General features: G+C 40.5%; 1 protein-coding gene across 1 annotated transcript; it reads left to right on the forward strand.

Annotated features, from left to right (window-relative positions):
• Positions 1-9,268: 9,268 nt before the first annotated feature.
• On the forward strand, positions 9,269-45,239 carry LOC136874473 (protein D3-like). The gene is made up of 5 exons (XM_067148103.2): positions 9,269-9,499; positions 12,052-12,144; positions 20,922-20,970; positions 34,857-35,065; positions 45,137-45,239. The coding sequence occupies exons 1-4, from the start codon at positions 9,269-9,271 to the stop codon at positions 35,057-35,059; spliced, it is 576 nt and encodes a 191-aa protein (XP_067004204.1). The 3' UTR covers positions 35,060-35,065; positions 45,137-45,239.
• The last annotated feature ends 26,850 nt before the right edge of the window (positions 45,240-72,089 follow it).

Genomic DNA, 72,089 nt, shown 5'->3' on the forward strand with positions numbered 1-72,089 from the left:
TGAATAAGATATCCTGAGTCCACCCAGCTTTCGCTCCCATAAAGCAAAGTTGGTCTGAAAACAGACCGATGTAAACATAGTTTCGTCTGGGAGCTGACTTCCTTCTTACAGAATACTGCTGATCGCAACTGCGAGCTCACTGCATTAGCTTTACTACACCTTGATTCAATCTCACTTACTATATTACCATCCTGGGAAAACACACAACCTAAATACTTGAAATTATCGACCTGTTCTAGCTTTGTATCACCAATCTGACATTCAATTCTGTTGGATTTCTTACCTACTGACATCAATTTAGTCTTCGAGAGGCTAATTTTCATACCATACTCATTGCACCTATTTTCAAGTTCCAAGATGTTAGACTGCAGGCTTTCGGCACAGTCTGCCATTAAGACCAAGTCGTCAGCATAGGCCAGGCTGCTTACTACATTTCCACCTAACTGAATCCCTCCCTGGCATTTTATACCTTTCAGGATATGATCCATGTAAACTACAAACAGCAAAGGTGAAAGATTACAGCCTTGTCTAACTCCTGTAAGTACCCTGAACCAAGAACTCATTCTACCATCAATTCTCACTGAAGCCCAATTGTCAACATAAATGCCTTTGATTGATTTTAATAATCTACCTTTAATTCCATAGTCCCCCAGTATAGCGAACATCTTTTCCCTCGGTACCCTGTCATATGCTTTCTCTAGATCTACGAAACATAAACACAACTGCCTATTCCTCTCGTAGCATTTTTCAATTACCTGGCGCATACTGAAAATCTGATCCTGACAGCCTCTCTGTGGTCTGAAACCACACTGGTTTTCATCCAACTTCCTCTCAACGACTGATCGCACCCTCCCTTCCAAGATGCCTGTGAATACTTTGCCTGGTATACTAATCAATGAGATACCTCGATAGTTGTTGCAATCCTTCCTGTTCCCTTGCTTATAGATAGGTGCAATTACTGCTTAAAGCAGGCAAGATAAAATGAACCCGGTCTAGAAAGCCAAGAATAACGGCCGAGAGGATTCGTCGTGCTGACCACACGACACCTCGTAATTTGCAGGCCTTCGGGCTGAGCAGCGGTCGCTTGGTAGGCCAAGGCCCTTCAAGGGCTGTAGTGCCTTGGGGTTTGGTTTGGTTTTAAGATAAAATTAAGATAAAATTGGAATTTAGGAGGACATATTGGGGCAAATACTCGTTTAGAGGAAGAGGAATTAGGGACTGGAATAACTTTTCACAAGAGATGTTTGATAAATTTCCAACTACTTTGAAATCATTTTTTAAAAACCTAACTTAATTGGCATTTACGTCCCACCAACTACCTTGACGGTTTTCGGCGACGCAGAGGTTTCTAAATGTAGGAGTTCTTCTACGTGCCTGTAAAAATACTAACACGAGGGTGGCGTATTTGTGCACCTTCAAATACCACCGGATTGAGCCAGGATTGGACCTGCCAAGTTGGGATCAGAAGGCCAGCGCCTCAACTGTCTGAGTTATTCAGCCCATTTAACAAGAGACTAGGTAAACAACTGATAGGGAATCTCCCACAGATCAGTGATGATTGGTATACATTATTACTGTATTATTATTATTATTATTATTATTATTATTATTATTATTATTATTATTATTATTATTATTATTATTATTATTATTATTATTATTATTATTATACTCCTGCAAATTCGATCATAAATGACGAAGATCAGTTTCTTAGTGTAATGTCGAAAGTAGAACAGAGAGACACGATGGAAATAGTGAATCGTTGGCAGTGGAGCGTCGCGGTGTTGAGCGCACAGGTGGTCCGGAGACAACTGCACAAACAGGCCGAGAATAGCTCGCGCACCTGCACTTCGCGACAGCACATCACCTCACATAACGACCAGATTTGTGGCTTAATGAAACCGAAATTAGTACACGGAGAGATGACTTATGTTCCAGAACGAAGTATGATGGGGTCTGAAATGTTTTAATTGGAAGCCATGTTCGCTGTGCGCCCTTCGAATATCGGGCTAAAGGGCATCTGGGCGTGAAACCTGTATGCTTAATGTCCCATTTTGTAAGGTCATGTTTAGGGAACTATTTGTTCCAACATGAACAAACCTTACTCACATCTTAACATCAACTAGAAAAAATACATGCATAGCATCGACTATCTACCTTCGTTCATCAACAGGGATACAAATAGTAGCCAATCACATTTAGAAACTGGAGTCTCTGCCACAACTTTAGGTGCAATTTTCTCAGAAGACATTCTTTCTTTCTTTCTTTCTTTCTTTCTTTCTTTCTTTCTTTCTTTCTTTCTTTCTTACTTACTTAATCCGTTTACCATCAAGGGTTGGTTTTCCCTCGGACTCAGAGAGGGATCCCACCTCTACCGCCCCAAGGGCAGTGTCCTGGAGCGTGAGACTTTTGGTTCGAGAGGTATACAACAAGGGAGGAGGACCAGTACCCCGCCAAGGCGGCCTCACCTGCTATACCGTACAGGGGCCTTGTGGGGCGGGGGAATATTGGAAGGGATAGACAAGGAAGAGGGAAGGAAGCGCCCCTAGCCTTAAGGTAGGTGCCATCTCAGCATTTTCCTGGAGGAGAAGTGGGAAATCACGGAAAACCACTTCGAGGATGGCTGAGGAGGGAATTGGAACACTCTCTACTCAGGTGACCTCCCGAGGCTGAGTGGACCCCCTTTCAGCCCTCTTACCACTCTTCAAATTTCGTGGCAGAGCCGGGAATCGAACCCAGGCCTCCGCGGGTGGCAGTTAATCACTCTAACCACTACACCACAGAGGCGCACTAAGGCATACTTCATGATCATAATTCTTTTTGTGCAAGCTAATACCACTAGTGTCTACAATAAAAACTCGTATAGAAGAAAAAGTATTTTACCTTATTAAAATGGACTCTCAAATGAATATATCTCCCCCCCCCCACCCACCCACATCTCGTTTTATATTTTAGTGCCATATTAATATTTTCCAAGACCTCCTTGTTGCTGTCAGAATGAAAGAATAGTCAGGTTTATTTATCTGGCTCTTATGGTCCTTGAGAAAAGGTTACCGAAATACTTTTTAAGTGGCTTTTCGCGGGTAATTTTAACTGACAACTGAGGGGGAGTGGCAGTAGTATCACCACATTGTAATAGCCATTTAAAATACACTTTTGTTCCAGAAACGTAACACGTATTATAATATCTTATTAGAATCAGGAAACTTAAGCTTACTCTCTTCGAAGAAGAACTGTTGATGATTTCTCACTTCCAGGTGCTCTAAAAAGAGGAAGAATACTGTCTTGGAGAGGATATGTGTAATGTAGGACAGTACTAAACTTTCTAACCAGAAATAGCGCAAAAACCGCAAATGGAATTTTGGTGCTTGTAGAACTCGGGATACAGTGTGATATTATTTTTCTTCTTGAGCGACCATTTTAAACGGTCCAGTCGAGACGTTTGTACCGACCCTGTCATGCAAGGGTCATGAGTCTACCTCGATTTCCGTCCACCTCAGGATTTTCTACCTGGATCTGAGGGATGGTTCGAGGTCCACTCAACCCATGTGAACCGGGCGAGTTGGCCGTGCGCGTAGAGGCGCGCGACTGTGAGCTTGCATCCGGGAGATAGTAGGTTCGAGTCCCACTATCGGCAGCCCTGAAGATGGTTTTCCGTGGTTTCCCATCTTCACACCAGGCAAATGCTGGGGCTGTACCTTAATGAAGGCCACGGCCGCTTCCTTCCAACTCCTAGGCCTTTCCTATCCCATCGTCGCCATAAGACCTATCTGTGTCGGTGCGACGTAAAGCCCCTAGCTAAAAAAAAAATCAACCCATGTGAGAGCAATTGAGGAGATATCTGACGGTAAGATAGAGGCCCCGGACTAGACAGCCAAGAAATTTGGCGTGCTGACCACATGTCACTTCATAAACTGCAGGTCTTCAAGACGAAAAGGGGTCCTTGGCAGACCAAAGGCCGTCAGACCTTTGGCGCCATGAGATTTGGTTTGGTTTACCAGAAAATCTCCCTGTGCACAGTGGGATCCGTGTGCGCCAAGTCCTTGCACCAGCGCGGTATGCCTGTTCTTGAACAGCCACCGTACTTTCCTGATCTGCTTCCTGCGGACTTCTTCCCATCTCCTCATCTGAAGAGGGTCATGAAAGTCACCATGCAAGACCGTGTGACAGCCGTTCTTTGATCTACACAGGGGCCTTCGCTGACAATTTCCAGAAGATATATGAACGTTGCCAAACGTATGTTGTAGCGGATGACGATTTTGGACGGGCAATAAGAAAACTTCTTTTTATCTTCTGTTTTGTTTGTTTTTTGATAGCATTCACCGAAATTTTAGGCATACCACATATAAATTACGCATGTCAATTATTAGGCCTATAATGAAATAATACAGTCCTAGACATTATATACATATGGCACATGTTAATGACTAATTTGACACTACATTTTCACTGAATACATTCGACATTCGATCATCACACAAGAAGCAACAGCAAATGTCTTGTACAAATTTATCTCATGCTAATGACTACCAGTGCCCAGTACTCAGGACAGGAGGCTCTTGCTGGTCTGCGGTCGAGGATGCTCTAGGATGACACACTCCCAATACAAGAGGATGTGTAGTCAGCTAACGTTAGGAAGAACCCAACCATGCTGTCGTCGAGCAGTGGTATACTTTAATCCTTACCGCCGCAGCGGACACAAGAATTCGTCGAATGCTTGAAACGTTTGTCTTTTCCCTTTAAGAACAGCGACAGCCTGCTACTAGAAACACCATATCGTCCCTGTTCTTCCAAAACGGCGAATGTTACAATGCTCTTCCTATCCATTATTTCCCTTAAGACTGGTCACGCCTTCCCGCCATATATTGATATGCGGTCCATCAGAACAATATTCGTTGAGTTCATTTTCCTATGCGCGTGTGTAAAGGAAAATGAACCTTAAATACATCACACTCTAGGAGTGGGTAAATGTCATGCAAACATACATTCCTTCAGTATGGTACAGTAAGGTTCATTTTCCTTTACACACGCACATAGGAAAATGAACTCAACGGAAATTGTTCTGATGGACCCAATATCAATATGTGGCTGGAAGGCGTGACCGGTCTTAAGGGAAACAATGGATAGGAAGAGCATTGTAACATTCGCCGTTTTGGCAGCACAGGGACGATATTCTTTCGGACTTGTCCCTTCCATTTAATTCCCCTTTCCACTGCGATCGTCCAAAACACAAAATAACGGTGTTGACTTCAGAAATAAAATTAAATAAGAACAATTGAAGTTAGTAGATCTCAAGTAGAGTCCGATCATATAGGAATCCAGCTCCTATTGCAGGCCTTATCTTACCCAGAACTGAAAATATTATTTTGGGGATAGGTAAAATGTTAACTGAACAGATGACAACAAAACATCATACCATTAAATAAATTAACTAATACGCCAGTATAGTAACTTATGGCTCAATAATATCACTTCAAAATATTTACAGTCAATAAATTGATCCTAGTGATTATTTAATAACTCACCCATAGGAAGTTGGTTTTGAATTATGTTAATAAAAGCGTTCTTATGACAACTCTTTATAAAGTATTCACGCAAGCCACCCCTTCGTGCATATTTTCCGAACTGACTACTATCTTTTTATTATTTGTTTATTTCTTTTTTGTTTTTGAAAGGGACGCCTTACAGTACCGTGAAATTCTGAGATATCCCATTTCCTCAAAAGATGAGTTGTTTTCAGATTCCAACCACTTTTCACTCGAGGCTTCCAAAGTTACCAGGCTATTAACAACATTTCTTGTCTTGTCCGTCGCAACTTACCAGTTCTCGCATATAATTACCTTATAATTTACAAGATTACAATATAAATGCTACCTATAACTATGGATATTATTACTATGAATTAATTAGATTTTATATCCATATGATACAAGTTATTGGCAGATATTGAAAATCATGGCATTAAACTACTTCAGAAGCAGTTTCTACTTTGCCTCTCAAGCTCAACCTGTTTAATTCTACATTTCGTCTCTTCATGTTACAGAGAACTGGCAGTGTAAGTACATATCAAACTGCCGACCAGTGTGATGGATAACAGTTGCGATGGAAAGAAATTGCCGCTCGGTTCCCGATCAGGCTAAGGATTTTGATTTTGAATTTAAATCAGGAACGAGGATCACTCAGCTTGTGAAAAAATCTAACTGAGGAGTTGGTTGAAATGAGAGGCAGCGGACCCGGTGCCCAAGCAACAGTGATGGCTGGCATTAGAGTTACGCCTCGATCTGCAAATAATACTTTATTCATTTCCACATTACACGCAATAAAAATAGATTCTAAAAAATTACTTTTAATGTACATTAGTTAATAGACTATCAGTAACACGAACCTACTACGCTGGCGTAGTAGGGGGAGAGGTGATACTCCGACATGGTGCGTCCCAGGTGGTGGATAGGGCGGTCCTAACCGGTTTGCCGGCGGACTTGAGTGAAATAAAATAACTCTCGCGGACCAAATACACAACCCCCTGTGGGTGTGGCACGCAGACGAAGAATAAACCCGTGGTATCCCCTGCCTGTTGTAAGAGGCGACTAAAAGGGGCGACCAAGCGGTGATTGAATTAGAACCATGAGACTACTTGTAATTAGTACCATCACGCGAGGAGCAGCGTGGGTCGTCTTTACTTGCGAGTAATACCACTATGTTAGGTACACAATAGGTTTGTGATTAGTAGTAGCAGAGGGTGAGAAACACCACGGGTCTGGATGCTGTCTGTGATTAGTACCCACTATGTGAGAAACACCACGGGATAATATGAGTCCCTGTGATTAATACACCTATATGAGGAACGCCATGTGTTTGCGATGACTATGAGTGGAAGCGTACTGTTAGAAACACCATAGGTCTGCGTTACCTGCGCGTATTACATTACCAGTGAGTAGTGCCACAATGTTTGGAACACCGTAAGTCTACGTTACTCATGATTACTACCGCTACATGAAAAATATCATGGTTCTTACTTTCCTAGCGATAAGTACCATTCTGAGGGGCCGTTGACGTGGATTTTGGACCCCTTTAGACAACAGGCATCATCGATTCAGGATTGTGCTTTGGAAGCAGCCCCTTGGTCAGTATACACTATTGTTCTAAGATAGTTTCTGGGAAGGTGGGCCATTGCGGGTCGAATCCACTGATTCTTTTAAGTTCATAATCATTGTTCATCGTCTTTTTTTTAAATTATAGTCAGTGGACTGAATTTGGATTTATTCTTAACTTTCGATATTGTGAGCTATCGCTAATTATTTTAAATTCATATTCATGCCTTCATTGTTCATCATCATCATCATCATCATCATCATCTGTTTACCCTCCAGGTTCGGTTTTTCCCTCGGACTCAGCTAGGGATACCACCTCTACCGCCTTAAGGGCAGTGTCCTGGAGCTTCAGACTCTTGGTCGGGGGATACAACTGGGGAGAATGACCAGTACCTCGCCCAGGCGGCCTCACCTGCTATGCTGAACAGAGGCCTTGCGGGGGATGGGGAAGATTGGAAGGGATAGACAAGGAAGAGGGAAGGAAGCGGCCGTGGCCTTAAGTTAGGTACCATCCCGGCATTTGCCTGGAGGAGAAGTGGGAAACCACGGAAAACCACTTCCAGGGTGGCTAAGGTGGGAATCGAACCCACCTCTACTCAGTTGACCTCCCGAGGCTGAGTGGACCCCGTTCTAGCCCTCGTACCACTTTTCAAATTTTGTGGCAGAGCCGGGAATCGAACCCAGACCTCCGGGGTTGGCAGCTAATCACGCTAACCACTACACCACAGAGGCGGACTTTGGACTTATAATGAGTCATTATATTTCGTCTCACTTCGTACCATTAGGAGTCGATGACCTAGATGTTAGGCCCATTAAAACAACAAGCACCACCATCATCATCATCATCATCGTCATACTATCAGTAAATACGTCGAGTTTCAGTATTCTTTTGTCTGTTTCTATGAAACATGTGAAATTGTTTTTCAAAACATTTTTCTTACTTACTTACCCTAAGGAGGTGAATTAACTTACTTTCTGCCATCAAGAGCAACCAAAAATATGGTAATTCTGTAGATTCGCTTCCCTAAAATCCATGCAATAACAGTAAACTTGAAAAATTACCATTGCATTGTATATAATTAAATACTGAAATAAATGAATGAAACAATGTCTCGTTTTTTAGAAAATCAAGATTACTTCCCTCCAGAAAATAGCACATGATAAGCGAATATTGATTTTAAATTCTTACTTGGACGTAAGTAAGAGGAATACATTTGTACAGTTACGACACATCCAATAGCCTATCATATCTCCAGTCTGTTGCACGTATTTGAAGGAATGCGTCGATTGTCAGTATTTAAGTCACGCACGATAACTGCTACTTCTGTTCTACTGCAAGTGTTCTCACAAATATTACCAGCATTTTCTCATTATCGTGTCAAGCGATGATTGTCATTGCCCGGTTACTGAGATAGGTGTAAATAATTTATATGGTTTTCCGTGGTTTCCCATTTTCACACCAGGCAAATGCTGGAGCTGTACCTTAATTAAGGCCACGGCCGCTTCCTTCCAACTCCTAGGACTTTCCCATCCCATCGTCGCCATAAGACCTATCTGTGTCGGTGCGACGTAAATCCCCTAGCAAAAAAAAAAAAAAAATTTATATTGCACCTAATATAGAGAACATATTTCATGGACGGTGAATAATAATAATAATAATAATTCTAATAATAATAATAATAATAATAATAATAATAATAATAATAATAATAATAATAATAATAATAAGTCGCACGTTAACGTCATAAATACAATGTATAGATCACATACTTGTATTTATATGAAATGCCGCTTCCACTAAAAATGAGTAAGTTAGTTATTTTGTACAGTAGTGTGAATGTAAACTCCAACTGATGCTTCGAACGGATTTTAGGGATGGTAAAGGGTGTATTATTTCATATCATTCATTTAAATTAAGTAATTTTATTGCTTACAAGCAAGATCATCGTTATGCGCATATTTCCAGAGATAGAAGGTCATAAACTTTTTTGTACAATCGTATTTGTGCATAACGATGATCTTGCTTGGGTGAATCGTAATTGCACAGTCACATTTTTCCTGTGCTCGTGATGGAAAAAATTGGTCACCTAATTCGAATGTGATTATGTCCAAGGAAACAGGATGGGGCTGCTGTATAAAGTGCGGCCTGGCTGTATGTTCCGTTACCTGTCCACAGAATGGCATCCAGCCAGTTGATATCCTTGCTGCTCTTGATCGCCGGCACTGGGCTCTGCCATGCAGACTGTCAGCCAGCAAATCCTGAAGTGCGTTCTGCCTGCGACTATGCAGGTCTGGTCGTCATCAGCTGGTCCCAGGAGATCACTGTCAACTCCTCCAACTGCGACCTCATGACGGACAAGAACGAGTTCAGAGACCAGCCGGAAGTTCGCTTTCCAGGCGCTGACCCGGTAAGTCAAACCAAGGATTTGTACGAATTTTGAAAGGAAGGCAGGATGAAATTCAAAAATCTTTAAAGCTCCGACTCCGTCTTTACCAACATTTCAAATCATTCCTAAATATTGATCATTGTGTTCTATACCGCTTCCTAATCCTTTTAGTTCGGATATTATTGCATTCATCTCTATAGTACTGTAAAGTAAATATCATGCAGACCTACAGTTTTACGTGAATGTTGTTATTGTGATCATAACCACAGGAATTTCATTTCCACATGACAATAATTGATATCGTGACCATAGCCCCACAATAAAGTTTTACAAGACTGTTGCTGTCGTGACCGTTGTCACTGGACCTCTAGTTTTAGTGTCTGTTGATGTCATAATCATAGCCGCGGGGCCTACAGTTTTCGTGGAATTTGACTTCATGAAGGAATTTAGAATGTAGAGGGTTGAGGACTGCGGAATAATTAAGTTTGGATTGTACAGAAACTACTCTACCGTAGACAATTGCTGATTAATACAGTTACTTACTACTACTTGGTTAGCGTGATTAGCTGCCACCCCCGGAGGTCCGGGTTCGATTCCCGGCTCTGCCACGAAATTTGAAAAGTGGTACGAGGGCTGGAACGGGGTCCACTCAGCCTCGGGAGGTCAACTGAGTAGAGGTGGGTTCGATTCCCACCTCAGCCATCCTCGAAGTGGTTTTCCGTGGTTTCCCACTTCTCCTCCAGGCGAATGCCGGGATGGTACCTAACTTAAGGCCACGGCCGCTTCCTTCCCTCTTCCTTGCCTATCCCATCCGATCTTCCCATCCCTCCACAAGGCCCCTGTTCAGCATAGCAGGTGAGGCCGCCTGGGCGAGGTACTGGTCATTCTCCTCAGTTGTATCCCACGACCAAGAGTCTGAAGCTCCAGGACACTGCCCTTGAGGCGGTAGAGGTGGGATCCCTCGCTGAGTCCGAGCGAAAAACCGAACCTGGAGGGTAAACAGATGATGATGATGACTTACTACTACTATCAATAATAATAATAATAATAATAATAATAATAATAATAATAATAATAATAATAATAATAATAATAATAATATATTTTTTGTTGAATGTTATGCCTCTCAGCCTTCAGTCCATTGGAATACACAGGTGCAGTCTCCCCTTTTAGAACCCCTATGTGAATTTCAGTTCACCAAGAACAGCTATACCCTTGTGTGTTTGGGGCTGCCTATGTACAAACATGCTGCTGCCTAGGTCTTCTAGTCTTTGAGATAAATTTTTTGTGGACATACAGTTATGAAGTTGCCGTGTGTTATGCTACTATAATACAAGTGGGCCCGTGCTTCTCCGCAGTATTCATTATAAATAGGTCACATAATTCAAATTGATATATCTCTCATAGTCATAATGTTTTGCCAGCCTTTTAAATAGTTTTACGGACATTTAATACCGGTACATAGTCCGGCTCATGGCTAAATGGTTAGCGCGCTGGCCTTTTGTCACAGGGGTCCCGGGTTCGATTCCCGGCAGGGTCGAAAATTTTAACCATAATTGGTTAATTTTGCTGGCACGGCTGGGTCTTAATCATCATTTCATCCCCGTCACGACGCGCAGGTCGCCTACAGGCGTGAAATCAAAACACCTGCATCTGGTGAGCCGAACTTGTCCTCGGACACTCCCGTCACTAAAAGCCATACGCCATTTCATTTTGCCGGTACACAATAACTTATTCATTCGTAATGTACTTTATAATACTTCTTTCCATACAATATTCACTGTGCTTCGACCTTAGGGCGTTTCTGGAACTTAACTTTTTCAAACGCCTGCCCGAGATAGTGCAGCATACAACTGGCCGTGACTGAATGTTGGTTCGAGTAAGTAGACACTCACTTTTTCAAGAGTTTGTCCCTGCGCTTTACTAATGGCCATACAGAAGGCTAGTCGACTTGATATCTTCCCGTCTGTACGTACGTCGATGTTTTCTCTCGGCGGCATCTAAGTTATTAGGAACGTCCTGCCATCTGTTGAGTAATGTATTAAAGAACCAAAGGGTATCTATCATGGAATGGTATTCTTCCATGATCAGAGGAAGTGTATACTCTCTAGCTTGATAGAATGTAATCAAACATGGCTGCATGCAATCACGTTACTAAGGATGAAAATCCCATATATCAGAATTAATTAAAAATGTTATTCACTTAACAACCCGCTAAGTACAGAATGGATTGCGGGGTGGGATAAACCTTCGCCTGCGATTATTGAAGTGGTCATTTATTGATTTTATTGTATTTAATCATGAAAATAAATATATTTCAGTAGACTTTTCAAGAAATGAAAGATTTTTTCCTGTACTATTGAGAAGATTTGGAAGATTTTGGTGTCTACTTCATCTTTTAAGAGATTGAGTTTTGTGAAAAACACACGTTTGCGTTTTATATAGATAGATCAGTTAAAATTCATAACTAGCGACTTGAATCTGGGCGTCAGTAGTAGCAGTACCTCACAGTATCCTGCTCAGCGTCTCCCGGATATACTGTCCTATTAACCTATTTTCTGACCTCTCCACAGGACGCTTATTATACTCTGCTCATGATCGACCCCGATGTTCCGTTCTTCAAGGATGGGGAGTACTGGCTGCACTGGGTGGTGTCCAACATCCCGGTAAGTGGAACTGGACCTGCAAGATCTGTGTATTAAGTAATTTCAACATAAAGAATCCTATGCCCCCTCTAGCCTATCTTACAAAAATAATTAGAAATATTCATTCCCTCATCTCTCTCTCTCTCTCTCTCTCTCTCTCTCTCTCTCTATCTCTCTATCTCCCACTCTCTGGTGTGTGTGCATTCTACTTTGAGATTCTTCCAGTGCTTATCAAAATCACACATTACTCCCTTTCATTCAAAAGCGCGCGTATGAAAAGCGAAAAAATGTGAAATAAGCGCTTCTTTCAATATGCGAAGAATGCATACGAACTTAGGACAGACTATTGTTTCTTATGGAACGTCGTCGGCAACAGGTGTGGTTAAAATTTTGACTGCTCCTGAAGCTCTACTGTAACAGTTTTTGTACGAATTAATTAATATAACACAAAAATTCATAACTAGTGTCTTAAATCTGGGCGTCAGAGGTGAACTATCGTAAGTGATATTTCACTAAATTTAAAAGAGAGCAGAAAGAACCTACTGAACCTTGAATCAATAGTTCTGACCATAGTAAACTATCGCAAAAAGCAATACGATAAGCAGTGTGGCGGACGACATAAGTTTGACTGTTGTATGATCACTTACCATTGTTTATTGCTGGGTTCTCCTTGCACATACGATAATACCACATAGCTTATCTCCATTCCTTGCGAAACTTACACCAGTGCATTCATAAGAAAACACGGCGAAAACAAGTCACATAAGATAAAACCTCGGTTTTTTTTATTTACTTTACGTTGCATCGACATAGGGGCTAGGAGTGGGGAGGAAGCGGCCGTGGCCTTAATTAAGGTGCAGATCCAGCATTAAAAACCTCAACAGTCGTTTTTGCACTTACGATAGTTTACCACTGATGTCCAGAAATATGTTGCTAAGTTGAGCAAACCGATCTTCTTTCAAATTTGCAAACTGTTAACTTCGTCTTCGTTATACTCTTCCTGGTATTTTCTAATAGACTACATATATATCTCCTGCTTTCTTTTGCGTGGCTTATTGCTGGCACCTTGAATTTTCAAATGTATTTCCGTTTGAAAACCGAAGCACCTGATCAGCAGTTGTACTCTTCAAACACGGTGGCAATAAGAATGAATAACTCCATCTGAGACGTCTTCGCTATTGTTGCAGGAGTAAAAAAAAGGTTGCATTCTCCCCTCACCCTACTGCTTTATAAATATACAGTGAATATATCACGAAGAAATTTCTTCAAAACTGTAATGATGGCGTCACAATCGGCTGCAGGAGATCTCAGACACGTGGGTGGCATTCAGATAATTGTAACAGATGAACATATTCCAGAGACTAGACGTGTGGAAGAGAGTTAGTGGTCTTGAGATCAGCAATTCAAAGATTAAAAGTAAAGAACAAAATTGTAGACCACCTCAATAACAGCAGACTTGACACCACAACAAGTGTTGATTACGTGGTCATCACTCACTTCGAGTACCTGTAATATGTGGTTACTACTACAAGAGACTGTAAGCCAGAGACCCGTAGACGCATTGTCATGAAGAGAAATTCAACTGCAAAACGAGGTTCACTCGCATTTGGAAGGACACTTCTGTCACTACCAAAACGAAACTCATCTCTTCTTTTTTACTATAACCCACGCTCTCTCACAAATGCAAGCTGAAAGCTACGTGAACCAAACTTCGGAGCCACTTGCTCGTAGAAACTCGTCTTCCCTATTGCAACCTATACAGTTGAAAGTTGGACGACGAAGAAGGTCGATCCGGAGAATTAACGCTGAAGAGGTGCTATAGGAGATTCTCTTAATATCTTGTAGCGCACACCGAAGTGATGAATCAGTCCTGAAACAGCTAGGCATCAGATAAAGTTTGTCAACCCTACTCAGCCAGCAAATACTCAGGTGCTTTGCCAGGACACCCGAGGCAATGAAAAGACTCATCATAGATGGTAAAGGCCCAGAGGACGTGTACCATCGTGCTGGATGGACCACATCAAGAGAATGACCGAGATGAGATTACTGTAAACAAATCACCGAGCTCTACGCAGAAATTCTTGGAGGCAGGCCGTCAAAAGGATTACAGCATGTTGGTATGTAGTGTTTGACCGAGAGAGAGAGAATTACTTTTTGGAGAAGCCCAGGTACCAGAATTGTATCTCACAGGAGTTAGTTTAAGTACCGGAAACCTACCGGCACCATACGGGCGTAATTGAGCACCTTCAAATACCACGGGAGCCAAGGTCGAGTCAACTTACTTTAACGTCGAAGACCAAAGTTCCACCGTCTCCGTAAATCAGCCGACTCATTTATTACTATGTGAACATGTTTCGAATGTATAAAATTACTTCACGCAACTAGGATATACCAGTGCTAAGAACAGCTAACGTTTCTCAACAGAAATTATACAGCACAGTCGCTGGAAGACATCCTGAAAAAAGTGACATTCAAGAATGTAGCCACGTTATAAAAGATAGAGGCGTCCAATGGCTGCCTGGACGCCATCCTTATGGCATGGCATGTAGCGTTACATATTGAAAAGTAGTTTATTGATTTACCATGTCACGTCGGTACTATATATATCCATTTTCTTTTGACTCGAAATTTTCACCATTCTGGTTAATATTACTGATCATATGTTTCAATTTTCTATTCTGTGTTGTTCAAGATGTTGTGGATCCCAGTGGTCTAACCAACGCCATATCGCTTATAAGACTCTATCTCCTCCCAGTTGCCAATATTAATTTGTCACTTCTCCATATTAGGCTTTAGAACGTCCTTGTATCGCTTTTACTGACGTCGCTCGTGTACTTGCAATACAATTGATGCTAGCTAATCATTTGCCCCAATGCTCGTGGTAGTATTGACCTCCTCCAAAATACCGATCTTTGTTCGACAGTCCTACTATTTTACTTTAAGTTGACTTACATGCTGGACTTTGGTCCAAATGTCGTGGGTTCGATTTCCTGCCAGGTCAGGGATTTCAACCTCCTCTGGCTTGAGGACAGGGGGTGTGTGCCGTCTTCAACATTAGATATTATCCTAGGTAGGGACCCATTATTCAGTTTTATTTTTAACAATTTGCCTTGCGTCGCACCGACAAAGATAGGCCTTATGGCGACGAAAATATAGGAAAGGCCTAGGAGAGGGAAGGAAACGGCCGTGGTCTTAATTAAGGTACAACCTGGTGTGAAAATGGGAAACCACGGAAAACCATCTGGAGGGCTGCTGACAGTGTGGCTCGAATCCACTATCTCCCGGATATTGCGTTTCAGTGTATGTACAGTATTAACATTTATAGAGAGATTAGGAAAGTGCTCGATATAATGCAGGTTCTCGCCATCGGCCATGATGGAAAGAGCTCCCTCGATGAGTTTGGGCAGATTAATAAAGAACCTATGTACTGTTAATCCTGTATTAGTATATGCTTGGTTAAATGTATGCATACATTAATAAACGCACGATGTCTAGTAATGAAAGCTGCTTTGAAACTAAAGCTGCTCAATAAGCTTTATTGTCCAGAACTGAAGGTTTGTACTGTAAGTCATTGATGCGACCTGTTGTGACCATTCTAGGCGAGCCAGTGACAGAGGTTAAATGATTTAAACTGTTAGTGTGGTGATGTGTGTTGGTTCTGAGTTTCAGAAATGTAGGAGACAACATAAACACATAGTTCCTAAAATAAACGTTCACGATTAAAATCCCACGACCTGGATTGGAAGAGAACTCGAGGCCCTGAGGCCAGGAAGCTAACACGGTCGCCAGTCACAGAGCCTGAGAAGATAACATTAAATCTATATATAATATTTTAAAGCTGTTTGTTAAATTTGTGAAGAAAATTTCATTTTTGCTAAAAAGCATAATTAACTCTAGAACTGGATAGTCAATATTTCGATATCTCGCCCAGCCCTTTAGTGGAAGCATCGATCTACTTACGTGTTGCATTTTCTTCATTTAATATGTTTCTTCATGGTATGAACTATCCGTGATATGATGCTTTACACAAGAGCGGCGTACTGATGCAACTAACATAATGAAAATCGAGTTATGATGTTTTTTTATTCTCTTTTAATATTTGTGGGACAATGATTTCTCTCTTTTCTGGTAGTTCAACGTCGCATTAACTCAGGTTTTGGTGACGATTGTACAGAAAAGGGCAATGAAGCGCCAGTGGTCTTACTTCTGTCTGATGTTAAAATGCAAAACCACGTAAAACGTCTTCAGGGCTGCTGATGGTGGGGTTCGAACTCATCATCTTCAAAATGCAAGCTTGCAGCTACATGGCTCGTACCGAGCAGCAACCTTACTCGATGGTACAATGTTTTTCTTTATTAAAAAGGGGGTATAATGAGTATTAATTTGACATCTCATTCCGATATGTGCACTTCATTTTACAAAATGTTGAATTTAGAGTAGAATTATATTTAATCTTTAGTTTTATTTTGTTATATTTAGGCACAATCGTCGAATTGTAAGAACTTTTAAATTTGATTAATATCATAATAACGATCTGTAATATGTTAGCTTTAGAAACATCGTAGCTGTAACCGTAATTGATGGGGAAAAACTATAGCATGTGCATTATTACATTTTTGTGGACACATTATGTTGTTCCTGAAATACAGAGGCACGTAGGTGGGCAAACCTCTGCCTGTCAGCGATTTGTCGTGACGTACTCCCTTCCTGGTTCTCTGGAACTTATTGCAAATTCATCTCGTTATTAATTGATGTCTCACTTCCGGTACAAACATCAACTATCAGGATTATATTTATACTATATTTATATTAAATATACTAACATACAGACGTATTTAGTCTTTAAGACGTTTCAGAGATGATCTGCATTTAACTATTCATATAGTAAGTTATCAGCTATTGACTGAATTTCTACAAAACCACCGATGATATTTCCTTTCATTTTTCACTGTATCGGAGAAAGTCAGAGAACAAAAAATCTTTTAAATATTCTAAATAAGTTTGTAACCGTCCAGGCTTCTCCAGCCAGACTAATTTAATATACTATCATTTTACGCGATATCATTTGATATCAACTTTATCCGCCATCGGCAATTATTAGTAATAACATATTTATTCTACGTCAATCATTTGTAAACAAGGAATCATATTATATAGTTATAATATCATTTAGTATTTAAATTATTATATTAGGTAGGATTGGAATTCATTATGTACTGTAAATATGGTCAATATATTGAGACATAGTTGTTGTCATTTCATCTCATATTTGTGTATACGGAAAAGGTTATTCTTATAGCGGGGAAAAAGTACATGAGTCATTGCGTTAAACTCATGAGCCAAGGCAGTAAACAGCGACCTGCGTGCAAGGCTAAGCTTGCAGACTACATCATCACCACGCCTACTGGACTTGTCAAGAAGAAAGAAGAGAGGGAGATGATAATGCGATCTACGAATCAGATGCTTCGTTATATAGAGAATTGGTATTGAGCTATTATCAAGAGTGAGGAGAGCCCGGGTATATTATCAAGTGCGGAGCAACCCTCGAGATACAATACGGAGTTACGGACTTACGGAGTCTCGGATACTGACTCACATCGCTACTTCTACTGTGAACATCTATTTTGAACGACGTTATTGATTTTAAGACAGTGTGTGGTCTCTCCGAGACATAGTTATTTTTGTACAGTGTGGTGTCGCTTCAACACTTTACTTAGCTGCGGTTATGTATCGGATCTGCGTGAGACGAAACAAGCTTACGGCTTGTGTTATATACAGTAAATCTTCTGGACGAAGAACTATGTATAGTTCAAGTCCATGGAATTTGGTACAAGTCTGTACCGTATAAATAGTATAGCTCAGTTGGATTGAGATTTCTACTAACATGGAAAAATTCATATCTCTGAATTTTCTCCTCATACGATCAACGCTGATCAGTTTTTACAAGTATAGGGTCAATGTCTAATTTAAAGACTAGGCAATTAGGGAGTGCTAGTCCAGATAGCCCGTACCACATCAGAGAAGGAAGGATGTCCGTGGAGTCAATTCTACATCGAGAAGAAGAGAACGAGTAACCACAGAAACCAGATGACTTCAACGGAAACTGCAATTGGTGAGCTTCAATTAGATAAAGCAAGCAATTAGTAATTTCAGTAACGTAAATTCTAAATCACTCCACGCTTTAAGGAACTTTTCCGATCCATCTCATTTTTGGTATAATAAATTCATTTGTATTTTATATTGCGTTAATTTTCTTTCTCAAACGATACTTAATGGTTAATTATTTAAAATCCTACCCCTGTGATTTAAGTATAAGTCTCTATGCTAGTAAATATAAATTTTTCTTTACAGTTTTGTTTAAAACTATAACGCTGGCGCCCATACATCACATAGAGAAATGGGAAACCATGGAATGTTAATTGTTTCTATTTGCGTGGCAATTTACGGGCAAGCCACATACAGTTTATTTGATATTCATGTGCCCCAAGGTATTAATTTTCGTCTCCTCTAGTGAGAAGCTTAGGGTCGAACAGTTACAAGTTTTCACTAGAGAAATGTTCCTGCAACACGAACGTAAAGAAGGTATATCGAGTTTTATATTCCCTGCTCACTGTGCAGCCCACTCCTGCTGAATTATTTCGAACAACTCATAGTTAAGATCCCACTCGCCCTTATCATACCAATTTTCATGAAAATTTTCCCATGATTCTGTAACAGGCAAAATGATAGCCAAACAGACAAAAATTAAACTGAATCCGACATAGGTCATTAATCATCCTACCTAGTGTAAAAACCAAGTATCACTAATGTATTTAAAAACTGCATGCAAAAATATGAATTTATATACCAAGTGATCCTTTAGTCCCGTAATTTCTACGTGTAAGAATCCCGCATGCAATGGCAAAGAATGGGATGCCTAATCGCTGGTTTAAAAAAGAGCGCTACAACGTGCTATACTTCGGATATGGAACAATAGCAGTCATTTGACTACACAATTTACGTAACAGAATGCATTTGTTAATATGCAAAAGATGCTGAAAATAAAGCTTAATAACAAATTAATGCATACACATACAGACATTCCACTCCACCAAGGAGTTGCTTGTATCAGTCTGAACACACCAGCCTTTGACAGCAACTGTAGTACACTGACTTAGCAAATGTCATGGAATAGTCACCTAATAGCGTGTGGGGCCTCCTCTGGCTCTGCGAACTGCCGTGAGACGCTGTGGAAATTAGTCGACTAGTCCCTGGTAGTCCTCTGGACGCAGCTGACACCAAATCGTTTGCAGAGCGGCCGCCAATGCTGGTCTGTTCGTGGGTGTAGGATCCATGGCACGGAACCTGCGTTCCAGGACATCACAGATATGCTCGATAGGGTTCATATCGAGTCTCCTGGGTGGCCATGGCAGTCGTTGGACCTCCGCTGCATGTTCCTGGAACCATGCCCGGGCGACTTGGGAGCGATGTGGCGGCGCGTTATCATCTAGAAACACCACAGAACCGTCTGGGCGCTGGAAGGTCAAAAATGGGTGGAGATGGTCTCCGAGCAACTCAACATACCGCGTACCATTCAAAGTCTCTTCCAGAACAACTAGGTGGCCCATTCCATACCAGAAAAATGCACCCCAGACCATAACAGAGACACCAGCGCCCCGGATCCACACCTTCGAGGCAGGCGGGATCCATCGCTTCATGTGGTCTGCGCTATACACGGTGCCTCCCATCGGCATGGTGCAGTTAAAATCGTGATTCGTCCGACCATATCACGTTACGCCATTGTTCTAGTGTCCATCCCTGGAGAGTGGCGACAAATGCGCGTCGTTGTGCCCGATGACGTTGGGTTAACAGTGGCACCCGTGCGCGGCGCCGGCTCCCATACCCCATAGAACCCATGTTCGTACGGATTGTCCACTGGGAGACGTGTCTAGCACGGCCTGTGTTGAACTGAGCCGTGATTTGTTGCACGGTTGCCCATCTGTCACTATTGACAAACCGTCTCAGATGTCGCCAGTCACGGTCATCGAGGGTGGTTGGACGGTCGGTCGTTCGTCTGTTGTGGACGGTGACACCCGCATTCAGCCATTTACGACACACCCTGGACACGGTTGATCGCGTGAAGCCGAATTCCCGCACCACTTACGAAATCGCACTTCCCATCCGTCGGGCACCGACCACCATAACCCGTTCGAACGGTGTCAGCTCACGACTACGTTCCATGTTACACCTGTCACATGCACAGCCACTGCTCACAAGGTCTCCTATACAACAGCCGCTGGCACAGGGGGCGTGTGGTGCGCAGACAACACACCTGCGCATCAGTGCTCCACTATCCCATGACATTTGCTCAGTCAGTATACTTCTGTACCAAATACCAGCGTATTACTCTGCGTTCGAAAACGAGACTTACTAACACAAGGGGGCGCATTAGACGGGTAGTGTTGAGGAAAATGCAGGGCAAGGTCGTCCGAATTTTATCTCTTTGTAGAAGGCGTCACCTACCTGAGGGCAGTACTACTCCTGTGGAAATCAGGTATTAGATAAGCCATTCATCACCATTGCATGCGGGACACTTGCAATTAGAACGTTCGGGGTGGTGGTGGGCCACATGGTATATTATGTCGGATAAGTGTGACAGCTTGTTTTATTCATAAATTAATGGAAGTAATAATACACTAGACTTGTAAGTGACTCAGAAAATGATTGCTAGTAGAGAGTTAAACACTCTTCGTATAGTTTTAAACTGGCTGTAAACGAGATGAATTTATCTCATTCATAAGGTAATACTTTTATTCCAGGGACACGATCTGGCAACGGGCAACCTCGACGCATCCACAGAAATGAAATGTAAGTAGATGTGAAATGTAGTAATCCATTACACCTAAAATATAATACCACTTTTAAATTAATATCATGGTCTCCTACACTTATTGCTGAATCTTTAAGATATTTGGTGCTTCTTTGGGGAGTTTATCACCAGTTACAAGCACGATATTCATCGTCAACTCATTAAGAGTTTTATAACATCCCGCTAGATAGTTTATACTTATTATATTTACTGAACCCTTGAACTTAGTAGAATTATGGGTTCAATATCATATATATTTATATAATTCGATATGTCGCTTTCCGGTAAAGCAAATTGTGCGGAAACAGCTGAACAGATTGCAATAAGGTACATTTCATTTTAAAGCATACAAACTAATGTTCCTCGGAGAAACAGTACTTTGTATAGGATTTCCGATTTTCTTACACGTTTTCATGTTTACTTCAAGTAGTTCTAAGGTGTCCCACTGTGTGCATAGGTATTATGTGGCAGTTGGAGTAGTTCCAAGACGCTCCGGTACGTACCGCGTATCGGCTGCATATAATGGGAGAATCGTTGGTTTTGAGACAATATTGTGTTAGCCTACTGTCAAGATGGCAGTGTTAAATTACTAAAAACTGTTGTTTGAAGTGTAGTTGTTGTTGTTTTTAAGAATGTATGGATTATATATTTGAAAATAACATTTTTAAATGAAATAAGCATTAATGCAAGTAAGGTGAAAATTGCCTCAGACTTTTTTTTTTTTGCTAGTTGCTTTACGTCGCACCGACATAGATAGGTCTTATGGCGACGATGGGACAGGGAAGGGCTAGGAGTGGGAAGGAAGCGTCCGTGCCTGGATACTGGCCGCACTTGAGCGACTGCAGCTATCGAGCTCGGTGCAAAAGTCATTTATAAAGGAAAGTCCCGTACTTTTAAGATTTATCTATTTACATTTCTTTCACTCCCATATGTTGCTATCCTCGAGCCATGACTTTTTTTAGCATTCGCTATACATGCCTTTTTTTAATTATTTTACGCCCACATTGAAGCACTTTAATCAATCCTTATACGTATTATGAGTATTAACTACACATTTGGATTATGTTTCTTCTTCTGCTCCCAGAACTGAGATACTTTCCGAACCGGCTGCCCTTTATTAGTCAGTTTTGGTGTAATGTTTGGGTGTACAAATGTTTAGTTTACATCTCAAGTCTCTGTTTCTCAGGATCGTCTGCTCTTATCGTTCTTCAATTTGCTGCACTGTCAAGCCTAACTCATCTAAATCATATTGTACTTCTTTGAACCAATTATTCCTGGTTTCACTTTTCCAAAAGTAGTTGAAAAATGTTTCAGTACCCTGGTTTCAGGTAGTCTTGATATGTGGCAGAAAACTGCAACTGCAACCCTCCTTTTCCGCATTAACTCAGTTTCCTGATATACGACTTTATTAGGTAATAATCGCCATTATCCATATGCTTGGTGTTTTTTGTTTATGATTGTTTTAAGGATTCTTCTTTCTGTCTTATATAATTTACCTGTTGTTGATTTGGTGTTAAAATTGAATAGTGTCTCACTAGCATAGGATGCTCCAGATTTAATAACGGAGTTCTAGAATTTGAATTTTCTATTTGTCGAGAGATGTTTCTTCTTAAAAGTTCGCCAAGTGATTCGTTGTACTTGTTTTAATTTAGTTGTTCTATTTTCTACTGATAATTTCTCGTTTAAGTTTCAAGTAATAATCTCCTCAAGATACTTGAATTTATTTACAATCTTAATTTGTTTGCTATTATTCAGTGTGACAGTTGGTGTTTCAACCTTGAAAGATGGCATCATTTCCGTCTTTTCAAATGAGATTTGAAATCCGACTTTTGCTGCTATTTTTTCGAGTTCTTCAATTTGGTGTTTAGCCTCTTCCACACTATTTGCGAGCAGCGCAAGGTCATCTTCAAATGCCAGGCAATTGAGTTTGATATCTTTGCCAATCTTGATATTTTTTTGGCATTTCTAAATCCGCTCTCCCATGCCTTTATTAGAATTTATTAAACAAAATTATTTATGTTTCCAAGTAATAATGTTCCCAAAACAAACATTATGTTATTGGTACAAGTTGATACAGATTTATGCAAGTAAAACGCATATAACAGCCCTTAGGGTCTAGTATCCTACTTATGTACAGTACATATCGTCCGAATGAATTACATTTAAAATAAATTTATATTTTCATATTTTTACAGTAATATGTTTCCATGAATATAACAAATTGGGCTTTAATAGCTTAAAATGACTTCCTAATATATAGTCTCATGAGGTACCTAGACCAAGGTAGTTTTGGGCAGATTCCCTGAACAGAAAACAGAGCCTAAAATGTGGAGAATCAGATTACGCTAGAAGGTTAATGTGCAAAGTTGATCACTGCTATCTGCAAAATTAATTCATGTATATTTATACCACAGTAATGTGAACAAAATGATTCTAAACACTAATCTGAAAGTCTGAGACTGACAAACAAAAGTTGCTTTTATTCCGGAATCCATGCTCAGCACTGTACCTGCTAGACGGTATGGTTGCCAAAGAGTGTCGTAAACCACTGCCGGATGGATATTCCGCTGGCCATTCAGGACGCGAAGGTGAATTTGGCATCTGCCATAACTCTTTATGTGATTAAAGAGTAAATGATGTAGTAATGCTGTAAGAAGTGATTCGAGTATGCAGCCGGAAAATTAGTTCCTCTTCAATCTCTTACCCCGGGCTCTACAAGTGACGACCTGTTGAATGATACACAACAAGGCAATAAAGTTGTACGTCTCGTCACCCTCACCATTTGTGTCTGAGATGCCCCTTTATACGTACTCAAACCCTGGTTTTTCAGGCTGTGGACCTCCTCGTGTACTTCATAGTTCCTCTCTAATAATAATAATAATAATAATAATAATAATACATAAATATATCTTCATTAGAGATTTTTATCCCGTTCAGCATTCATTCTGCAATCTCCGTTAATTATTTTAACGTCTCTACAATTATTCTTTATTTGCAACTATCCCTGTCACCTCATTTAGTTTCATACCACTTACCCTTAACATTAGAAACTGAGTCGCACTATGGTCGCCTTGATCTCCCTCTACTTCCCTTACCCTTCATGACCGAGTCCATTATTATTCTCCTAGGTAACCTATCCTCCTCCATTCACCTCGCATGACTCCACCACCGAAGCCGGTTTGTATGTACAGCTTCACCAGTCGAGTTCAGTCTCAACTTAGTCTTTTCCCCTCGTTCTGAGTACACCCCAGACATTGTTTCCTCCTGTTTGTGCCACCTATCACTCTCGCTACTTTCATTTCTGTTACTTCTAACTAATGAATAACATACCTAAGTGCACCGAGCTTTCACTCTCGTTCAACAACGTCGATCTGAGAAATGACCGGTGGAAAGATAGTTTCATCCGGGAACTGACTTCTTTCTTACAGAATACTATTGACCACAACTGCGAGCTCACTGCATTAGCTTTGCTGCACCTAGATAAAATTTCACTTACAATACAACCATCTTAGGAGAATACTAATCACAAATCCTTGAAAACCTGTTCCAGTTTTGTGTTCCTGACCTGACATTCAATCCTCTTAGATGTCTTCCCTATTGTCGTCACTTTACGCTTGAAAATGGTAATGTTCATATCATACTCACTGCACTTATTTTCAAGTTCCGAAATTCTATGTTAGATTGCAAGTTCTGCGGAGTCTGTCTTTAAGACCAAATCGTCGGCATATGCCAAACTGCATAAAACATGTCCACATATTTGAATTCCTCCCTGCAAATTTATACCTTTCAGATTAACAACGAGAAATATTCCAGTCCTGTCTACCCCTGTAACTACCTTGAACCAATAATTCATTCTACCATCAATTATTACTGTAGCCCAATTGTCAACATAAATTCAATTGAGTGTTTGTAATAATCAGTATTCTGATATACGGCGTTGAGGCATGGACACTAACTGAGACCATGTGCAAGAGATTGCAAGCATTTGAAATGTGGGCGTACCGAAGGATGCTGAAGATACTTTGGACAGCTAAAATGACAAATATAGACGTTTTGCACCGTATGAACAAAGAACCAGAAATTCTCACTGCCATCAAGAGAAGGAAGCTAGAATACTTTGGTCATATGATGCGGAACTCTAAATACCACCTTCTGCAAGTAATACGCCAAGGGAAAATTAATGGAAAACGTGGTCCGGGAAGAAGGAGGACGTAATGGCTCGGCAACTTGAGTCAATGGTTTGAGGTGACAAAGCTTACTCTATTCAGAACAGCTATGAACAAACAACAGATCATGCTACTGATCGCCAACGTTCTGCGAGGACATAGCACATGAAGAAAAAGAAGAAGAATCAGCCCTTAATTAGAAAGTCTCCAGTACGATTAATATATTTTCCTTCGGTATTTTGTCATATATAGAGTAACGACGATATTTAAAATCAGTTAAGTATATTTGGTAAAATACGACAACCTTGGTTTTAAACTGTTTAATGCCAGGTAAAATTGGTATAATTGGTTATATTGGTAATATCAGTGCGCGTAAAGAAAATACGATCATATCATCTAAAAAATGTGATTATAGGTGTTTTGTTTCTAGAATACATTCCATAGTCCAAAATATAGGAATATATTATTCTATATGTAACCCAAAATTGTGTGTAAACCATACTTGAAATATTGGGAACAGAAGTTTCATTATAAGAAAACATTGTCAAACGTTTACTTCATATAGGCCAATGTACATGATAGCAAAATCTACAAGAATAATTTTCATTGAAAAAGCACAAAAACAAAGAAATTACCCATTAATCTCCGGAACAGACAAAAACGTAATGGCTGGTAGTCTTTAATCATAATATTAGTCATATTCGTTTTCACACGATGAATGGAATGTTTCGATGGCCTATGCCCACCCGTGTACCTGAGGGTCCACTGTATATAAACCAGTTTTTCAATTGTACCTGGAGACAGTCTGTTTCGTAGTGGAGTGTGAATTCGTCCGTGAGCTGACCAATTACACTCACTTGGTGCTGAGGAAGGTGGTAAGTTCAAAATTCTAGAAACAAGTGAACATAGGGGTTGTTTAGTACATAAGCCTCTCCATCACACAGAAGGAGATAGGACCTATATGGTTTGCTGCAGTCCATAAAGCATTCTCTTGTAAAGAAGCCTTCGCTGCCAAAAATGAGGCCAAAATTCCCATAATAACACCACAGTCATATCTCAATACTTCACTCATTGTTGCGATGAAATTTAGATTCTGTGTTGCCTCCTCCTGGTTGAGGGTTTATCTCTTAAAATGGGGATCCAACTTATTTGCCGCAACATGAATAGCTTTACATGCAAACTTGTGCCTCAGGTTCGCAGCATCTTTAAGGGAAACTTTGTCTACTGGATAAAGTGTATTACATTCTACAAGTACAGCGTCTACTTCCCTAGAAATGCTATCACATGATTCATGTATATCTAAAAGTACAGCATTTTCGGCTTCAGCCTTGCGTATGGCTTCTTAAATTCGTGGCAAGAGATGCATTTCCTCATCAAATTGCTGCCATGTTTCATTTGCTAACACAGAAACTTTAATTGTTCTGTCGCATTGCACAGTTGGGCATACATTGGTTGCTAACACAGTCCCTTTACTCTTAAGTAAACTGTCCAAACAAATCATAGTACCTGCCCAATGGGTTGGTAATGGAACCTTTAGTGTCACAGAGATATGACCGTATTTCTGTATTCTTTTGATTTTCAATAAAGCATTGGATACGTGGTGATCCTTAAATAATTTTACTATTTTCTTCGCTAGATGGAAACACTCTTTCAGCGTTCTCATTGACATCATGTCATTTATTAGGTATATGTTGCACACCCTATGCAGGATATCTGTGTATATTGCTCCTCTACCGTTTTCTATGCAGCATGCATATTTCGTGCATTGTCTGTGAACACTGCTACGAACCTCTCCGCACCTATTTCACTAATAACTTCAATTAGAATAGAAACAATATACTGTGTAGTTTCCCTTTCCTTGTCAGATCTTATATACTTTTATAGAATATTATTCTTTGATACATCTGTCCATCCATATCTGAAATCAATGCAAGAGCAGTTAAACAATCCAACGTCTTTGTGACAAATGTTTTCACAGGATGATATTAGGCTGACGGATAGCAAAGCTGTGCTAAGCAGGTGGTTACTAGTAGTCTCACAGCCAGGCCGTATTTTCTGAAATGCTCCCGGCCAATATTTTGAATTCAGCACAGATAATGGAGCAGCTGAAGCATATATAGCCTTAGCAACAGCTTCGTCAATGCCACTATCAGTTGCTTGATGGGTATTCTTATGCCCGGATGAAGATTGTTGTGGTGAATCTGCCGTAAGTTGTTCACTTAGAGAAGAACCAGAAGGCTCGGATGATAGCGTAGATGAATACTCTGTCCTTGATACTTTAAAATTCTGCAGCCCAATATTTTCTGACTTTTGTTTTTACTGCGATGCATCATCCAAAGCTACCCATTTAAGTGACAGGAGACAAAGATCGCATCTGATAAGTTGTTCTCTTAATCATGACGCCAGGGCGTTATGATATTTAGTTTTACAATATTTATATGTTGCCTCTGTCTTACAGTCAACCTTCCTTAAATTGAAAAGGTTCCACACCGTTGATCGTGGAGCCATTCCACTAACTAAACGATTCAGTTTGATTTCGTAAGATAGCTCAGCCTCAGCTTAACGTAAACTGAGGCGTGTCAGCACTGTCTATCTTTATATGGACCTGTGACCGTGTTTCTTGATGTTTCTGGATTAATTCTGTTCGTTTCAGTATGATAGCCCCTGATGCTTATGCAGTACATGCTGCTGTATGGTATAGAGGGTTGCGTAACAACTGGATGAAAAGAACCATTCCCACCAGTCTTATAGGGTTTTAAACGGTTTAAAACAACACGTTTATCAGTTCAAGAGCATTAGATCGTACTTTTAGATCTCTAGTCATGTGCATTCCCTAGATCTAAGAAACATAAATGTAAATGTCTACTCCTCTCGTAGCATTTTTCAGTCACTTAGCGCACACTGATATTCTGGTCCAGATGTCTAAAACAGCACTGGTTTTCATCCAGCACATTTTCAGCCATTGATCGTACCCTCCCGCCAGGGAGTACCTCGCCCGGTATACTGATCAACGAAATACCTCTATATTTGTTGTAATCTTTCGTGTTTGTTTGCTTATAGATAGATGCCATTACTGCGTAGTTACAATCATAAGATTCGTTACTTATATTCCATGTTAATCCTATTACTCTCTGCCTTCCTACTATATTTTACCCATTTAGCGGTCAATTTTAATCTATTTCTTCTGCTTATGAAAATGTAATTTAATTACCATCCTTTCCATTTCATTGAGCGTAATATCATTATCATTGCTCTCTTCCCCATAAACTCCACTTCTCACAACTTCTACAGAAATATTGACTTTACGTTGAGCTTTTTAAAAGATTCCTTCCATCTGTGAAGTGATTTCCTGAGATCTACTATCAGTTCACTTGATTTACCCAAAACACTTTCATTTCATTTTGCCCTCGTTTTCTAATATTCTTTTTTACTGTCCAGAAAGGTTTCCCTGCTGCTTGCCCTAGTCTTTCAAGGTTATTACTGAGTATAAGCTGCCTTACTTCATCATTCCACCAAAACGTTCATTTTTTCCCCATCCTGACACACAGTTGTTCCTAGATATTCCCTTTGTGTTGCTATTTCAGCACCCCTGTATGCCACATATTTTCTTTCTATATCCTGAACCTGTTGACTTTACACTAATAATATACATGTAATTCTGTGTAATTTACTCGTCCTGGAGATTCTATACCCTTATTAACCTTATTCATCTGCAGAAAAATTTTACGTTTTTCTGCCCTAGGCCTCGTATTGCTGAGTTCACTACAGATCACATAGTGGTATGTATCATCAGAAGACCATTAGAATACTTGTAGATTCCTAAAATATTTCCTGAGTTCTCAGTCTATTTGGTGGGGGAAAAAGTCCGTTCGTAGCATCATATTTTATTGTTACATGTTGTTTTACGTCGCACCAATTCAGATAGGTCTTATGGCGACGATGGGACAGGAAAGGTCTAGGAGTTTGAAAGGAAGTGACCATGACATTCATTAAGGTACAGCCCCAGCATTTGACTGGTGTGAAAATGGTAAACCACGGAAAACCACCTTCAGGGCTGCCAACAGTTGGGTTCGAGCCCACTATCCCCCGAATACTGGATACTGGCCACACTTAAGCGACTGCAGCTATCGAGCTCGGTAAATGTTATCATATAGAACGCCTAAAAGGTATGCATAGACATTTAACAATGTGGACGGACAAATTACCAGCTTAACTCCTAGCTGTTCCAGTGCAAGGACAGCTATGTTATCGCTGCTGTAGAGCGGGTTGTGGCCTCCCCAGGCTGAATATTCCTTCTGTATGGATTACACTGCAAACGGACTTATGTCTCCACCATATATTATGGACCTGATGACCCTATCCTCACGCGTGTAGTGGTGCTTGAAGAAAGCTTGAAGAATGTATTAAGAAATGATAATCCCTAACTAGCCTGCAAGTTCAGTAAACGCTTTCCATTCCTATTATTTTTCATATTGTCTCCACATTTACCAATCACCCTCCCCCAGGTCTATTTCCAGTTCTCTCACTGAAATCATCCCTTGGCACAATCCTGTCCATTGAGTCGACACGATGTTACTCTGTGCTTCATAAAACTTGTCAACATCTTCATTTATGCCCTCGCATGGTAAGCACACGACACCAGTAATAATAATTATATTGATTTTACGTCTTACGAACTTCTTTGACAGTTTTCAGAGTCGCCAAGATCCCATAATTTAGTTTCGCAGTTGCAGTCAACAGTAAGAAAGAAGTCTATCCCCCGAGGACCCTTTTACATTGGTCTGTTTCCAGATCGACTTTCGCTGTACAGGAGTGAAATCTGGGTGGACTCAGCCTACGTTATTCATAATTTGTAAGTAACAGACATCAAAGTAGCGAGAACGATTGCTTGTATGAACAATGGCTGGAAGGTACTCGGAATGAGGATATAAAGGCTAAATTGAAAATGAACCCGATGGATGAAATTGTGCGTAATAAATGGCTCAAGTGGAGAAGGATAGATTACCGACTAGTATTTTTAAAAATCAGGCCACGAAGGCTGGTCCCATGGTGTAGGGATAGAGTGCCTACCTCTTACCCGGTGGCCCTGGCTTCGATTCCACGCCGGGTCAGGAACTTTTGCCTAGATCTGAGGGCTGTTTCGAGGTCCACTCAGCTTACGTGATTAGAATTGTGGAGCTATCTGACAGTGAGGTAGCGGCCCCGATCTAGAAAGCCAAGAATAACGGTCGAGAGGAATCGCCGTGCTGACAACACGACACCTCGTAATCTGCAGGCCTTCGGGCTGAGCAGCGGTCGCTTGATGGGCCAAGGCCCTTCAGGGCTGTAGCGCCATGGGTTTTTAGTTTTTAGGCCATGTAAGGCAATAAAAGCAAAGATAGATTAAAAGGACAGGGTTAGACTTGGTTTGTAATGGTTTAATGAGGAGAGATGTAGAACTACGGGAGGCAACAGAGTTAGTTATAAGTACAGTAGGAGATTGTGGAGGCACTTACTTACAAGAGGAGGCTACAGCTATGGGGTCATCGATTTCGTTAAAACTTTGGGAGGTTGGTATTCGTGAAAAATGACCAAACACTTGCTCAAAAGTTTGTGCCATTGTCATTTGTTTAACGGCAAAATGGTCCTTTAAATGTAATACCCTCTATACCTGTTTCCAGCTTACGTGTCAGTATCTGTAACACCACTGATTTAGTGGTCAATGTCTCTGACTTCCACTTGGGCATCTAAGGTTTGAAACTCGCCAGCGCCTCACTGTTTCTTCTCCCTCTTTTCATCTTTGCTCATTTGAACTAGGAAAAAAAATTTAAGTTTATTATGTATCATAAACTCTTTTACTATCGTTTCGTTTTCCCACTCATGGCTTCACAAATCTTTCTTGTTTTTCTGTTATTCTCATAATCACTGCTGCAGTTATGATGCGAGGTTGAGAGAGAAAACTATGACTTACAACAAAAAATCAGTACAAATATTATTTAAGTAGTAATGCTACGAATTATTTTAAGAAAGTTTTATTTACAGTGTTATTTGTATAAGTTTGCATTACCTCTTCTTGCCACTTCCACAAATCACTTTCATTTGTCGAACAATCAATCAGTTAACATTGTAAGATAAACCATATCTAAGTGTGATCTTCAATCAAATGGCTTTAAGAAATAGACATTTGTTAGAGGTGGTTGTGGTGATTATTGTTTCTAGAGGGCGTATAACTAGGAAATCATGCTCTATTAACACCACTCGGAGAGAAAAAAATTGAGAGGTCTCGACACTTCAAAGACTGAAACTATCGACCAAAGAAAGTCAAGGCCCACGAAGGGCGTAAATATGAAATACTCCCTTTACCTCGCAAACCTAATACCGTCAGCATCGGAAAAGAACAAGAGTTGACCAAGACAGGTCGGATAGGATAGAAGAATGTGAGGAGCCTAGCATAAGTGAGTGGAAGCAATGTCAGGATGTCAGGACTCAGCTAAAGGCACCGTCGTCGCCAATCCACGCTCCTAAGTTAAGGGCCCCTGGGCCCCTTTTAGTCGTCTTTTATGACAGGCAGGTGATTCTGTGTGTATTATTCTACCATTCCCACCCACAGGGAGAGACATTGATTAGAACGTGGACAGAATTTTGTTTCGTAATTATTGCAATATAATACCGTACCGCAAAATTTCTAACCAAAAAATTAGTGATCATCAATAAAAATAAGTGTATTTTCAAGTAAATTAAACAAAGCCTTAAACGAAAAAAAGAAAAAAGTTAGAGGTTGGCACTCCCAGAACCCGACACCTCATGTGAAAATCAGGGAATTTTGACCACTAGAGGTGCTACCGATAATCCTACGCAAATTGTAACACTTCGCAGGCTAAATTAAAAGGGCTATTTCCTTGATAAATAAGGACCAATGGTACGAGCCCTTGTCACATATCTGTTCATTTATTATATGCTTGTTATTTATTTATTATTAACCACCCAAAGTTTGGACGAAATTGATGACCCCTTAACTGAGGCCTCCGCTTCTAAGCTGTTGTCTCTCTCCTTCTGCTATTCTTTTGGAGACGCGTGTTCCTCAGTAGATCTCCGTAACGACAGGTTTTCATAATGTGAATAAGTGTTTGTTTCTCACTCTGGCAGTAAGATCTGTCTTTTTTTTTCTTTACGTCGCACCGACACAGATAGGTCTTATGGCGATGATGGGACAAGGAAGGGCTAGGAGTGGGAAGGAAGCGGCCGTGGCCTTAATTAAGGTACAACCCCAGCATTTGCCTGGTGTGAAAATGGGGAAACCACCACGGAAAACCAATTTCAGGGCTGCCGATAGTGGGGTTCGAACCTACTATCTCCCGAATACTGGATACTGGCCGCACTTAAGCGACTGCAGCTATCGAGCTCGGTAAAGATCTGTCTGACAGAGCAAGCACAATGCAAGAGGCTTTAAGACAGGGCCGCCTAAACTACGGACCGTAAGCCACATCCGGCCCACCAAAGCTTTTTCTGTTACCCGCCTGTACTGAAGTTATTTCATCATTGTGCAGTTTTATTTTACTGCAGTTTCTAATAGTCATAATAATCAAATAAGTGACTTAACTGCACTAAACGCATAATCATAAAGTTTGTCCTTGTCTTGTAATACTAGGTTAACATCGCCCAAGGTTATGTCATATCATGACAGCCAAACGGGGTCTCATAACACTTTAACGCGGGACCTCTCTTCTCTAGAAATTTGTGCATTTTCTCTCTCAGAGCAGAAAATATAGCTAACATTTGGCCACAACTTAGCCATTTTCCTGCATAGTAAATTAAATCAACAGACATCAGCAACTTATAAAGTTCAAAATACCACGTCCAAACTTCTTAACAGGTGAGTAATTTTGCATTGGCTGTTACACTTAATGTGTCAAACTTGACAAAAGTCGTACAGCGTATAAACTCATTTGAAAGGGCTAGCTAAAACATATTTTGTCAATTTGACATTCAACCAAACACAGCGTGGTGGTGAAGTAAGGGGCAAATGCTTTATAGGGAATATGAAAAACCCAACAAAATGCTATTACACGATATTAAATTCAAGCATTTGAAAAAAACATTCTGCTTATAAATTTTCTACATGGTCATCAACTTAAACTACATTCAAATCGATGCATGTCTGAAGTCTTAATTTGATGCTTTTACGTGCATTTCTTCACAACTCAATGGGAATTAAGTTGTACTCCTCAGTAGTACCCTGGTGCAGATGCGCTTCATTTTGAAATACCCCCAAAGAAATAATAATATGCAATTAGGTCGGGGGATATTGTGGGCCACTCAAAAGGACCCAGACGTCCATACACATGTTTAGAAAGCACTCATTAAGCCGTTCTCATACCGCCATAACGCAATGCGGCATAGCTCCGTCTTGCTGCCACAAGTGTTTGAAGTCATCATGTGCCAGTAAGTGAGGACTGACATCGTTTCGCAGCAGTACCAGGTACATTTCTCCTGTGATGTACTGATCGGAAAGGAAAGGATCCTTCACGATTTTGTGAATGAACTTCGCGGAGAGAGCCTGGCTTCTTCGGATATCAAACACTTTCTGTTTAATTGAATAGCTTGTTTTTTGAATAATTGCATGCACCTTCGGTCCTGGAGGTCCATACAGTTCCCTCATTCTTGGAAGCATTTTTTGACACAGATCACAATCTAACACATTGCACTCGTTTCCCTAAAGGCCCTCTCACTTCCACCAGTGTCTGTAACAATGTACAGCGACAAAAGACAGACGCAGAAGTACAAGAAAAAACTCTCGAAAAACAAACAAACGTAATTAATTTACCTACATAATCACATAATAATATTAAACATACCTATTCAAACATTTGTCCCTTACTTCGCAGCCATGCTGTGTTACGTCTTTAGAAGATGGTTGCCTAGTTTTACTTCCTCTTAAAACAATAATCACCACCTGTATTTCGTTTTGTGTGATTCCGTTAAACTGTACATGATCAATCGCTCAAATGAATTACTGGTCCCGCGTGTAAACTGTTTGGGCGGTCCTGCTTCAACAGGAATTACAACTAAACTCTAACGTGGGAGAAAATGAAGGAGGTTGGCCTCTCCAAGAATGAGGGCATCAACAAAAGAAAAGAAAGGGCCACGAAAAGCTTAGAAATGAAATGACATCCTCATCCTTGCAATGCTAGTACCTTCGGAGTCAGAGTAGACGAAGAGATGATCAATGGAGGTCAGGTACGAAAGATAAAAGTTGGGAGTCTGATACAAGCAAGTGGAATCAATGTCCGACTCAGGAAGAATACCCGTGGTCGCCAATCCACCGTCCCAAGTTCAGATCCCCATAGCAATACCTATTTTAGTCACTTCTTGCGACAGGTAGGTGATACTAAGGATGAACGTTTTTTGCTAGTGGCTTTACGTCGCACCGACACAGATGGGTCTTGTGGCGACGATAGGATAGGAAAGGCCTGCGAGTTGGAAGGAAGCGGCCGTGGTCTTAATTAAGGTACAAGCCCAGCATTTACGTGGTGTGAAAACGGAAAACCACGGAAAACCATCTTCAGGGCTGCCGACAGTGGGATTCGAACCCACTATCTCCTGAATGCAAGCTCACAGCCGCACACCTCTAACTGCACGGCCAACTCGTCCGGTCTAAAGATGAATTATATCGCCCCTACCCACAGAGGAGTAAGTTATATTAGCACTAATCCCTCCTATTGTTCTTCATATTCTTTCAGGTTATCAAAGACCTCAGCCCCCGGAGGGTTCTGGTGCTCACCGGTACCAGTTCCTGGTGTTCAGGCAGAACCAAGTGAACGTGGAGCTGAGTGTACCTGACTCCAGACAACACTTCCGTCTCGATAAGTGGCTCCAAAACCAATCTCAGAAAGAAGGGCTCTGCGAGATATCTGCCGGGGTCCAGTTCAGAGCGCCTTTCTAACACTAAGTAAGAATAATATTGAATTTCAACCAGTGTTTCCAAAACCATGGCTTACGACCCCTAGGGTAACAACGAGATATTTATGATTGGGAAGAGTGTATATATTAAATTACTATTAAATGTATTATTATTATTATTATTATTATTATTATTATTATTATTATTATTATTATTATTATTATTATTATTATTATTATTATTATTATTATTATTATTATTATTATTATTACAATGGCAAACATGGAATTCATTTTATAGCAAGGTATGCAAAAGGAGTGGCTGAAATCAAGAAGAGGAAGAAGCACACGTGGTGGAACGATAACTGCGAGAAGACCTTAGGGGATCGTCTGAATGCCTGGAAAAAGTATTACACCACGAAAAAAGAAGAAGATTTGAAGACGTACAAAACACAACAATCACAAACAGAAAAAATAATACGCAGTGAGGAACGCAAGTATGAAAAGGAACTAACGGAGAAGATTGAACACGGCGTTCATAGAGGTGAGACCCGTGAATACTTGGAATTTTAAAAAGATGATACAAGGATACAAGTGACCTTTCCTTTGCTTTCTAAGAAAATATGGAACTTTTGCAACATCAAATGAAAAACTGCGAAATCTTAGCTAAGTATTTTAACGACCTTTTAAACTCTGAAAACCAGGCAATTCAATCAAAACAAACAAACCAGTGAGCCAAAACCTGCCATCTTCTCCACCAAATCGCGAGGAATGCAAACGCTACATAAAGACATTGAAAAATAACAAGGCTCTTGGTTGAAGACTCCATGATTATGGAACTGTGGAAACATGCTCCAGAAGAAGCAATTGACATCCTACATCAAACCGTTGTAAATATATGGGAAACAGAACAACTACCAGAGGACAGGAAGCTAGCTTTGATCCATCGTTTATACAGTAGCCTACAAGATCCTATCACTATCCATTCTTGAACGACTAGAACAGGAAGTTGAACACAAACTCGGGGAATACCAAGCAGGATTTCGGAAAGGACGATCAAGTGCAGAACAAATACTTAACCTAAAAACCATAATAAGATACCATATGCTGAGAGGTCGAACATATGTATCGACATTTGTAGATTTCAGGAAAGCATACTACTCCATCGACCGTGATGAGTTGCTTAACATACTTGCAGAAATGGGAGTCGATTAGAATCTGCTGAATATAATAAAGGCAACGCGAACTAATACCAAATCTAAAGTAAAATTCCAAGGATGTCTCTCTGAACCCTTTGAGATCAAGACAGGCGTTCGGCAGGGAGATGGGCTGTCACCGCTCTTTCTCAACTGTGTACTTGAGAAGGTAATAGAGGAGTGGCGAAAGACGTTAAAATAAATAAACCATTACAAACCCCTAAGGATTGGGACAAAGAAAAACGGAGTGAAAATAGATTGCTTAGCGTTCGCTGATGATAAAGCCCTGATGACAGAAAATTTCGAAAGTGCAACAGAACAGACCAATGTGTTGAAGGAAATAGCAGAACAAACAGGTTTACAAATTTCCTTTTAAAAGACAGAAGTAATGTCGAACTTCAAAGACGATACGGCATAACTAAACACCAAATATGGAACTATAAAACTAGTCAATATGTTTAAATATCTTGGGGAATGTATCCAGCAAAATGGACTTGAAAAAGAGGCCATAACAGCAAGAATCAAAAAATGGAAGTCACTTTCCAAACCACCCTCAACATATACAACAAAAAGTGCTTTTCGCTGAACACAAAAATTAGTCACTACAACACTGTAATCAAACCACTATCGCTGTATGTATATGAATGCCTTATCCTGTCCGAGAAATGCTTGCTTGCGGATTTAGAGAGGAAAGAAAGAAAGATCCTACACACCATACTTGGCCCAATCTACAAAAATGGCATCTATATTCGAAAATCTAGGCAAGAAGTATACTCAATTGAGAAGAACTTTCGCAATTATCTCGATTTCGTCTCGGTCTGTTCTGATATTTTGCGTCAGTTTTCTTTTCTGTATTGTTCACCACAATGGTGTTTGTTGTATGTTTTCTTACATTAGGTCGTTCTGTTGTCAGGAAATCTGATGTCGCTAGCAACAACTAATGCCTCTCCTCTTAAGTATGTGTGTGTACATTGGAAATACCTTGTAGGAATAGACCAACAATTCCTAGGGCGTGTTTGGGAACCAACGGAACTTCATCACGAATTATTATCAATGATACTCTTCAAAGTAGGTCGACTTGTTTTGAATATGGCCTGATAGTTAGTACTGACGTGTCAAGGATAAGTACAGGTAATGTGAACAGGGAATGAGAGGTCCCCGCCACTCAGAAATAAATTTGCAATATGTAAAACAACCTTGTTTTTCATCGTAAAAAATGTGGCATAATGTTCTGTAAAGGAACGTTTTGTCGGTTTCACCTCGCTCTGAGCCACTTCTGACTGCTTGAAAAATGTGTTTAACGTAAAGGGAAGTTGTTGAAAGTTGTTACAAAATATTTCCACTGATAACTTATTTATCACTGTATACTTTGTGTTAGTTAAGAAAAAGGGATGTCAACAACAGAAATAATATGACGTAATGATTTATCTGACTTGCGTGTAACAATCACTCCATGAATACACCGTACAAAAAATATATACATGCTTCACACTAATGACCTATTCGTGATGTTTCTTTACGCCATCTGGGAAGTCTTTAAATGTCAATACACTTACATTCACTGCTCTGTCAGAATTCTATCGACTGATATCTTGTTCATCGCATTCTAAATGTATGCTAATAATACATGATGTTATACGTCCAGGAAAACAAAATACTAATATACTAAATATTAACACAAATTATAGATCGTTGTTAATCTTATTATTTTATCTGGCTTACGCATGACAATCATTCTATGAACACAGTATACAAAGAATATATCATCGTTCCGCTTCGAAATACCGTTATGTGAGGATGTTCAGGGAAGAAATACTGACCCGCAGCACATGCATCACTAAAATTCGTCGATATGTAGTTCATGCAATATTAAACCTTAGAAGACAGAACCTTTCTGATCAGAGTTCTAAGCTGAAATATTATCGCATACGAGTTTTCTAGGCGCAACGATGATATAAATGCTTCTGTTGATGTTTCTTGGCGCCATCTTGGAAGTCTGTGAATGTCGATACATTACATTTGCTGTTATGTACACCAACACTCTCATTTGTTGGTAGATGTCATTTCAACCAGTTGAGAAAGAAAGACAAAGCATAGAGGTCTCTAGCAAGATAGAGAACTCCTTTATTTACCAATATGACAGTACTGAACGTAACATCGATATTTTGAATTTTTCTTCTAACTTACATTTTAAACAAACAATGTCGTTTAACGTAAACGGAAGTTGCTGAAAGTTGTTAAAAATGTCTCCACTGATAACTTATTTATCACTGTAGACTTTGTGTTAGTTGAGGAAAAGGGATGTTGACATCAGAAATAATATGACGGAAGGATAACTGGCGTTTGCATTAGCAGTTGTATTTATTTAGACCAGTTTTATTAAGAATATATATAACTAACTTTTCAATTATGATTATATTGACCCGTTATAAAGCAATGTAATTTATAGTTAGCGCGACTGAATACATTTTAATAATCGTTGTCGAAATTCGCGAGCGAACTTGAGTAGACAAGTGAATGGAGGGGCTCGCCAATAACTTCATTCGCGACAATAGTGTCGTGCGTGCAAGAAGTTTAGGAACCGTTGCATTACAGTTTTCTTTATGACATCGAATGAAGTACCCCGACTTGATATGAGGTAATCAGTCTCCTCAGGTAGCTATGATTACCTCGTATAGTTTAAGGTACATTAGTCATTTTGATAAAGAATACTCCACTGTATTCGCAACGTCAGCAATCTGTACGTAAGGTACAGTCGCTTAAAAAATGCATATATGATAGGCCTATGGGACAGTTTCCCAGAAATAATAATAATAATAATAATAATAATAATAATAATAATAATAATAATAATAATAATAATAATAATAATAATAATAATAATAATAATATTGTTGTTGTTATTATTAGTTATTGTTATTGTTATTATTAGTGTTATTAGTGTTGTGTAGTGCCCCGACGGTAAAGTAAAAGCCGTATTCAGGTGACGTGAACTCCCACTCAGAGACTATGTAAACTCCCTTACGGAGACAACTCAGACATTTACTTCCCACTTTGCTAGACTAAGGATTTGCTATACGAAATGCATAGCTGTCGTTAAAAATGTTTGGCTACTTAAAATGTAACATTTAATTTGCAATTTTATTTAAATACGCTGCTCTTTTAACGAATTCAAACCTATATATTTCCTTCAGAAAGTATTCTTGACGTAAGTGTAAAATATGCTGATATCTAGTTATGATCTTTGTATTCATGCTGATGGGAAATTGTTGCTGGATGCTTCGGATCTTAGCACTTGAAACTGTAATACTGTGTGTTTTGTGACAGTAGCATAGGGACTCTTCATGATGTTGCTTACGATGGCTGCGATAGAAGGAGGCACTGAATTTGGAATGGAATGATTTAACTACATTCGTGGTTTATTTTAATTCGCCAATATGGTGTCCCTACAATGCAGGGGAAAATGCAGCTTCGTCAAAAATGGAATAGGGAACATGCATGATCCGGGGTTTTAATTAAAAATATGCTAATCTGATTCAAAATTTCATGCAGATTTCAAAAATGTGATCAGAATGTACAAATAATAACTCCAAACGTGATAAAAATCTACGAAAATGTCACGTCACGCAAGCACGCGATCTCATTGGTCTGACGTCATCGTACAGGTTGACTGAATTAGCAGACGAAGTAACACATAGTGTGCTGTGAGAAGCAGGATACACTTCGCGTATTTCTACTTTGCGTTAGTGTCTAGTATGGTTAAATTCGAGGTCTATACATTGGATAATAATCTGAGTGGTATATTTTAGACTTAAAATGAATCCTGCACAGACAGTGAGGCAGAAAACTTATAAATGGTGTAGAGTTCCGATGTGCAATAGCACATCGCATACCATACCAAACAAATTGTTTATAAATGTTCCAAAGACGCTAAAACTAGGGAGAAATGGATTTTGGCGAGCCGGAGAAATGCTGGTGATATATCGGAAAAGTCTACAGTTTATTTTTTTTGAAGATTTTTAACGTAAGATGAATTTGTTTGAATTTTCAAATCACTTTTCCATGTCAGCTGTTCTAGTGATACAACTTTAAATTTTAATGTATGATGCTTTATTTAAGTGCTTCAATTACATCTTGGAATATGAAAGTAAAAAACAGGGCATTAAATAATGCTGATTATTAAAGTATTCTCCAAACCTAACCTATGTTTTGGGTGATCCATGTCAAGATAATAAATCAAAGGGGTTATGAACCATTTTGACAGCTCTAATTCTACCAATATATCTTGGCATGGGACAGTTATGTATGTCTTTATTGAAGAGCTTAATTGGTAAAGAAATTTAGGCTATATCTAAATACTCTATAATGTAACAAAGAATAGGCGTGTACATCATGAAAGGAAACAACGTGAATTTAACAAATGTATAACTCTACACAAAACCAATGCTTGTCTGTTGGGGTCTTATAAGTTAACAATACTCAATTATAATAATTATCATAATATTAATGAAATAAATAACATAATTGCACACAGGTGAAAATAGTGATGTAGGTGTTTAAAATATTATCCAACTTAGCCTAAGTTTTAGGTTATACAAGCCAAGTCAATAAACCGAAGGGTAAAAATACCGCGCGAGTTGGCCGTGCGGTTAGGAGCGCGCAGCTGTGAGCTCGCATCCTGGAGATAGTGGGTTTTGAACCCCACTGCCGGCAGCCCTGAAGATGATTTTCCGTGGTTTCCCATTTTCACACCAGGCAAGTGCTGAGGCTGTACCTAAGGCCACGGCCGCTTTGTTCCCATTCCTAGGCCTTTCCTGTCCCATCGTCGCCATAAGACCTATATGTGACGGTGTAACGTAAAAAAAAAAAAAAAGTAAAAGTCACAGCACCCAAAGACATTCCTGTATTGAGCGACTAAAATGTCACCGGGACACTTTTCTTTCCTGATATGCTCAGCTTGTTAAAAGCCAAATGTAATTAATGTTATTGACTTCACGCCCCGCTAACTACTTCTACGATTTTCGGAGACGCCGATGTGCAGGAATTTAGTCCTGCAGGAGTTCTTTTACGTGCCAGTAAATCTACCGACACGAGGCTGACGTATTTGAGCACCTTCAACTACCACCGGACTGAACCAGGATCGAACCTGCCAAGTTGGGGTCAGAAAGCCAGCACCTCAACAGTCTGAACCACTCAGCCCGACTTGTGAAAACTAGATGAAGTCATATTTATCTTTATCATGTTTAACTTTTTCCCTCCACAAAGATATTTAATTCTCTTTCATGGGCCCTGGAAGTGGGTAGGCCAGTTGTCCCAACCATAATTATATATTTTTTGGGGAATGATAGATTATAGCCCTATAGTACTATGATCTTTCTTTCCTTCTTTCTTTCTGTCTTTTTTTCTTTCTTTCTTAATCAGTGTATGCTTCAGGGTTGGTTTTCTCTCGGACTCAGCGAGGGATTTCACCTCTACCACTTCAAGGGCAGTGTCCTGGAACGTGAGACTTTGAGTATGGGATGGAACTGGTGAGGAGGGCCATTACCTCGCCCAGGCGGCCTCACCTGTTATGCTCAACAGGGGCCTTGTTGGAGGATGGGAGGATAGGAAGGGATAGACAAGGAAGAGGGAAGGAAACGGCCGTGGCCTTAGGTGCCTGGAGGAGAAGTAGGAAAATACGAAAAACCACTTCGAGGATGGCTGAGGTGGGATTCGAAACCCTTCTACTCAGTTGACCTCCCGAGGCTGAGTAGACCCCGTTCCAGTCCTCGTACTATTTGTTTTCAACTTTCATGGCAGAGCCGGGAATCGAAACCGGGCCTCCGGGAGTGGCACACATTAACCACTACACCACAGAAGCGGACTAGTACTATAATGCTACCTATATGTTTATGTTAGTGCTGAAATCCGATTTCTTACTTTACTAATGCTGAAAGCCCGAAAATGCAATGTTCTTCTTTAATAGGGGAATCAGTCTAGAAGGAAATGTTGAAAGTGATGTGATATCTATCCAGGTTCGTTGTTATCCTAATACTATGGGTTACAGTACATTGCACGTATATAAAAGACGCCACTTACAAACTTGCTTGTTATCCGCGAATTTCTTCGGCCACAAAAGTCACATTTTTCAAGAATGATGACATCTACACATGGTAGATTGTCTGACTGTGCTGTTTCGAACCTTTCTTCTGTCATTTCGAAGTTATTCGCGATCGTGAATAATAAACAATCTGCTTTTAGCAACGGCTGATGCACAACGGCTGATAGAGCTCCATGCGGTACTGGATCGTGACGTCACAGCGCGCCGCTTACGTCAGAGGCCGTTTCACTCGCCTTGCGGAAAGGCACTATTAAATATTTTTTTTAATGGTAGAAAACAAGGCAACATACCACAATGTAATACGTTTACGTACTATTTCATTGGTGTACTTTTCAAAAAAAATATTTTTGAAAATGATGCATGTTCCCAATTATCGCAGATGTAGTTACAAAATTCATTCAGCTTGTCATATTTAGGTTTCGAAGCCATTAAATCATCTGTGAAAGAGTAGCTTATGTCTTCAATTTGCAGAAAAGGATGTACAAAGAAATAGACTAAAAATGTCTCCATTTCTGAACACTTTACATACTCCAAGTCCAGTTTTGGGCGTAAGTGGAAAGTACACAACGTATAGTACACAGGGGGAGAATTTTACGTACAGCACTATGCAAAGGTTGTTTAAAATCACAGACGATGAATTCAGATCGAAAACGTAAGTCCTTTGATTTACAAATGTCTTCGAATTTAGTAAATGAATATATGTAGGTTTCAGCCTGTTTATTAGACAATAAAGCATAAATAAGTGACATGTAATGTCCGTTTATAGCCATATAAGAAGAGCATTTGAAGAAAGAAAGCAAGGCAGTATTGAAAAGTTCTATCGACATACACTTTGTCACGCGAACAGAGAAATGGTAAATTTGTGCCACAAAAAGTATAATAGTGTCACTTACATCATCGTTGTAAAGTTTAAAAACTTCGTTTTCATTAGTTTTATGGCATTGACAGCGTCGTGCACATCAGACAATGACTCCGGCAATGGTGTCAACGCAACTTGCTTCGTGTTCTGTTCGTTGCGCCGAATGCAGGTAACATCTGTTGTTGTTAACGATAATTCATTTCCGCCAGGCTGAGTGGCTCAGACGGTTAAGGCGCTGGCCTTCTAACCCCAACTTGGCAGGTTCGATCCTGGCTCAGTCCGGTGGTATTTGAAGGTGCTCAAATACGACAGCCTCGTGTCGATAGATTTACTGACACGTAAAAGAACTCCTGCGGGACTAAATTCCGGCACCTCGGCGTCTCCGAAGACCGTAAAAGTAGTTACTGGGACGTAAAGCAAATAACATTATTATTATTATTATTATTATTATTATTATTTTAATTCATTTTCATGTTGATATACTTCTATTATCAATACTTTGGAAGGTTTTCCATGTAGTAAAGATTCTTCCTCTCTCATTTTTCTCTTTAGCGCATTATAAACACTTTGGCAGTTCAGTGTATCATCTGGATCATGGTTTTGTTCGAAATTAGTTTTAGAAAATTCTAACTTATATCCAGACTTGAAATTCCGTAAGTATACACTTTTATAGGTCACGTCGTTTTATACAGCACCAACGGCACAAACCATCCTTTTCTGCATGTTTAAAATTAAATGTGTACCTGTTTACAACCATGAGATTATTCCCATTTTGACTAACCATAACCGATGAAAACGAATGCAGCGTTAACTTGCAAACATGTAGTACGTGCGGGAGTTTACGTCCCGTGTACTGACGGGGTTTACGTCCCTGCTCCACCGGACTTTATATTTCTACAGTATTCTTACTTTTCGAGAAGGGGACAACCATGCCAGAGCTTACTATCGGCCGTATGGTGTATGAGATCTATAGATATATTTGCTGTGGGTATCCACAGGGATCGTATCTACATGAGAGGTTAGATGTATATTGATAGTAATTAAAATTCTCATAAATATTAAATGTGAGGAACATACAATACAACGTGCTCATTCCCTTTTGTCTCGAGCGATTATTCAAAGAACAACGACACAGTCCAACTCAAATGGACAAAGCAACAGCATCCTTCCTTTCTTTCTTTCTTTCTTTCTTTCTTCCTTTATTTATTTATTTATTTATTTATTTATTTATTTCTTCTTAATCAGTGTACCCTCCAGGGTTGGTTTTTCCCTCGGACTCTGCGAGGGATTCCACCTCTACCGCCACAAAGGCAGTGTCCTGGAGCGTGAGACTTTGGGTTGGGCGATACACTGTGAAGGAGGACCAGTACCTCACCCAGGCGGCCTCACCTGCTATGCTGAACAGGGGTCTTTTGGGGGGGGGGGGAGGGATAGACAATGGAAATGGAAGGAAGCGGTCGTGGCCTTAAGTTAGGTACCATCCCTGCATTTGCCTGGAGGAGGAGTGGTGAAGCCACGGAAAACAACTTCGAGGATGGCTAAGGTGGGAATCGAACCCACCTCTACTCAATTGTCCTCCCGGGGCTGAGTGAATCCCGTTCCAACCTTCGTACCACTTTTCAAATTTCGTGGTAGAGCCGGAAATCGAAACTGGGCCTCTGGGTTGGTACCTAATCACATTAACTACTACACCACAGAGGCGAACAATAGTAGTTTATAACATTTTTATAAAGTCAAGCAGAATAATCCTATAAATATGTTGGACTAAATTCATGACGTATTTTCGTAACATTAGATGTAAACTGTTGTTATTTTCGTGGTACTATATTACAGTGCGGTGAAATTACTATTTCCCTATTATTATTATTATTATTATTATTATTATTATTATTATTATTATTATTATTATTATTATTATTATTATTATTATTATTATTATTATTTCATGCTTTCTCTTCAAAACAGGCAAACGGCACGTGAACAGCGATCACCAAGAAGAGTACACAAGAGTAAGATATTTACTGCACCTGCAAACAGCCAAGACCACAAGCAATAAAGCATTTATCTAAAAGTTTATAATGCTGTTTAAAACTATACACCTGTATTCCTTCTCCAAGACTACCATGTTCCCTCGCCCATTAACATTAATTTTTTCTCTATTTGGAAGCCAATGAATGAGAAAGTGCTTTAAAATATTATTGATATCGGGGCTCGAAATCGTACCGTTTGCTCCCTGACTCTGTAGGTTGACTGATTCTGTCTCAATATGTACATTCGAAAGGGGTGGTAGATAACTTCTTCGGTTGTCTCGCCTGTATCACTTTCGATTGTACTGTATTTTGGTTGATGGTTAACCCGTAAGAGAATGTACCAGGAGGTTTCCTCAGATTTGAAGATACTCAAGGCTTGGTTTACACGACAAGTGGCGCAACTTAGGGTCTGCAAGACCTGCAACGCAGGAGTTAAGAGGCCCGCAGACTTTCCCAGAAGAGAAATGAGCACTTAACCCTCAACTACGGACCTTAACATTTTGTGCGTAGTTACTGACGTGAGGTCCCACGCACCACTGCTTATTTATTTATTTATTTATTCGTATCAGAAGCATACATTTTACATTGCATAATGGTACTTAATGACATACATATCAAATAGTGTCTGCCCAAAATTTTGCCAAATTACGGGCATTAGGTGTTGCAGCCATCAAGTCCTCTATTGTGCAACTTAAAGGACACTTACTACAGTTCATGAAATGGGCTGTGGTTTGGTCTTCACCACATTCGCATTGCCTGGATGTGCCAGGAAAGCCCCACTTTACCATATTGGTTCTTGATCTACCAACCCCAGTGCGAAGCCTGTTCAGCGATTTCCACGTAGACCAATGTTCCTCGTGTCCTGGGGGGAGATGTTCAATTGGTAGCATCCAATCAGCAAGTTGAGGATTTCTAGTTCTCCATAATCTCAACCGTGTGGATTGGGCAGATTCGTTTAAATCTTCGGTTGTATTCAGGAAACTCCTCCTAGACCTCAATCTTCGGTGGGCAGGTTCATATCCATTTAATGGGTGTGCACATGAGGCAAGTGCTTTAGTTCTCTCATTCATGGATGCAACTTCTCTTCTTATATCTGGTGGGGCTATTCCAGCCAAACAGTAGATTCTATCTCGTGGAGTTGGTCTCAAGCAGCCAGTAATGAGTCGACATGTTTCATTTAGAGAAATGTCAACTTGTTTAGCATGACTTGATCTGTACCAAACAGGGCAAGCGTACTCTGCAGCGGAGTAACACAGAGCCAAAGTGTTAACGTTGAGTATTAACTATGCATTCTAATAAAACACACATTACTGAATTAAAATTCATAAAACATAACAGCATAATAGCAATATTAAAGCATCAGAAGTAATGTTACTTGCATGCTTGCAGCTTCTATGGTACGAAACGAAAGGCTTCGGAAATGTCCGAGTATTCGAAGTCTGTAACACACATTTATATAACTACATCCTAAACTCATTCTTCACACAACTGACCATATTGGAAGGTGCTTAGAATAATTATCACACGCAATAGAAAAAAAAAGAGAATACTTCCTAACACCTTATAATCGAACTCCTCTCCAGAAATTTTTGTTTGGAAAACATGAGTCCATCAGTATTGTTTTTGACAGTACAGGATAATCACGCATATGCCAATACAAAGAGAATGCCTGTACTTTAAATGCAAAAGTAAAAGTAAACTCATGTCCTCGTCCCGAGATGGTGCAGCTCCTTTCTAGCACACTTCTAACAAAGGTGAGCTGCATGTACCATTTCGACCATATGCCAGAACTCCTGTCATTTTGAAATTTTTCCCAGTAGTAGGAATTGAACCCGGGCCTGTGAGATGGCATGTAAAAGCGCTAACTATTACACTACCGAAGTGAACATTTCACAAGTGAGGAATATAAAGAATCTCACTTAATTACATAACTGCGGATGTGGGGTCCCAGGGACCGAGCTTTTCCAAGTCACTTTCAAAAAGCACTGGCAGCTTTGATCAAAATAGGAACACAGAGAAGACTGAAAATTAGGAAACTAAACAGAGAAAGAGATTTTTAAGACCACTGAGGCAAGTGAAGGGAGGAAAATTCGGGGCTGAATGGTCCCAGGGACCTCAGGTCAGTAGTTAAGGTTAATTTTACCCGAATGCCACTCTGCATGGGAAAGATAACATCCTGATATTGTTGTGCAATAGACCGAAAAAGATGTACCATTCGTAAGTATTGTAGAGTGACTGCCAAATAGTTGTATTTGGCTAAAGTCATGGTTATTGTGTTGAGTCTACCTAACGCACAGCCGTCTCTCGTAACACGAGCGTCAAGCTTTCTCAAAAAAGGTGATTTTTTTACAACCTGCTTTACGTCGCAACGACACACATAGGTCTTATGGCGACGATGGGATAGGAAAGGCCTAGGAGTTGAAAGGAAGAGACCGTGGCCTTAATTAAGTTACATCCCCAGCATTTGCCTGGTGTGAAAAAGGGAAACCACAGAACACCATTTTCAGGGCTGCCGCCAGTGGGGTTCGAATCCACTATTTTCCCAATACAAGATGACAGCTACGTGACCCAAACCGCACAGCCATCTCAAAAGAGAAAAAAAAGACCTGCACCAAGTTATTATACGAAAAAGCTCTGAAATTTGGTAATAAATGACGTGTGGCCTCCGGAGAAGCCTGGTGCAGGTCTTTTGATTTGACTCCCGTAGGCGACCTGCACGTCGTGATGAGAATGAAATGGTGATGTAGACGACACATACACCCAGTCTCCGTGCCAGGTGAATTAACCAATTTTGGTTAAAATTCCCGACCCTGCCGGGAATCGAACCTAGAACCCCTGTGACAAAGGCCAACACGCAAACCATTTAGCCACGGAGCCGGACATGAAATTCACCAAAATATCATATTTTAGACCTAATTATTCGTATTACTGTTTCTTCCTTAAAACGACCATTTTCGAAACTCTGACATATGAAGAACTAGCCGCGAAATGGTATGTCCAAGACAGACTCAGCGAACTCAGCCTCTTCAACGTCGAATGTGACAGCCACTGACGTCATTGAAATCGTCAATGCACTTGCGCCCCAGAAAGTATACTGTACATTGTTGTCCAGTTTCCTTAGACTCTACTGTGAGTACAGAAAAGTTTTAACAATTAAAAAGGGAAGTATAAAAACAAATATTTATTTATGTAGCATTTCAATCCTTGCAAAATATCTCTTCTTAATCTGTTTACCCTCCAGGGTTCGTTTTTCCCTCGGACTCAGCGAGGGATCCCACCTCTACCGCCTCAAGGGCAGTGTTCCGGAGCGTGAGACTTTTTTTCTGCTATTTGCTTTACGTCGCACCAACACAGTTAGGTCTTATGGCGACGATGGGACAGGAAAGGCCTAGGAATGAGAAGGAAGCGGCCGTGGCCTTAATTAAGGTACAACCCCAGCATTTGCCTGGTGTGAAAATGGGAAACCACAGAAAACCATCTTCAGGGCTGCCGACAGTGGGGTTCGAACCCACTATCTCCCGGATGCGAGCTCACAGCTCTGCGCTCCTAACAGTACGGCCAACTCGTCCGGTTGCGTGAGACATTGGGTCGGGGGATACAACTGGGGAGAATGACCGATACCTCGCCCAGGCGGCCTCACCTGCTATGCTGAACAGGGGCCTAGGTAGGGGATGGAAAGATTGGAAGGGATAGACAAGGAAGACAGAAGGAAGCGGCCGTGGCCTTAAGTTAGGTACCATTCCGGCATTTACCTGGAGGAAAAGTGAGAAACCACGGAAAAACACTTCGAGGAAGTTGAGGTGGGAATCTAACCCACCTCTACTCAGTTGACCTCCCGAGGCTGAGTGGACCCCGTTCCAGCCCTCGTACCACTTTTCAAATTTCGTGGCAGAGCCAGGAATCGAACCCGGGCCTCCGGGGGTGGCAGCTAATTACGCTAACCACTACACCACAGAGGCGGACGCAAAAATATTTAATTTTAAAAATAAATTATGTAATCAAGTACTTAGTTTTGTAGCAATTATATTACCAGTCTAGCTAATAACCGGTGTATAACATTTATACCAGCTTTATACACCATTTATGTGCAACTTGTTGCTAATAAACCGTGTATAAGCCTCCTGTGTATACCTCTGTCGTAGCTATACACTAATAATAATTTCGTGTGGCTATTTCTAGCCGAGTGCAGCCCTTGTAAGGCAGCACCTCCGATGAGGGTGGGCGGCATCTGCCATGTGTAGGTAACTGCGTGTTATTGTGGTGGAGGATAGTGGTGTGTGAGTTGCAGGGATGTTGGGGACAGCACAAACACCCAGCCCCCAGGCAACTGGATTTAACCAATGAAGGTTAAAATCCCCGACCCGGCAGGGAATCGAACCCGGGACCCTCTGAACCGAAGGCCAGTATGCTGACCATTCAGCCAACGAGTCGGACATAGATACACACTGAATTGCTTATACAGACAAGGACCCCTTGTATACGCGTTGAGTAGCAGCGAGTGGCGAAAAAGTGACAAAGAATAATCATTGTGTAATTAGTTTAGTGGTATTTATTGTCTGTAATAATACAATCGTGGCCAAATATCCGACCAAGCACACTGATGATCTCCACGATATTTTTAACATAGAAAACATAGAATATTTAGAGGCTATGAAGGCTGGTAATGTTGGTAAAATAAAACATTTTATAAAAGACGGAGAGACCCATTTCTCCTGGATGACGAAAATCTTAAAATGAAATGTCTATTTACAAAGGAGTCTGTTCGAAATTTCATTATCACAGTCAGAAATGACATAATGTGTAGTGCGAATAGCACTACGGACACGGGCGTGGAAAGAGGTTAGTAATTATTACCTGTGACAATTATTACTAGCAAGAATCATACACCGCTGAAATATGTGCACTGCCGTTCTGCATGTCCCGCCGTTGTACCGTTTCTGTTGTTGTTTATTCGAAAATTCTATTCGTGCTACCAGAAAGGTTTTGCTCCGAGATAACCAACAAAAGCCATCATAAAGGCGGTGAATGTGACGAAATACGCCAGTGAACTGTATGACGAGATTCCTACAGCTTGGAACAAGTGTATACGTGCAGTATAGTAATATAATGCGTATACCACGTTTATTAATAAGAAAAATATGCAACGCTAATACAGAGTTTATTCAGTGTATAATTATACAAGTGTAAAACAGTTGTAAAAGGATGTTTCATTAGTAAGATTTTAAATGGATATAGGTTCCATTAAAGTTACGCTTACCGAGCTCGATACCTGCAGTCGCTTAAGTGCGGCCAGTATCCAGTATTCGGGAGATAGTAGGTTCGAACCCCACTGTCGGCAGCCCTGAAGATCGTTTTCCGTGGTTTCCCATTTTCACACCAGGGAAATTCTGGGGCTGTACCTTAATTAAGGCCACGGTTGCTTCCTTCCCACTCCTAGTCCTTTCCTGTCCCATCGTCGCCATAAGACCTATCTGTGTCGGTGCGACGTAAATCAACTTGCAAAAAAAAAAGTTACGCTTTGCGGGCGGAGTGGCTCAGACGGTTAAGGTGCTGGCCTTCTGACCCCAACTTGGCAGCTTCAATCCTGGCTCAGTGCGGTAGTATTTGATGGTGCTCAAAGACGTCAGCCTCGTGACGGTAGATTTACTGGCACGTAAAAGAACTCCTGTGGGACTAAATTCTGGCATCTCGCCGTTTCCAAAAAAAAAAAAAAAAAAGCAAAATTTTTTTTGCTAGTTGTTTTACGTCGCACCGACACAGATAGGTCTTATGGCGACGATGGGACAGGAAAGAACTAGGAGTGGGAAGGAAGCGGCCGTGGCCTCAATTAAGGTATACCGGGCGAGTTGGCCGTGCGCGTAGAGGCGCGCGGCTGTGAGCTTGCATCCGGGAGATAGTAGGTTCGAATCCCACTATCGGCAGCCCTGAAGATGGTTTTCCGTGGTTTCCCATTTTCATACCAGGCAAATGCTGGGGCTGTACCTTAATTAAGGCCACGGTCGCTTCCTTCCAACTCCTAGGCCTTTCCTATCCCATCGTCGCCATAAGACCTATCTGTGTCGGTGCGACGTAAAGCCCCTAGCAAAAAAAAAAATTAATTAAGGTACAGCCCCAGCATTTGCCTAGTGTGAAAATGGGAAACCACGGAAAACCATTTTCAGGGCTGCCGACAGTGGTGTTCGAACCTACTATCTCCCGAATACTGGATACTGGCCGCACTTAGGCGACTGCAGCTATCGAGCACGGTGTGTAGAAGTAGGCCTAATTAGTCGGACGTAAAGCAATTAACATTATTATTATTATTATTATTCTTATTATTATTATTATTATTATTATTATTATTATTATTATTAAAGTTACGCTTGTCTCTTCTGTAGTTAATTTGTTTTTTTTATAGGTTTCATATCATTTTTTTTTTCACAATTGGCTTAACATCAGACCGACACAAGTATGTCTAATGGCGACGATGGGTTAGGAAAGGCCTAGGAGTGGTAAGGAAGCGACCGTGGTCTTAATTAAGATACAACCTCAGCATTTGCCTGGTGTGAAAATGGGAAACCACGCAAAACCATCCTCAGGGCTGCCGACGGTGGGGCTCTAACCCACTATCTCCCGGATGTAAGCTCACAGCCACGCGCCCCTAACAGCACGGCCAACTCGCCAGGTTATCATTTCTTCGAAGGGACCCAATTTTGTTTCCTGTAGGCGGGCCCGTAGTATACTTGCTACGCCTCTGCACGACTCGATGAATGCAAGGCGCTAGGTATGCAGCCGCCTGGTACATACAGTATCTGAACTAGAGGAGCTACTGTACTGTAAGGGAAATTGATTTTGAAGTTCGTGGTACTCGGGTCTGCATAGCTTCGCAGAGATACATCGCTGCGTTGCCTTGAACAGAAATGGATTTTGAAGATCGTGGTGCTCGGGTCTGCATAGCTTCACAGAGATACCTCGCTGCGTTACCTTGAAGAGATACGTTCCGCCAAATTTGTGTGAGGCTTCGTCAAGTGGTTTGTATTTTGTATCGAGCAATAAGATAAGGTTTACTAGTTACAAGGACGAGAAACTGATTGAAAAAGTCCAAGTTCACCCAGTGCGATGTCCTTCCGTATCCGTTACTCGGCTCCTTGCTAGTTACTTAATTTATAAAATACAGAATGCTGTGAAAGAGGTCGCAAGTAACCTCTCAATTTGGTTTCACTTTCTGTTAGATGGCGTCTTGTAAATAATACCGTAGGATCCCTCGGTTTTCCTATTCGGGTCGGTAGATGCAGAGTGGGTATCGGCCCATAAGTGGCCACGGCTGGTCCGTGGTCCAACAGCTCTACACTTTGACCGGCCAACCGAGCAGAGGAGGGGTGGTTACAGCTCTACCGTGGCTCTACGCCTCAGCATTCGGGAGACGGGACAGGGCTCGACGTCACGGCTGGCGCCAACCGTCGGCTGTCCTGAGAATGTTTTTCCATGGTGTTCCATTCTCCTGCACTAAGGCGAATTCTGGGACAGTTCCTAGTTAGACCATGGCCGCCTACCCCCTCACCTTCTCCGAGCATCTCCTTCACCGTAAAAAATCTCCCGGCCTGAGAGATGACGTCACCATCTAAACGGTCCGTCTCCCCCTTCAAGTGAGAAATGAAAACCTACATTCTCTACCAAAAATGCGCGGGATAATCTCCTCTTCATTACTCGTGTCCTCTTCCAAAAGTAACACGCAGGTACTCGTAGATCCATTGAATGGATCGTGACTTCACAGAGTGAGAAACCACAACACTCGTAACGTCGCACCTCGCATCTCTCAAACCTTAAGTGAGAATCATGTCAAAGGACACATCTTATGGGTTTTCTCAGCCAAAACCTTCTCAAACTGTTAATTAGTGCTGGAGAAAGTCTGAGCTTGGCAACAATCACGTTCAGTATGAATATCATGAAGGCCTAGAACATTCACCAAGACTTGTTTTAATTATTGTCAGAATTTGTAGTTCAGTACTTTGTTTAGTGTGAAACATGATCATTTATTAAATACTTGTTTTTTTATTTCCCAAATAGTCCTATTTTGTTTTATATTTAAGATAAATTAGAGCATTACTGTACAAAGATTTTAAAATGTATTCTTCTTCTTTTTTATTCTTCTGCTCCTGCTGCTTTTATCCACACTCTAGCGGGATCTTAGGCGCCAACTTGTCTCGTACATTTGGACTTGCCTGTTTGATGGTCGGACTCCAGCCGTATGCAGAGGAATGTATTCAGTATTGCATGTTTCGTATGGTGTTTCATAATGTATTGTGCTGTGTGTGTATGAAGAGTAAATTAGTGGGGCAAATACAAACGCCCATTCCCTGAGTCAGAGGAATTAATCATACATGTTTAAAATCCCCGACCGGACTGGGAATTGAACCCAGGACCCTACGAACCGAAGGCTTCGACGCTGACCATTCAGCCAACGAGCCGGACCGTACAAAGATTTTAAAACGAAAAACAATATTTTACCATCAAATATTTACTGCTATAGTTAGTAATATAACTATCACAGATAAAGATGAAACAAATATCTCATAAACTCAGCTGTTATTGAACCTACAGAAACCGAGCTCGATAGCTGCAATCGCTTATGTGCGGCCAGTATCCAGTAATCGGGAGGTAGTGGGTTCTCACCCTACTGTCGGCAGCCGTGAAGATGGTTTTACGTGGTTTCCCATTTTCAAACCAGGCAAATGCTGGGGTTGTACCTTAATTAAGGCCAAGGCCGCATCCTTCCCATTCCTAGGCCTTTTCTATACCATCGTCGTCATAAGACATATCTGTATCGGTGCGACGTAAAGCAAATAGCAACAAAAAAAGAACCTACAGAAAAATACCTTGAACGACCTCGGAGGTTCCAGTAGCCAACGCATCTCTCATAGGTTCACTCAAGTTTGAAACTCCACTGACCTCTTAGCTTTATATTCATAACGTAATTTGTTTAAATGACGAAGGTATTTCTGTTATACGATAAAATAATGCATTCCCAAATCTGTGTTCTTTTATCCTCATCATTTGCTGGTAGTTTCCTACTATTCAGCATCTGGTACCACCAGGAAATACTACCTTCGCAGCCAATGTACAGGTCAGTGTCTTTACGTCATTCGGATGACCTCAGCTATCTCTAGCACGTCCTCATTTTTAAGTCTACTAGGTTAATCTATCCATTCTCCTCCACAAGCACATCTCAGAGACTTTTCGTCCACCATCCTCAGTGTTCAACCCTCGATTCCAAAAGCAACTCTCTACCAGTCTCTTACTCAGATCCATGCTGAATTTATGTTTCATCTTGCTATTGAAGACCTGGACAATGCTGATGACATTCCTTACTTCCCTATGCATTTCATGTCCTCTGTTAGTATGCTTCCGAGATTAATTTAACCTTATTAATTGGTTCCAAAGAACGACAGATAAATAATGTTATTGTTTTCACGTCCCACTAACTACTTTTGACTGTTTTCGGAGACGCCGAGGTGTCGGAATTTAACCCGCATGAGTTCTTTCACATTCCAGTAAATCTACTGACACTAGGCTGATATATTTGAGCACCTTCAAATACCACCGGACTGAGCCAGGATCGAACCTGCCAAGTTAGATTCAGAAGGCCAACGCCTTAACCGTCTGAGCCACTCAGCCCGGCAGGAGACAAAGTAATTAAACAACAACAATAATAATAATAATAATAATAATAATAATAATAATAATAATAATAATAATAATAATAATAATAATTGTATGGTGGCAGGTAGTGCGTGTAAGGAATTTGATTTAGTGTCATTTAGAAAGCTTGTGTGTCCCAATTTGGACGTTCCGTTTTACTTTCTTAATCTGCTTACCCTCCAGGGTCGGTTATTCCCTCGGACTCAGCGAGGGATCCCACCTCTACCGCCTCCAGGACAGTGTCCTGGAGCGTGAGACATTGGGTCGGGGATACAACTGGGGAGAATGACCAGTACCTCACCCAGGCGGCCTCACCTGCTATGCTGAACAGGGGCCTTGGTGGGGAATGGAAAGATTTGAAGGGATAGACAAGGAAGACGGAAGGAAGCGGCCGTGGCTTTAAGTTAGGTACCATCCCGGCTTTTGTCTGGAGGAGAAGTGGAAAACCACGGAAAACCACTTCCAGGATGGCTGAGGTGGGAATCGAACCCACCTCTACTCAGTTGACCTCCCGAGGCTGAGTGGACCCCGTTCCAGCCCTCGTACCACTTTTCAAATTTCATGGCAGGTCCGGGAATCGAACCCGAGCCTCCGTGGGTGGCAGCTAATCACACTAACCACTACACCACAGAGGCGACACGTTCCGTTTTACTCTACCAAATAGCAGAGGAAACATAAACACCAAAATTGGTCAGCAGAAATCATGTTAATTCCGACATAATACAACTTGTAGTATCGATTTAATTTTTAACCACCCTTACAAAAATGAGATCTGCAGACTCTCACTCGACCACCCATCCACATAGGGAGCCATTATATCATCATCATCATCATCTGTTTACCCTCCAGGTTCGGTTTTTCCCTCGGACTTAGCGAGGGATCCCACCTCTACCGCCTCAAGGGCAGTGTCCTGGAGCTTCAGACTCTTGGTCGGGGGATACAACTGGGGAGTATGACCAGTACCTCGCCCAGGCGGCCTCACCTGCTATGCTGAACAGGGGCCTTGTGGAGGGATGGGAAAATTGCAAGGGATAGGCAAGGAAGAGGGAAGGAAGCGGCCGTGGCCTTTAAGTTAGGTACCATCCCGGCATTCGCCTGGAGGAGAAGTGGGGAAACCACGGAAAACCACTTCCAGGATGGCTGAGGTGGGAATCGAACCCACCTCTACTCAGTTGACCTCCCGAGGCTGAGTGGACCCCGTTCCAGCCCTCGTACCACTTTTCAAATTTCGTGGCAGAGCCGGGAATCGAACCCAGACCTCCGGGGGTGGCAGCTAATCACGCTAACCACTACACCACAGAGGCGGACCATTATGAGATAAAGAGAGAAAATACTTAAAATGTATTTATTTATTTATTTATTTATTTATTTATTTATTTATTTATTTATTTATTTATTTATTTATTTATTTATTTATAAAATAAGATACTGTTACTCTACCTTAGCACCCTTTCGTCACACTCAAAACGAAAATTAAAAATCAGTGAGTCACACTACTTGCGAAACCATTAATTGAAAATCAGTACGCGTGGATGTGTTACATTGAGATGTAAGAGATGATTACAGGACTCCATAGATCAAATAAACAAATGATATACTAGAGAGCGAACGATCACAGTGGGTGTCATAACAATACCGAGAGAGTGGGATGTGTGTCACGTCACGTGATAGGCCCACCCACAGTGACACAGGCCTACCGTTTTTGGTGCTTGTTCCTTGGTGTAGGTCAACTACTAACAGGTAAATGAGATCTTTTGATACCTTTTTACATGGGGCAGGACAGTTTACGGGTACTGACAAGGAAACTGTTTGGTTAAATCAGACTTATTCAGGGGCTAACGTTAGGGCTTACAGGGCCTGCATAGGAGGCAAGCCCGGGCCTTTAAGGGGCCCCACAGACTCCTCGCAAAAAATTATGGATATCCTGATGTCACTCTGCACGGAAATAGTCAGGGCGGTTTTGTAGAATCAGTCGAAATAGTTTGTTTTAAAATAGGTACGTAGAGGAATAATATTGTCAGTGGTGTATATTTGGCAGTTCATCGGATTAAACCACGAAGGCACTCAAATGAAACCTGTTAATAATCTTACAATAATGAATAATCCCTTTGTTTATGTAATCTGACAATATATTATACCACAGTATTTTTATCTGCTGTAATTAAATTTATATTAGTTATTCATACGTTTTACATTTTATTTGAGGAGGCCCGAATTTTTATTTTGGCAGGTAGGTCCGTATTATATTTGTTACGCCCCTCAACCGATTGCAACGAAAATTGGTAGGGTGATTATTTTTGCTAGTGGTTTACGTCGCACCGACACAGATAGGTATTATGGCGACGATGGGATAGGAAAGGCCTAGGAGTGGGAAGGAAGCGGCCGTGGCCTTAATTAAGGTACAAACCCAGCATTTGCCTGGTGTGAAAATGGGAAACCACGGAAAACCATCTTCAGGGCTGCCGAAAGTGGGATTCGAACCTACTATCTTCCGGATGATTAATTAATAAATCCTAAGCATAATGGTAATAGTCATTCTGCCGTAAAGAAACATTTACTTAAAATATAGTGATATTTACTGGCGATATAAATGGAACATGGTGTATCGAAGGCATCGATTGCAATAAAACTCGGTAGTATGATCGATTAACGCATTAGGACATCGCCACACACCTGCCGTGGTTACATGGAATGCGCACAGCATGGCAGAATGAATCGCTCTGAAGAGGAATCGGACAGTTTCCTCTTCTGTGCTAAAAGAAAACGGGAAGTTCGTCAGCTCAAGATAATGGCAGATCCAGTTTAAAATCGTATAACCGAGCTCGATAGCTACAGTCGCTTAAGTACGGCCAGTATCCAGTATTCGGGAGATAGTGGGTTCGAACCCCACTCTCGGCAGCCCTGAAAATAGTTTTCCGTGGTTTCCCATTTTCACACCAGGAAAATGCTGGAGCTGTACCTTAATCAAGGCCACGGCCGCTTCCTTCTCAGTCCTAGCGCTTTCCTGTCCCATCGTCGCCGTAAGACCTAACTGTGTCGGTGCGACGTAAAGCCAATAGCAAAAAAAATCGTATAGTCTTTCAAAGCTAGATCGAGGGGAAGATTTTAAATCTTTATTAATGTAACTTCATTTTCTGAAATGAAAATTTCAAACTCTAAATATAAACTGCAGACAAGCCGAAAGAACTTAACCAAAATCAAGGAATAGAGAGTGAGGTACCCTCTCGTATTCCCTCTCAACTTGATTTTGAGGTACTATGATTTTGAAACCTTTTCTATCTTGTAATTTCTGTAACATATATTTTTCTCCTTCTAGTCACCTCAGTAGTATAGGCTTAGCCTCTGTAACGTCGGGCCATAAGCCCAAATAGGGTTTTATGCATTTAATGTACATGTCTAAGAGTGCAAGAGTTCGCCTCCTTACCATTTTGGTTTTTGAGCCAGTAATTTAACCTTTTGTTTTTACCAAAGGCCGTGTAGAATGGGTATATGTTACCCTGTTTAACTCCATTTATTTCATGTTAAGGGTGTCAGACTGTTGAACAGTTAAGACAGTGAGTACTGTTTAATTTTGTTAAATATAGATTGTGCCTTTGATAGGCCTGGAAGGTGTGAAACTAGATTCCTAAGTGTAAATTGATAGTTAATGTAAAAGAAATTAGGAGATCCTTCTCCTTGACTATTGATTTAAAGGAGCAGTAATGCTTAGGTAAAAATTGTAATTGGGAGCTTCAAGCTCAGCTGTAAAATTGTTATCTGGTTATTTTAGACTTCTCTAAATGTGTTTATCAAGCTTATGCGCTTACTTTTGTGAATAATTGTTAATTAATTGGCAAAGTATTAAGAGAAAAAGGGGGAAGGTTAAGAAAAGAAGTAAAACTGCCAATTTTAAAGTTTTAATTAATTCTTTCTATGTTCATATATCTACCCATTCATGATGGATGGATTCATCTCTGCTTTCCATAAAATCTTCGTAACAATAACTACACCGACAAAAAATCAGGGATAGTCTTCGTGTTATGTTAAAAAGGATGGTGCCATCGGATTGGCGGAGAAAAAATTTTCTTTTCGGGAAAATCAGGTTACTTGGTTACTTCCGGGCGCATGATTCAAATTGACGAACTCGCAGTATTTGCTATGCCCGAGCACAAGCCGCTGCTGTGCTTCAGGGAAGAGAAGGGGAGGGAGTGTAGTGGGCTGTATGATGGAGACAGAGATAATGCTCGTGCGTATGCGAATCGCACAGGATTGTCCTCGTCTCTCACAGGCAATATCCACAGCTCGTTCATTAAACAGCAGTAACTGAACACACAGTACTAGAACACACTGTAATTAAGATAAACTTGTCAACTAAGAAATGCACCAGATCGTTTCTCCTCTCTTCTGTTGTTCGCAGTAACTTTCCTTATTATTTAACATACTCGAAGGTGCAACGCTGTCACGCTTCACTCACAACAATGTAAATGGGATGAAATCCTAACCCAATGAATTGATTTGAGTAGATGTTCTACTAAGATGCACAGTTCACAACAGACCTTTGGGCTCTGTCCAGGATATGTGGTGCATCGCACATTACCTCAGTCTCCCATTTTCCCTCTTTTCTTTTCCCTCCTCTAACGCACAGAAACAGACAGCGGCTGGTTCTCTGGCATAGCAAATACGGCAAGCTCGTCAATTTGAATCTCAAGCCCGGAAGTAATGAAGTAATCTCATTTTCTTGAAAAGAAAAATTTTCTCCGCCAATCCGATTGCACCATCGTTTTCAACATAACATGAAGAGCATCCCTGATTTGTTTGTCGATATAGTTAATAATAAATAATAATAATAATAATAATAATAATAATAATCGTATGGCCTCAGCTACCGTGTGCAGACATTTCAATTTGACGCCATCTGGCTGTCTGCTCGTCAATTTCGACGTTCCGTTTTACTCTAGGCCTCCACTAGATGGCAGACCGAGTAAACCGAAACTCTCTTGGGCGTCTATGGCTGAGATTTAATTAATTTTGTCGGGTAAACACCAAATGTGTCACCAGAGATCTTTTACATGCCGACATCGTACGACATGGAGTGTCGAATGGACTTCTTTCCGCCCTTCAAAAATCCGACTACCTCTGCCGGGTTTGAACCCGCTATCTTGGGATCCGGAGGCCGACACTCTACCGCTGATCCACAGAGGCAGCTGTCGATATAGTTATGATACACCCTATATACTGTACGTGTTAGTAAAATATGCGGAGCGCGTTGTCAAATCTCATTTTCGGTATAAAATGTTCTATGTGACATTCATTAACCTCTTCAGGGACAAACTATTTTTTCTCTATATTTTGTTGAGGAATATTTGAATTGTAGGAAATTTAAAATTCAACAGTTTGTCGTACATATGTTGAAACATAGGTGTTACACACCTCTTCAGGGATATTGTCACATATGTGGCCATTACATTTTTAGGGTAATAATTCCTCTCTGAATTGGTTTACAACCACACAAACTGGATAAGTTGGAAAATTTGGTGTGTAACATCTATGTTTCAAAACATTTATGACATTTGATTTCCTACCATTCAAATATTCCTCAACAAAATACAGAGAAAAATAATTTGTCCCTGAAGAGGTTTGAGGAATATTTGAATGGCAGAAAATTGAAAAATCAACAGTTTGTCATTTTGTTTTGAAACATAGGTGTTACACACCCAATTTTCCAACTTATTCAGTTTGTGTGGTTGTAAACCAATTCAGAGAGGAATTATTACCCTAAGAATATAATGGCCACATACAGTATGTGCCAATTTCCCTGAAGAGGTTTAAAATAGAACTAATGGCATATTTTCACAGTGTACAAGAAAGGCCAGTCACTCAACTAACTGCTCTGAACCACCCAGCTATTCTTCAGCAGTTAATGATGACACTACCGTTGATTTTACTGCAATAAATTTAGCATGTGATAACTGATCATTCACCCAAGCCTCACTGAAACCTATCTGGTCCAAGATAAATGGTTCCCTTCTGAGTGAGCAGCTTGCATTTCGGAGAGGGTGGGTTTAAACCACAATATCGCCATTTCTGAAGACATTTTTCCGTGGTTTTCCTTTTTCACACCAGACAACATACTGGGACTGTATCTTAATTAAAGTCATGGTAACTTCCTTCCCTGTCATAATCCTTCCCAATCCCATCACCGCCAAAAGAAAATAAACCGAAAGAAACTCGTCGGAGTTGGTGCAAAAAATAACAACGCTATCTGCGTACAGGACAATAAAGCCTTTGCAGGATCAAGTGGGATAGAGCGATTAGTTCTATGCCCAGTCGCCGTTACCCCCAGGAATTAATCCATTTTTGGTGTAGGCTGCGTGAGCCTCAAGACCTTGTGCCACCCCTGAAGTGGAAATTTCGTTTCTCAATTTTTTCGATTTCCTACCTGGGATTAGAACTCGCGTCCTTCCGGTTCAACCGATAATGCCTTTACCGCCTCTGCTATACAGCCCCTTTAGCAAATCACAACTTTTTCTATTTTACCGAGATATGAACCACGACCGCCTTCTTGAAAAAATGTCGGATATCATACCCTCTCACATGACCATGTCTAGAGCAGAAACCAGACATCTGAGAGAAAATCGAAGCCCGTTAGACGACGGTCAAGTAATGAGGGTAAACAATGGGTAGTATGATATTCCAAGAGGCATATAGTGCCTCCAGTAAAACTAGAGTCCAACTGCTAATGTCACAACCGTAAAGATAGTACAATGATGACGCTTGAAGATTTAATGTGAAGGTAGCCAATGTTTACAATGGACTGCAGAGCCAGAAAAGGAAGACTACAGAAGGTGGTCTCTCATGAATCTATATAAATAAAATTGTTTCTGTTTGTCTGTTTGTCTGTCTGTTTGTCTGTTCCACCATGACGTCGAAACGGCTGGATAGATCTCAACCAAACTTCATATTTAGAGTATACTGACCCCGGGGAAGGTTTCGATATGCATATCATTTTAAAATCTTTGAAAAGACGGGGGTTTTATAGGAAAAACGGTTTTCCTCCATTTTCTCTTATACTATTATAGGCAAAATATCGAATTTGTCGTATAAGGACGAGACAAAGCTCAATTTAATCCTCTTGACGCAAAGAACAAAACTCGGTAAGCCCTACGGGCCCGAAAACCATGTTTTAAGGCCCTAAAACCAACCGTTACGGAGATATTGGCACCACACTACCCCTGCTCTAGGAATCGGATAAAGAAATGAACTGCCGTAACCATGGCAACGTCAGCTCCAGGATTCTAGAGCAGTGAGATTATGCATGTACGTTTGGGCATAGCTGTCAACCAAAATAGGTACAAATAAGACTTAATATCTGGGAAAAAAATATACTGTTGTGTAAGGCACTCATAGGACTCCTTTGGGCGGGGATGGAAAGGGGTTGAAGAACGAGTGTAAAAATCTTCTATATAAATAAAATTGTTTCTGTTTGTCTGTCTGTTTGTCTGTTCCACCATCACGTCGAAACGGCTGGATAGATCTCAACCAAACCTCATATTTAGGGTATACTCATCCCGGAGAAGGTTTTGATATGCATATCATTTTAAAATCCTTGAATAGACAGGGGGTTTATAGGAAAACCAGAATGGTTTTTCCACCATCACGTCGAAACGGCTGGATAGATCTCAACCAAACTTCATATTTAGAGGATACTCATCGCGGGGAAGTTTTCCATATGCATATCATTTTAAAATATTTGAATATATGGGGGGTTTATAGGAAAATCAGAATGGTTTTTCCACCATCACGTCGAAACGGCTGGATGGATCTCAACCAAACATTGTATTTAGAGTATACTAATCCCGGGGAAGGTTTAGATATGCATATCATTTTAAAATCCTTGAATAGACGGGGGGTTTATAGGAAAACCAGAGTGGTTTCCCACCATCACGTCGAAACGGCTGGATAGATCTCAGCCAAACTTCATATTTAGAGTATACTCATCCCAGGAAAGGTTCCGATATGCATATAATTTTAAAATCTTTGAATAGACGGGGTGTTTATAGGAAAACCACAGTGGTTTTCCTCTATTTTCTCTTATACTATTGATTTTCTGTAAACTTCGTTTACCGTACGTGAAACGTCTCTTCATTATAAACAACTTTCGTTATGTTCATAATTTACCTTACTCTTCACATGACGGAGAAATTTACAATTTTCTGCTGGTATCATGCTCTGCATTTAGTGACCGACAGACCGACAACGAACCTACAGGTTACCATGGCAACGTCTCTGACTGCATGCCAGTAGGGAAGTAACGTATTGCCATTTTCCTCATCATGCTTTTAAATTCGTGGTTGTTCCTTGGGTAGATGGCAAGAGAGGCATCAATCGGCTCATCTGCGGGATATTGGCGGAATATCGTTGGAGGTTATAACCGCCCTCGAATAGATTAAGTAATAACACCATTAGTCATCTTCATATTTGTTTACCTAAGAATCACTGAACCTAAATTTCTCCTCTGTTAGCGCTTTATTATATCCATAACTCACGGCATTTATTTATTTGTCGTTATCCGGCTGTCCTCAGTTATAATCCATTTTCTATTAGTTTCAACATTCTTAACTGTATTATTTTCTTCCTTAATTACGCCGTATGTACGTGAATGCTAGAAACTACTGGATGCATTTCCACCAAGATTCGTATTTAGAATACACCTGTCCTTGATAGGTTTCAGGGCAAATATTGTTTCTAAATCCCTGAACTAACTGGGGGTTTATACGAAACCGAAACAGTGATTTTGCACTTCCAAAAAATATACACAACAAAAGTTTATGGAAGTCTACCTACCTTGGTAGAAATTAATGTCTAAACCTTTTTTTCTCATGTGCATCATTTCGATACGAGGATCAATAAGGGAGATATCATTAAAGGACCGTTTTTCTGTACAAGTCCCATCGGACTTAACTCACGAGCGGGTGCGTGTAAAGCGTATTCCTTACAACTTGAAAACTACTGAAGACATTCGAAACAAAATTTATATTTAGCATCCACCTGTCCAAAGGTAGGTTTTAAACGTAAATAACATTTCATGTTCCGGAATGGACTGGCGGTTTATAAGGAACCGAAATGGTGATTTTACTCTTCCACAATATATACAGAACAAGACCAACCTGACTGGAAATCGACCAAACCTGATGGAATTCCACCTCTAAACCTTTTTTTTCATGTGCATTTTTTCGTCAGGAGGATTAATAAGGGAGATATCATGAATGGTCACTTTTGCAGGTTAAGTCCAGCGGACATAGCCCAAAAGGTGTTTTACATGGAGCAGATTCCTTATCTATATAAATCAAATCGTAACGACTGTGTACCTCTACACTGACTATTTTGGCGAAATTTTCCTACAGCTTTCCGTTTAAGGGGTAATAATAACAATCTCCATAATTTTTGATTTCCTGAAAGTCCTAATTTTTACCCGCCTCGCCCAAAATCCACATTGTGGCATAATCTGCCAGAAGAATAAGAAGATAATTGAAATTTGACAAAATTATACGTTTTAGCCTGTAACGAATGAAAAATCCTATATCATTAAATTTTTCATTTTTTATCCCCGAAGAATATCGAAATATGCAGGCAATTTTAATGATGGTGCAGACCTTCGGAAATTCCTATCACGTAACGGATTGCACAATCTCCGTTCAATTTGGAATGATCTACAACCTTGGTCTTATGACTTTATGCCGTATCTGTATCCCTTTTACGTTTGATTTTTCTCTATTAATCGATGTTAAGTCAATTTGGAATTTTCACATGCATTATTCATACTTTCAATTACTTATATGAAATACAGAATCATCAAACTCTTCACGAAATTTGGCCCACTCAGTAGCCATATGTGAGCCAAATGCTACGTATGTAGCTGTCACATTATTATCCGAAAAGTAATGTAATGTGAGATGATCTTACAAAACCTTTACCCTGTTCCACGTTTCTAAATCTGACCCAAGAATAGATGACATATCATTGGACCAGCCATTTAGGCCACTAAATCCGGCGTGTCTTATGGTATAATCCTTTGTCGATATGACGTACGTTTAGTAGCAGTTAATCTGTAAATGAAGGTCTTCAATATTGTAAACACGCATATACTTTCGTATGTCGATCTATATATATTCACTGATGTCGATTTAGCGATCGAGAAAGGGTCGGTCTGCTATTGTAATCAGTACTCCCCACACCGACTTTGACTGGCAGTAGGAAAGGGTTCCTTCTCCAACTCCTGTGTAAGTGTCATTAGTAAGGAAGGCCTACAATTGTAATGAATAGTTCCCTTCTCGATTTGACTTGCAGAAGGTAAGTGAGCATGCAGTTTTGTTTAAAACTCCCCTACCCGATTGTGTTTGGCAGTAGGCAAGGGTGCCCGCCATTATAAAGAAATGTACTCATCTAAAATGTGACTGGCATTAGGCATAGTGGCCTGCTATTTTGATGGAAACTCACCAACTTGGTGTGACTGGCAGTACGCTGGCTGGCAGTAGGAAAAGGGGCCTGTCATTATAATGATAACTGCACAACTCAATTTCGAGTGATAGTAGGGTAATTGCCTGCCATTATAATAAAAACTGTAATCTGTCTGGAGGTAGGAAAGGGGGGCTGCCATTTTAACGAAAACTCCCCAAATCGATTCTGTCCGCATAGTAGGCAATGGGGCCTGCAATTATAATGTAAACTTCCCAACCTGATTGTGAATGCCAGTAGGCAAGTGAGCCTGCCGTTATATCACAAATCCGTAACAAACACTTTACATTGGAAACGTACGGGGACCTCCCCATGCTCTTTCTCGGATAACGCTAAGAGACATGCAATTTTAAAACTATCTTATTTACTGCATGTACACTATTTACTTCGATATTCGAATACAATGTAGAATACCGTAGCGAATCACGGGTACATTCGCTAGTATACAATATTTATCATAAGTTTCTATTAGGTAAGTTATGCATTTTGTTTACGTGCTCAAGCAGTATAATAAAATCGTAAATACGTCCTGCAAAGCTACTTTCATGTCCTTGGCATCTTGATGTTGGTGACATTTGTCCTACCTACTGTATATCATATGCTATTAATTTCTTTCTTCAAGTGGCGTATAGATTGTATTAACGTAATGGCTATTGTACCTGTCAATACAAGAAAATCGCTTCCTATGTGTATGACTACACTGTCCTCTGGCATTTACTGAGCATCTCAGAACAGGTCCGCAGAACTAGGCTGTCCTACGGCAAGAGTGACAGGCAGCAGTGCGCCTTGCTTACGTACACTCCGCACCAGTTAGCGCATACTAATTTATGTTTGTAAATTAGAATACTGGATTGTAAGGTCATAAATAAACATTTATTTAGGTAGAACATGTTGAAAAACACACGTAAATAACAAATGTTCATTGAACATTATGAAAATATCATGTACGGTTGAACAAAAATTTACACATGAAATATTCGAAGTCATGTTTCGGGTATCATCGTCCTCGGGTGAGGCGGTACAGCTACAACAAAAAGTGATGCTACTTGCTTATTGTTGAAAGGAAGTTCCTGACGAATTGCGACTATCAGTACTCAGTGCAACTGCCCGCGTATCAGAATAGTATAAAGGAATACAATGGAATGGAAGAGAAACGGCCATTTTATATATATATATATATATATATATATATATATATATATATATATATATGTATATACAAAATAAGAGTTTTGTCTGTACATTGCTCAGAATTTGAAAAGAATGGTATTTCTGTATCGATCATGTCCACTGTAACAAGGAAAAGCACTTTTTACTTTTCCGTAATGTCTGTCTGTCTGTCTGTCTGTCTGTCTGTCTGTCTGTCTGTCTGTCTGTCTGTCTGTCTGTCTGTCTGTCTGTCTGTCTGTCTGTCTGTCTGTCTGTCTGTCTGTCTGTCTGTCTGTCTGTCTGTACACGTGTCACGAGAAAAAGGCCGAAGATAATTTAATGAAAATCGGTGTGTAAAGTCAGGGGATGGGCCACTACTGTCTAGACTATAAATCATTTTATTCACGCTGAGTGAAATGGTAGTTTAGGGGAAGGCCTAAAATGTATTTCTCAAATATTTATGCTATTAGTGGTCCTATAGATAAATACTACATAACTAAAGTTATATGGAATTAAATTTCCAATCATTTATTTCTTATGCATTTTTACCGTACCGGCTATGAGAAAACAGATATTCATGAATTTGTATTTTTGTTGCTAAGCCAATATCAATGCCGAGCCACGAGAAAATGGGTTAACAGAATTTAATGAAAATCGGTATATAGAGTCAAGGAATAAGAAACTACAGTCTAAGCTATAAACAATCTTATGCACCCTGGATGAAATTGTAGTTTTTGCTATTTTGATTTACGTTGCACCGACACAGATAGATCATATAGCGACGATGGGCGGGAAAGGCCTAGGAATGGGGAGGAAGCGGCCGTAGCCTTAATTAAGGTAGATCCCCAGCATTTGCCTGGTGTGAAAGTGGGAATCCGCGGAAAACCATCTTCAGGGCTGCAATCAGTGGGGTTCGAATCCACTATCTCCCGGATGCGAGCTCACAGCTGCGCGCTCCTAAACGCACGGCCAACTCGCCCGGTGAAATTGTAGTTTAGGGGAAGGCGCCTAAAATTGAATTTTTAAATACCTCTGTTATTGAGCCTGTCGAAAAGTACTACATGACAAATGTTATAGAGAATACAATTTCCAATCATTTATGTTTTATTCAGTTTTACCAGACCGACTATGATAAGAGTGGTATTTCAGAGTCGGAAGAAAACTAAATGTGAAAGACTACAATATCGAAAGCTCATAACATTGATCAATAATAACAATACATTGACCATTGTCTCTTATGATGTTCTTTGTCTCTTATGCTGCACTCAACTTCGATAGATGGGACTACAGATGCGTTGCGAGTATAACGGCCTGACTGAATATTGGCGGGAAATAGCTGGGGAGTTAGAAAACTTTCCTCTATAGCATACCATTCCTCCAGTTCATACATTTTCTGATACTGTTGGTACGTAACACACTGGTTCATCATAGTATTCCAGCTATTCTATCCCTACTCTGACGCGCTGCTTTGAATGAGCAGTGAGCACATTTACGGCATAGGCTTGCTTATGACCTGGTCGAGAATTACAATTTCGGCCTATTCCAAATTTTATCACCACAATTCACTAAATAACTCAAAACTCAACCCTGAAAAGAGCCGTTTCTTAAGAAAAGCTTCTTCCTCTTCACTTTTATTAACTCCTGCATTCATTTATTCCAAATTAGCAGTGAAGAGGGGGTTTCTCCTCTGGCTTGGGGGAAAAATTTGCTTCCAAGTCAGATAGATTTTTCCACCACCAGTGCAGTGAACTGAGATTTTCCTATTCATCGGGTACTCCTTGGAAATGTATTAGTAAAAGGGCATAGCTTTTGCCCTGGGACTCTCCACTATTTGACCCCCCCCCCTTCCACCTGTCCAAAAGAGACGAAGAGTGTTCACGGATCACGGCTTGGTCATTCCAGCTCTGAAACTTTGGAATGTTAAATCGGCAGCGTAGTACTGTTCGTTAAAAGTGAGAAAATGTGTGGTTTTCCATTTGATCGAGTATTTCATACGAAAGCATTGTTTTAATCGCGCCATTCCTACTGACGTCATTGTAATGACCTATGTTCATTTCAGTTGGGAAAACCAATAAGACAGTCTTCTTGAGGATGTGGAAAGGCACTTGGGAGGTGAGTGTCTGCCATTATAATGAAAACTCCCCAATCTGATTATGACTGATGGTAGTCAAGAGGGCCTACCATCACAATGAAAATTCCCTAATCCAGTCTTCATATGAGAAAAGACGTTTTGTGACTTCCCCGTCGCGATTTTAGGGTAACGTTAAGAGCTATGCAACTTAATACAATCTTGTTCACAACGTGTTCACTACATAACCTAGAATTCTGTATACAATGTAGAATTCCGTAGCGAAGCACGGGTACATCAGCTAGTAAATAAATAGAGTTGTAGGGGGTCCGCTCTCTGCAATTTCGTTTATTCTGTCAATTTTTCAGATATTTACCCGTTTTAGGTCAACTCAAGACCGTATCAGTGGTTTTTAGCTCTCGTGTCTATCTGTCCGGTTGTTCCACCATGATGGCGGACGGCCGAATAGATCTCGACCAAACTTCATATTTAGAGAATACTCGTCCAAGGGCAGGTTTAGGTACGCTTATAATTTTAAAATCCCTGAATAGACTGGGGATTAATATGAAAACTAGAACAGGTCTTTTTTTTAATTTTCTCTTATACTATTGATTTTCTGTAAAATCCGAAGACCGTATGTGAAACTTCTCAATTTTAAACAACTTTTGTTATGTGCATAACTTCACCTGCTGTTCAAATGACGGAGAAAATTACTATTTTCTGCGGGTTTCATACTCTTTGAGTGACCGACGACGATACTACTGGTTACCATGCCAACGTCTCCAGCTGCTTACCAGCAGGAAAGTAACGTAATGCTATTTTCGTCAATGTTCCTGTAAACTCATTGTTTTCTCTTGCACAGAAAACGAGAGAGGCATATATCAAGCTGGCATTCTGCGGGATGTTTGTGGAATACGTTGGAGATCACAGTCGTCTTCCAATAGCACTAAGGGGCGCTGTTAATATTTCAATAGTACCGCGGAGTGTAATCTATTATTTCACACCATAAGGTGTTTTCTGGCATTTGCCGTACTTTTTAGTGTATTTCTCTTCTACTTCTGTCTTTCGCTTTAATTTCTTGCCTTTGCCTTGCCTCTTTAGGCTTAAGTAATAACGCCATAAATCATCTTCTTCTCTGTTTGCCCAAGAATCCCTGCGCACAAATACCTCCTCTGTTACCATATTCTTACACCCGTAACTTATATCATCACAGTTTAGAGAGGGACATTTCATTATCCAATACGTCCATGGTGTTTACATGTTTGTCCTATCCTGTTCTCCAAAGTTATATTCCTACAGAATATTCTGTTAATTTTAACTTTCTTAACTGTATTACTTTCTTCCTTAATTACTCCGAAACATGCGAGTGCAAATCCAGAAAGCTGTAAATTCTTTCCTTTGAGGAAAAATTCCAAGCCGTTCAAATATATAACTATTTGACTCCGAAAAATATCGAAATATGGGGCAATTTCAATGACGCTGAAGACCTTCGTTTCGGACTAATCGTAGCTAAACGGTTAGTCGTAACACAAAACAGATTGCACAATAGTAGCTCAATTTGTAGAGATCTTCAACTTAGGTCCTTTCAGATTTTGTCGTATCTCGATTCCTCCTTATACGTTAGATAGAGCTGCATTTCAGAATTTTAAGTTAATTTTGTACTTTGTACACCTATATGTTATAGTTTGACATACTTATAGTTGTTTTACGTCGCACCGACACAGATAGGTCTTACGGCGACGATGGGACGGGAAAGAGCTAGGAGTGGGAAGGAAGCGGCCGTGGCCTTAATTAAGGTACAGCCCCAGCATTTGCCTGGTGTGAAAATGGGGAAACCACGGAAAACCATTTTAAGGGCTGCCGACAGTGGGGTTCGAACCTACTATCTCCCGAATACTGGATACTGGCCGCACTTAAGCAACTGCAACTATCGAGCTCGGTGACATACTTATAGGAAAGATAGAATCATCAAATTCGGCACGCACATTGATACGACCAGTGGGCATACGTTAACCAAATTTTATTATTCAAGCTTCCACAAAAGTATCCGAAAACTAAAGTAATGTGTGAAAACTGCACCCAAATTTCACCCTGTTCATAGTTTCCAATTGAATCTAACCCATAAATACTGTACAGGAGATACGAGAAAATGCCATAGGACCAACCACGTAGTACACTAAAAGAGGTGTCTGATAGCAGAATCCGTATGTCGAGATGACGTTCCATTTAAAAGTAGTAAATCTCGAAATGAAGGTCTGCACTTATAAACGTGCCCATGTTTATCTCTATAAATAGAGTTGTAGGAGATCCGTTGTCTGTAATTTCGTTTGTTTTGACAATTTTTCAGATATTTATCCGATTTAGGTCAATTCAACACCTTATCAGTGGTTTTTAGTTTACGTGTCTATTTGTCCGTCTGTTCCACCATCACGGCGAAACGGCTGAATAGATTTCGACCTAATTTCATATTTAGAGTATGATCATCCAGGAGAAGGTTTAGTTATGCATATTGCACCGGAAGGTACACTCGACGCCGCGCGTTCAAATGAGCGCCTAAAAGAACTCCTCTATCAAATGTGAAACCAATAATACAACAAGTTAGAACTTTACCCTGAAGATGTCACCACTAAAATCTGACATAATTTTGTTATTGTGAAGTTTCCTGAACTGTGTGAATTTCTACTTGTTTTGTTTTCCATTCATCAAGAAGTTTGGACATTCTCTCACAGATGAAACTACCAAAGAACGATGATCATGCACCCTGGTGGGAAGTAAAAGAACCTTTGATTTAAAGTTTTGTATTCATAAGCTTTTTTTTTTTCTAATTGATGTTCATTTATTTTTGGGTCGGCAATATTTCCTTTTTATTTCCGCCAGTTTTGAATCTAGCCAATCCCTTATTTCTGTAATTAATTTTCTAATAATAATAATAATAATAATAATAATAATAATAATAATGTTATTTGCTTTACGTCGCATTAACTACTTTTTAAGGTCTTCGGAGACGCCGAGGTGCCGGAATTTAGTCCCGTAGGAGTTCTTTTACGTGCCAGTAAATCTACCGGCACGGGGCTGTCGTATCTGAGCCAGAATCGAACCTGCTAAGTTGAATTAATTTTCTACCAATCACAGTCTTCTTCTTCGATTTTCTGTGTAACATTTAAATTCACCAATAAAGGTGAGAGAGTGTGGCTAGTTTAATCTTGAATGATTTCGAACTTTTCCCGAGGGTTTATAAACTGCGGATTTTCACGTCTCTTGGCCAATTGATCGTCATCTGACCTAGTGTGTGTGTCAAAGCAGGAGGCGGGTGGCACCTCTTTCATCAGGCAGTAGGACACCGACAAGGTAATGGCTACATAACATCTTTATTTCTTGCTAGCTCCGCAGTTTAACCTGAGGGAAAGGACCGAATCATTAACTATGTAACCTAGTTTTCCTAAAAACGTAACCTTCTTCCGGCTAATGTAAAAACTTCATAAAATCTTTAACTGTAAAT

The sequence above is a fragment of the Anabrus simplex genome, chromosome 5, assembly GCF_040414725.1.
Source record: "Anabrus simplex isolate iqAnaSimp1 chromosome 5, ASM4041472v1, whole genome shotgun sequence".
NCBI classification, from domain to species: Eukaryota; Metazoa; Arthropoda; class Insecta; order Orthoptera; family Tettigoniidae; genus Anabrus; species Anabrus simplex.

Coding starts and splice junctions, on each gene's coding strand:
- LOC136874473 (XM_067148103.2), top strand. CDS start 9,269: ATGGCATCCAGCCAGTTGATATCCTTGCTGCTCTTGATCGCCGGCACT. Junction 9,500..12,051: donor GCTTTCCAGGCGCTGACCCG/GTAAGTCAAACC, acceptor ACCTCTCCACAG/GACGCTTATTATACTCTGCT. Junction 20,971..34,856: donor CGCATCCACAGAAATGAAAT/GTAAGTAGATGT, acceptor ATATTCTTTCAG/GTTATCAAAGACCTCAGCCC.